The sequence below is a fragment of the Aricia agestis genome, chromosome 19 (genome assembly GCF_905147365.1).
Source record: "Aricia agestis chromosome 19, ilAriAges1.1, whole genome shotgun sequence".
Classification (NCBI taxonomy): domain Eukaryota; kingdom Metazoa; phylum Arthropoda; class Insecta; order Lepidoptera; family Lycaenidae; genus Aricia; species Aricia agestis.
Window position 1 is genome coordinate 4826165 of NC_056424.1, and position 56184 is coordinate 4882348.

General features: G+C 38.5%; 1 long non-coding RNA gene across 1 annotated transcript; it reads right to left on the minus strand.

Moving 5' to 3' along the window:
• Window positions 1-28227: 28227 nt before the first annotated feature.
• Window positions 28228-45968, minus strand: LOC121736409. Its single transcript, XR_006037012.1, has 3 exons — window positions 45957-45968; window positions 44833-44840; window positions 28228-28311 (listed from the first exon to the last, which is right to left on the minus strand). It is a non-coding gene; the product is annotated as an uncharacterized LOC121736409 (long non-coding RNA).
• Window positions 45969-56184: the final 10216 nt, after the last annotated feature.

The following is a 56184-nucleotide window of genomic DNA, read 5'->3' on the forward strand; positions in this document are numbered from 1 at the left end:
GCTGGTTTCCATAGAAAGGGCTGCCTACTGGCGTCACAAATCTAAATCTTGTACTACTATATTTACTTGATATGTGCTGCCACTAAAGGCGCATAGCACAAGCAATAGTATGGGGTGGGTTGCACCAGAGGCGTAGACCGTAGTTATAGTCAAGGTTAAGGTTATCGTGAAATATGGCGTCCATTATGGATTTTTACTAGGGATTTGAGAGTTCATTTGACATGTGGTCCACGCCATGGACACTTTTATATATATATATATATATATATATATATATATATATATATATATATATATATATATATATATATATATATATATATATATATATATATATATATATATATATATATATATATATATATATATATATATATATATATATATATATTTAATAGAATAGAGTATAACATGTTATACATATAATAAATTATAAATTGCAATTGTTATGCTTAAAGTTAAAATTATAGTTAAAGTAACTTGGTGCAACCCACCCTATGTAACGATTTATTTAAATATCGCCGTAGTCGCTCTGTAATCTACATATATACATATATACATACACCGTAAGATCATAACACGGTGTAGCCGCCAAAACGCGCGTTTGGGCGGACGCATATAAATCCAACCTAATAATTCCTACGCGTTTAACAGAAGCGAAGTCTTGCGCAAATGTCTGGGGATAAAGTTAAGTTGTTTTTCGCACAGACAGCATTTCTTTCCAAAATAAAAACTAAAGGATAGTTTTTATTTTGGAAAGAAATGTCTTATACTTACCATAATCCACAATAAATGCAGTAATTTTACCATATTATAACATAATTCAAAATATCAAATTACATCACAATCAATTTTGCAGTTTTCGTGTAAACAGTAACTGCAGTCAACAGACAGACAAATATATCTGCATTTATAATATTAGTACATGTATACATATTTTTTTTCTTTTTATACACATATTCTACACATATTATAATTTAGACATAAGTATTAAAAAATCCCGAATCTGATTGTCAATTAGTGGAACTAAAATTTTTGCCTCTCCGTGGCTACGGCCCTGAACAGTGATTACCCCGGCTAGCTACGCCTCTGAATAGTGGCCCCGCTTAGCTACGCCCCTGTGTGCGAGAAATGCACGGCGTGAAGTTGGGAAAGAACAAGCAAAAGGAGCAGGTGAGTGAAAGTTTCGTTGTTGCTTTGTATTGTTTTACCTCAGGTTTTTTTTGTTTTTTTTTTAGACCAGCGGTTCTCAAACTGCGGTGGCGAGACCCTTTTAAGAAGTTATATTTTAGGCGAACCCCAAAAAAATAATGTGTTGTTTTTGAATTATATATTGTTTGTTGACATTTCTAAAACAAAAATTATATCGCTCGCCGAGCTCCTGCAAGGAATTTTGGGAGTCCCAGGCATAGAGCAAAATAATACAGTTGGCCCCGGGTCTTCGCGGAGCACACTTTGAGAATGGCTGCCGTAAATCATTATAATATCTATAGAGCTACATCAGAGTAGACAGAATTATAGAGTATGCCGACTTAGAACTGATGTTGAAATTTTAAAATTTGATGTATTATGACGAAAATCGTCGCTAGGGTTGTTAACTTGTTACCTACGAATTTAAAAATATGACATACCCGATGGATGTGTTCCTCTTTGGTCGTATTGTTGTTTGTGTTTTGGCACATGCGATTAAAATTGTCAGAACCCAATTTTGAAATATTTATTCTAAATATTTAAAAATAAATTATACCAGCCAGCGCGAGGCACAATCCGTTCATAATCCTAGTGAAACCCGACCGACGAATTTGACAGATATTGAAACCTGTCCGTTTCTTTGCAGTCGAACTACTGGTAGTTATGTCTATTGTGGCTACATCAACATCCAACACGTAGAAGTCGTAGCACCCGTAGCTGTTCGTAGGCGCTTCGTAGGCGCTTCGTAGCAAACGTCTACGAGCCGCCTACGAAAAGAAAACTGTCTCGATTTTTTCTCGTTTTAAAAATTAGAATATAATATTATAACAATTAAACAGCCATTTATTGCCCGGAAGTGTTATTATTGCAATGTTTTCATGGTAAAGGCAGCACCAGCACAGACATTCATAAAGTTTTGCTCGACGTTTGACAACGTATCTGTTAATATTCTGAACGCCTCCATGGTCTATTGGTATAGAGCGCGGCTCTTGACTCGGAGGTCGTGGGTTCGATTCCCGCGTTGGAAACATGTTATTTCCAAGTTTGGTTAGGACAATGCAGGCTGATCACCTGATTGTCTGACAAGTAAGATGATCCATGCGTCGGATGGGCATGTAAAAAGTCGGTCCTGTGCCTGATCTCTCACCGGTCGTGTCGGTCGTCCGTCCTACTGGGTTATGAGAGTAAAGGAATAGAGAGTGCCCTTGTGTACTGCGCACACACTTGGGCACTATAAAATTACTTCTGCGTAACTGGCCTGGTTTCAGTGAAACCGGCCACCGTCACCGAAACCGGTGTGGGAGCTATTATTATTATTAATATTCTGATATGACCTAATTTATATTCTGTGCACACGGTATAATATGTAAGTGATATTCTTATGAACATACACAAAAGTAATACTTTCACCCTTACAGCCCTTAGGAATATACTTAAAAGACTTCATAACAACTCACATGCAACTTAAAATTACTCATACATACTCATAAATATTTTATATTGCGCGGTCGTGTCACGCTGCAGGGGAGTTTGACCCTTACCATTTAATGTTAGCTGCTATAATCGCTTGCACTCGACTATGGGCCTCCTGAGGATTGTCCAAGTGTCACGGAGTATAGAATAATTAATGACGGGGCCTGTCAATTTGTATGACAGCGCCATCTGTCGAACGCTGTTATTAATTCCGAGGCGGGGAAATTTAACGTCATATAGCCTACCAAGAAAGTGAAGAAATTAAAAAGTGGCAACATCGTAGTGTCCTTTTCAAATCAATCTAAGAAAAAAGGGATGACACTACTATGTTGCCACTTTTTAATTTCTTCACTTTCTTGACAGACTATACGTCATAGCAAAGGTAAATACTAACGAAAAGTGGTGGTAATATCTTAAAAAATAAGTCAATATAAAATGTTGTTTATTTTATTATTAATTTAGTTAAATAGGATCACGTGTACATTAGAATCTTTCTTGTTTTTTAAAAAACATCAGGAAACAAGACACCATTTTCAACTTTGTTCCAGAGAGTGCCAAACAAATAATATGTACATACAGACAACACAAAACAATGGTTACGTATCCGTTATGTAGCACTGTAAAGAAAGCAAGAAAAGACCAAAAAACGTAAGGGCAGAGTCAAACTCGTCTTTGTTTATTTTACCTTGAACTAGAGACGCAGTAGACATTCCAGGTTACAAAATGGCTATAAAAACGCTGTGTGCACGTTTTTTACATAGCCACTGGCTATGAAAGTAGTCATATAATGGTATATCCACAGACATAGATCAAGATAGATACCGCATGTGTATGTACTTCGCGTGCCATATCGCGCTGCCAGACGACGAGCAATGCTAGTCTTTCAAAAGTCTTTTCTTTAGTCTGCTATCGGAATCGGACGTCAATCGGAATTTTAAAAATGCCTAAATGCCTAAAAGTACCGTATCGAGCTGTAGAAATTCAAATAGAAACGTTGGCCTTGATAATGGACACGTTTCTTATCATCGGTACGTCACGTAGATAGTAAAAAAGTGGCACGCTCGTTTTCATACAAATGGAGCGACATGCGGTATCTATCTCGATCTATGTCTGTGGGTATATCGCATTCTTATCACGTTCCTATGGCTTTCGGCAATCAAGTCTTTCTACGTCGATGCAGAATGAAAGATTGCCACAAATCACAATTATTCACAAGCAAATTGTCAGAATTATAGTGCAAATTGTCACCATAAACGCAAACATACACACACACACACACACACACACACAAAATGACCTTTTTATCCTTAACTCTAGCCTATGTTTCACATTTAATATATATAATATCTAAAAGTCTTTGTTTACTAATCACAAAAACATGATAGATTATTATTATAATAACATGAACATTGTATTGTACTTTTCTTTTACAACCGCCTTAACTGTGGGAATCACTGACTCCGATATCACATTATAATAGTTTCGAAGTCAGAGATCAACAAACCTGTGCCATCCGAGTTTAAATCCTAATTTTTGTACAATATTCATTGCCTGTAAACAAGATGTAAGTTTTTGGGATATCAATAAACATATTATTATTATCTACTCAAACGATGGAACAAACATCCACACCAATATTATAAACGCGAAAGTGTGTTTGTCTACCTGTCCGTCTGTTACCTCTTCTGGCACAAACCACCCAACCGATCTTCCTGAAACTTGAGTCCCGGAAAAGGACAAAGGATACTTTATATCCCGAAAAATGTACGGTTCCCGCGTGATAAACGAATTTTGGCGCAACGGAGTTGCGGGCGTCATCTAGTACACACAAAAACATCATTATTACGCTTTTTTTCCTTGCCGTTGGGTAATAAAGTAGGAAAATATATGTAAGGGACCTTTTCTCAATATTTCATGTGCCAAAAGCACGAGGACTTATCCCGGGCCATTAGACCGGGAGTTGGGTTTTGCCGGGGACTTTGTAAGAAACGACGGAATAAGTTGACTGTAAACGGTCCACACGCAATGTTATGTTAAGCTCTAGTTAAGAGGATACACCAGGGGCTAGAAAAATTAATAAAAAGTACGTGTAATATCTATAGCTGTCTCCCTTACCTCAAGCCTATATCGCAGAACGCGATAGAGACAACTGCAGAAAATCCAGAAAATCAACGATTCGTTGTCCCCTGATTCCTTCTCCAAAACTTAACCTATTTAAGTACTTTTTTCACTAAAGATTAAAGAAAGGCTTGAGCTATGTTCCTATGTTTTGCTTTTTTTTGTATAATCTAGCCAAATCTGTTTTCTAGACGTTAGAACACAGCGGAAAATCTGGCCATTTTTTTGGGTTTTTGAACGTTCATATCTTATTTAATAATTAAATTATGAAAAAAAAAAGAAAACATAGGGACATTGTATTAGTGGCCGTAGATATTCAGGAAAAAAATTATAACTTTACTAGCATTATCCAGGGAGGAAACAGGGGACAACGTTTGTATGGAAAAAAGGGCGGTGTGGACTCCTCTTAAGCTCTATTTCTTTTATTTATTTACTATTTGGTTCGGGCTGTATAAGACCATTATACAAGAATGAAGATGTAACAAAAGTAAATGATAATACTTTAGGGTTTGTATGTGTCCCTTATATAGAGTTCAAGTGAAAGTAGCAGCACTGAAAGAGCATTTTTTTTGTGTATTATGAGCGCGAGCAAACGGGCGAGCGTCATGACTTTTCCCATACAAAAGTTTAAAAAAAAGTTAGTATTTTAGCACTGCTACTTTCAGGGCTTACTCGATATAGGGTACCCATACACACCCTAAAGTATTATCACTTACCGCCGTACTCAAAGACATTTAATTACGATTAACCTTTAATTTGATGAAGAGTTTGACAGATAATGTATGGGGCTCATGTCAAAATTATGAATTAATTACATTTATGTAATTAATTTTCCACTCTGAGTGTGGCAGTTACTTTTGTTACACTCTGTATATTATGTTATGTAGCTTTAAGACTAACATGGATAATGGATATATACGCCCACCACTAATAGAAACAGTTACCCAGTTAATACCCTAACGCTTCATTGACTTTATCAATCAAGCGATTTTTTACAACGTCCTAATAATAATAACTACTTTTATTACTTCTAATAATTTCGCCTGTTCTTGCATCCTGTATTAAATTTCTTAATACCATCTTTTGTATCGAATTCAGTCCAAAACAATTTTAATTGATTCTACCAAACTAATGTAAGCGTACAGTTTCAGATTTAAATAGAAAGCCACATACTCAGGTAACAGGTTCACAATACGCGTTGTTCAATATTTCACGACAATTCTTGAAAGAAGCTATGGTTAAAACAGCTTTTGTAAAGGAGGGTAAAGCACTCTCTATAATAAGAACTACGTTGGATACTCAGAATATATCCTTTGTAATATTTAAAAAAGGGAATGGTTTGTTAATTTATAGAATATACTAGCGACCCGCCCCGGCGTCGCACGGGTATAAAATATATAGCCACTGAAAAAAGTATTAAAATCGATAGCCAATGATCCTTCACGTGGTCTATTTCTTATCTGTGCCAAATAACATAAAAATCGCTCCAGTAGTTCGCGAGATAAGCCCTTTCAAATAATTTCCCCCGTTTTTTCCACATTTTCCTCTATTTCTTCGCTCCTTTTAGTCTTAGCGTGATAAAATATAGCCTATAGCCTTTCTCGATAAATGGGCTATCTAACACTGAAAGAATCATCAAAATCCGTTGCGTAGTTTTAAAGATTAAAGGGAACAAAGGGACATGAGGGAAAAAAAGCGACTTTGTTATATAATACTAGCTGTCCAGGCAAACGTTGTTTTGCCATATAATTTTTTTGTATGAAAAATAGATGTTGGCCGATTCTCAGACCTACTCAACATGCTCACAAAATTTCATGAGAATCGGTCAAGCCGTTTCGGAGGAGTATGGCAACGAAAACTGTGACACGAGAATTTTATATATTAGATGTATAGATAGAAGTACCGAAACTAAGCACATATTATATTTTCAATGGTGACTAATGTAGAGTGGGCCCGAACATAATATTATTATGCTTACGGTAGTTCATATACTGTACTCTAATCTCACGGGAAATATACGGTTCCGATGGGATTTAGTTTTTGAAAAGTCGAAGGAAATATTACTACCATTATAAATTTTATAGTAAAAATTTAATTTCCTTTGCAGAGTGTGGAGAAAGAAATGCATAAACGCGAGGAACCAAGAAAAAGTATAACTGAAACACTAATGCGATATTTCAAGAACCGCTTCAATCAACAACCTGGTGAGTGTTATTTTAATAAAGTTAAAAGTATATAATTAATACCAAAATGATAAAAACCTACGTTGGGTTGCACCAAAGTGGCAGAGGCGTGGTTAAAGTTAAAGTTATGGTTATAGTTAAGGCAAATTTAACTTTAACTTTGACAGGAGAAATTGACAGATGACAGGTGGTCCAACAAGGTTATAAATGAACGTGGGCAGGGGCGCTGCTGGTAAACGAGAACTGTCAAAAATGGCGTTTTTGTATGATGACAGCGTTAGTTCCTTTTTTCGCCACGTGCATTTAAAACCTTGTCGAGCTCTATGGTTATGGTTAAATGTGGCGTCTTGATGGCGTCCATTTTTAACTTTAACCAAAGATTTGACATTTTGCATTGTAGTTAAAGTTACAGTTATAGTTAGTTGGTGCAACCCAACCTTAGGCGGGCTTTGTATCTTAAAGTTTTTTTGGATAAATATTTATAATTATTATTATAACACACACATATTATAAGTCGTATTATTTTTTTGGTAGTTATTTACAAGTTATTTAATTATTATTATTACATACAACCTTATTAAATAAGGTTGTTTTTGTATATTAACGCCATCTTGTGGAAATTATAGGAACTGTTTTTAAACCTCGCTTGACTGTAGAGAAACTTTTGGTTCATGAACTACACTTCGTTGTATAATTTTGATATTTATTGTAAACTGTGTTGTGTAATTATCTTACGCCTTCTTATGTTATGACATGAACGACCTTATTGTTCTTATTACTTCTAAAAATCTTGCTGGCTGATTTTTAGCCTGGAAATGTGCAACGCCATCTGATGAAAACAACAAACATGTTTAACGTGGTTCAAACTGTTTTACACAGATGGCAATCTACTATATTTTCTGAAAAATATCGGGAGCAGTTTATTCGTAGGGAGCAGTATTTATTTTTCTCAAGCGATCCAAGAAACATGAAATTGACGATAGTAAAATTCTTTCAACTGGTATTACGGCTTACTCATGAGTGACATGACTCTCAAGTATGATTAGGGTTTTTAATAAAACATACGTCTACTACCACGTTTAAAAAGTTCAATTATTGTTAAATTAATATTCATGTTTCTGGTGTATATCTTACGCATTAGACCCACATGCGTGCGGGTAACACCTCCATTATAGCCCATAGATGTCTTCTCGACAAAAAAGAAATCATCCCTGCAGGGCTCCAGGGCCCCCGCTACTATACGTGCAATGTGTGCAATGCACACGGGCGCCATCCTGTAAGGGCGCCAATCTTTAGGGGCGCCAAAACCAAGGACCCAAAAAAATTGCCTAAAGGGGCGCCAAAATCTTTTTTTTTTGCACACAGGCGCCAGTAGCTCTTACGGGGGCCCTGCATCCCTGGTTGATGTGTAGGGGAGGTGCCTTAATTTTTTTAAAAGATATTGTACTCGTATACCATTTTGTCGGCATCATTAATATGTGCATAGGTCCTATAATAGTCTCTGAGCAAAACCGCGGACAGACAGACGGACGGACAGACCGAAACTATAAGGGTTCCTTGTTGACTACGGAAGTCTAAAAAGTAACTTCATGCTTGGCCACGCTCACGGGTGGAATATAAAATACAAACGAAGTGTCAGTAAATCAAATCGGCCCATTGGCCGGTGGAACCCCACGTCGCCGCCATGCCTCGTAATTCATAAATGGAACAAAGGTTTATTAACTGAATAATTTATATCGAAACTTTTTGGACGATTGCTAATGGCGATTGGCTTTTATAATGGGTTTAATTTTTAAATGACCTCTATTTTTGAAGTTAAGTTCTTTAGCAGCGGTGTGATTTTTTTTGGATGGGTAAAAAAGTAAAACTGGCATCAGGACATGTCACCTGATCGAAGATTCGTAAGACGGAAGGCAGTGTACCACCAGTGCGGCGTAGGAGAGGACGTAATATCTCTTTCAATCTCGCGGCGAAAATGTAGGACTATTGACTATAATGTTTCATTTTCCCTTCTGCCAGATTGCAGCACGTTATTTTAATAAATATACCGAATTTTACAGTATTTGTAAAGCTCATCGAATCGAGGAACTTTGTTCTTAAAAATGAGGTAGAGGAAAACTATCAACGTCCTCTGCCCCTACCATGCAGGTACTAATAAAAAAGTGTCGAGGTCAAATATCGTTCTGTCTAGCCTCCTTTACGCCGAACGCGCGATAAGGAACTTCGTTCTAACTATCTTTAAATTAAAATTTTATTAACTTGGGGAATTTTCGTCATTATTTTCTGTTAACATGGGCAACATGTCAGTTAATCGAATGCCACTGATACTTCCAAACAAATAACAAAAATGTACCCAATAGGTCATGCACGGTCCGCTGAGCTTCGACGAGGCCGGCGCAGCCATCCGGAACTAGAAATTAATAGCTACCGACAGGAACTGAGGAGGGCTAACCCTTATTAATAACTCTGTATTTAGTAATCCCTATTTCTTTTGATCATGGACTGGACCGACTTGGATGGATATATTGGCGTAGATACAGTAGACCACGAGGTTGTTTTTATTATGCTGCGCTTCATATATGTAAATACTTTATTTTCTGTAAATATTGTGGCAATACTGGCAAAAGTGGCGATGATTGTTAATTCCCGCATAGGCATAGGTCTGGGGTGGGGGGGACAGATTAAGAAAATCCTAAACTTCGAATTCGTGATTTTTAACCGATTCAATGCGGCACACGTTTTTGAAGACTTTCAGTCGTGGCGGCATATAATTTTCTCGTGACACGTGAGCCGTGTCATACGCCATAGAAGCAGATGACACGGCTACCGTGTCACCCGCCACGTTCAAAAAGGTTTATTGTTTTTCTTGGTTTTTACGTGTTTATTAACTTAATTTAGTTAATTGAACCCAAACCATTGATGTTAACGGAAGGATACGTTGTTTTGAGTTGATTTCGAGTAGTTTTACTAAGTTTTAATCTGACCATGTTCACAAAAGTGGTGGTCTGATGATGGGAACCATGAGGAAATAAAAAAAATATATGAACTAGCCAATTCCATACATAAGAACTAAGTTTTCTCGATATAATATTATATCGATTTTCGATAAATTTTATAAGCATGATAATTATTGGCTTTGAGTTATAAAGCTTATAGGTACAAGACCACTTTTAACCGCAGGGAAACGTTTTATTCCTATGGATAAGGAAGTTTGCGGAAACAGCTAGTTAGAAATATTTTCGAAAGCAACAACTTAGATTAAAACAAAAATCGTTAGTGGATTAGTAATACTTTGATGTCAACGCGAGAATTTTTCTACATTCTTGTTTAATAAAAATTGCGAGAACTTGAAAGTCTAAAATAATATAGAATAACCCCCCCCCCCCCCCCCTGGGACTAACGATTTGTGGATTTATAGCCCACACTGATCTATGTGTGTAGTCGAGCTAGCGGACGGCTACGCTCCACGTTGCACATGCAGCTAATATTGATTAGTATTAATTAATATTTTCGTGAATTTGCGCGGATGATTGCCGCTGCATGTCACCATGGCGCTCGTGGCGAATGAGTTGCTGAGAATCCGTCGTCATACCCATACCAATTGCCAATCCAAGCAATTTTTTTTTCAAAAAAAAAAAGACGCCATTTTTTCTGAGCTCCCAGCATTGTTCTCATAGAAAAAGTTGTTTATTTTGACGGGCTCATTTGATAGTTTTAAGGATAACGGCGTTCACCCTAACAACCTGTATAGTATATTTTTAGGCGACAGCTGAAGAATCTTCATGATGCTCGATGAATGATGACTCCATTTTCTTCTCAATATCCATATTTTGTAATAAAAGAACTCATCTCGGTGGAATTCGTCGTAATTATGAGTAATATTGGTGGGGGGATGATAAATTGTAAAACCTTCGTGACTGGTTATATTTCTGAGCAGACAGCTTCCAAGGTCTTAGGGATGAGACTTAGTCGATAAATTGTTGAAGTGAAATCAACTTTAGCGGCGTTGTGCACTTTTTTGGGTATTAAATGACACATGACCTGATCGAAAATTCGTAAAACGGAGGGAGAGTGGACCATTAGCTATGTCCACACTGTGCCTTTTTGTTCATCAAGAGCATGCGTTATAGCGCAGTCAATAGCGCACGTGAGGCATGCCAGCGACGCATGCGCTCTGACCGTATCTAAAACTTTCGCTTTGTCCTTTTTTTTTGGAATTTCTTATGACCAAATAAGCCGCACATATTCTACCCAGTAAAATGTTCTCGTCGCACATGTTACAATAATCTGACAGAACTGCAACTAAACAAAAATTTTACTGGGTGGAATATGTGCGGCTCATTTGGTCATAAGAAATTCCAAAAAAAAAGAACAAAGCGAAAGTTTTGGATACGATCAGAGCGCATGCGTCGCTGGCATGCCTCACGTGCGCTGTTGACTGCGCTATAACGCATGCCCTTGATGAACAAAAAAGGCACAGTGTGGACGTGTGAGAAGTATGTAATATAAATAGATAGATGTACGTCTATGTCAATATATCTATGTTACTTTCTGCGATCTCCTCTTCTCATCTGTGCCAAATGCCATTAAAATTGGTCCTAGTAATTAGAGTATATTTAAACAAAGCACTGCTCATAATAATATGTAAGTCTATATTTAAACTAAAAGACGTTAACTTTAATAAATTTGAAGTTTAGTGAAGTTGCATAAAGCCTTTTAAATGGGTTGAGCGTTTGCGTCTTAATTAAAATTTACAGCAGCTTGTTAAAAATTACATTTTATACTGAGTTTTAAAAGCTTTCTATAGTAAATATATAAGAAATAAATTATCACTATATTTTATTATTATGCATTAATAATATAAACCATGCGTATGAAATATGATATTGAACATAACTTATTACAATATGCAATATCTAATGTTACATTAATAATGTTTTTTTGTGAAGTAAAAACCCACCGATGACTGAAATTGATACAACAAAATATAAGCAAGAAATGGACATTATTATCGACAAATATACATTGACAATGTCCGCTCACTATTGTTGTATAATTAATATTATACAGTGAGCGGGCAAGTTTCCTCACTTTGTCTGCTAGTTAGTTAATTACTATAGAATTCCATTCCGAATACTATTTTCTTTTCAAACGTTTTCCTTATGGTGCTCCCACCGGAAGCATTCGCTCGTATTTTTTTTAATGATATTTCATTAAAAAAAAATAGGGGGCAAACGAGCAAACGGGTCACCTGATGGAAAGCAACTTCCGTCGCCCATGGACACTCGCAGCATCAGAAGAGCTGCAGATGCGTTGCCGGCCTTTTAAGAGGGAATAGGGTAATAGGGGAGGGTAGGGGTGGGAAGGGAATTGGGGAGGGTAGGGAAGGGAATAGGGTAGGGGATTGGGCCTCCGGTAAACTCACTCACTCGGCGAAACACAGCGCTAGTGCTGTTTCACGCCGGTTTTCTGTGAGAACGTGGTATTTCTCCGGTTGAGCCGGCCCATTCGTGCCGAAGCATGGCTCTCCCACGTATAAAATTATATTTGTATTTTTATTATGCAATGTTACAGAGTCCAGCGTTACTTCAGTGAAGGAGGAGAGCCGAGCATTGCAATGCGCACCTTGTAATGATACAATAATTGAATGCGTCAAGGAACGCACCGCCAATATTGTCATTTTTGAAGTTTTTGAATTTGGACACGGTCAGAGGGCATGCGTCGCGGGCATGCCTCACGTTCGTTGTTGACTGCGCTATAACGCATGCCTTTGACGAACAGAAAAAGGCACAGTGTGGACAAAGCTATTGTGTAATATTAAATATCTTGCAATGTTACGTGACAGTGATATCATCTTGCTATGTAATGCTCAAAGTCGAATGTTACATTACACGCGAATGCTCGATGAGGGAGCACCATTAAAAATAGCGATGTAAACAGTAAGTATCGATTAATAAATTACAAATATTTTATCGTCTCTCCTCTGAAACGGACTGATTTTATACTTACTCAATGTTTTGACCTCGTCGTACCTTAGAAGAGTAGCTTGTCCATTCTATCGTCAGCAAAAATTCTATTTATTCATACAAAGTACCGTCAAAACAAACGGACATAAAAATAAAATTGTTTTCTTTAGTTCTCTGATTTTTTGGTAATTCTCAATTTCTCAATTTGTGTTGTCTCCCACTTTGCTTGGGGAGGGAACTGGACTATTTTCAAAGGCAAGACCGCACTAGAGCGCCACGAAACGCACGCTTGACTTCCATAGAACCAACGTTGGTAAATCGTCAGATTCACGTTTGTAAAGCCTTTACTAGGGGTAAATTCTCTTCTTCTGTTTAATTGCTTTGTCCTTCAGGCTACCTGAAAATGTTTTTGTAGCTGCCAATTAGTGTGGCTTACTAAGAGCCTGTTTCACCACTTCCTGATAAGGCTATCCACCAATTAACTTGACAGATTAAGTATGGAGAATCTGTCAAAAAAGTTGTGAATAGCCTATTAGGCACTTTATCAGAAAATGGTGAAACAGGCTCTAAGTGTCAATTATATCATACAATAGTTGCAGTGATGGTAATTACCGGTGGGACAATGCCCGACAAAAAAATATAAATCAAATTAAAACTTCTATTTCTTAAGACTATATTTAAAATTTCAATCTATCGCTTAGTTAAATAACTTCAGCCCAGGGGAAATAAGTTATATAAAGTCGTTTCTTGAACAAACCTCTCTTTATAAGTTTTAAATGTAACCTTAAAAGGTTAAGGCCCAGTTCCGCCATTGTGTTAATCGTCTATCAAAATATTAATACATACACATACCAAAAGAAAAGTAAGAAGGATATAAAGAAAAGAGACGTTAGAAAATTGCAGAATCGAATTTAATGAAAGGTGTTAGAAACATTAATTTCCAGAAAAGTATAAAGAATCGTTCTCTGTCCTTTTGTAGGGTTAAATAAGCGGTTTCGTTTATTTTGTTGTGTATTTAGTTATAATTTATCGCAGCTGGAATTGACATGACCTGACAAAATCTCTACTTAATACCATAAACGTGTCTGTTTGTTACCTCTTCACGCCGAAACCGCTAAACCGTTTTTTTTTTAATTTAGTATGAAGATACTTTCAGTCTTGGTAAAGTGTCCTTTACCAAGACTCAAAGTATCTTCATACTATTATGATATTTTTTATCCTCGAAAAATGCAGGGTTCACGCGGGATAAACTAATCTTGTTACAACGGAGTCTTGAGCGTCATATAGATAAAACATAAGTCCACCGTCTTCCTATAAATCTCTGATCGTATGCCGTATACATGCTATATCTCTTTTTAACGATCAGCTTTAACCAACGTCTGTGAAACCAGCTCTTTGATTGCATTGAATTAGCCTAAATGGGGCTTTATACAATCTTTTAAATAATGATCCAGACTTGGTTCTGAGAACAATTTATTCCTAAGGATTTGGACAAGACGCGTAGATGAATTTTATTTAGAAATTAACTGTATTCTGTGTATTCTGTTTTGTGTCACTTTAATATTATCTAACGGACAGAACTACGTTTTGTATAAAACAGCTGACATGTATCCACTTCATACGTTGAAACTGAAAAAAAATGTTGTGCTATGAAAATATTTAGCTCCAACGCGACGTAGTGCTTGCTACAAATATACGGAGCACCAACGTAGTGCTACGAATATACGTAGCACCAACGTAGTGCTACAAATATACGGAGCACCAACGTAGTGCTACGAATATACGTAGCACCAACGTAGTGCTACAAATATACGGAGCACCAACGTAGTGCTACGAATATACGTAGCACCAACATAGTGCTACGAAAATACGTAGCACCAACATAGTGCTACGAAAATACGTAGCACCAACATAGTGCTACGAAAATACGTAGCACCAACATAGTGCTACGAAAATACGTAGCACCAACATAGTGCTACGAAAATACGTAGCACCAACATAGTGCTACGAAAATACGTAGCACCAACATAGTGCTACGAAAATACGTAGCACCAACATAGTGCTACGAAAATACGTAGCACCAACATAGTGCTACGAAAATACGTAGCACCAACATAGTGCTACGAAAATACGTAGCACCAACATAGTGCTACGAAAATACGTAGCACCAACGTAGTGCTACGAAAATACGTAGTACCAATATAGTGCTACGATTATTACAAAGTTATTCAGAATTTAACAAATTCTTGAAATAAAACAAATTACTATCAAACATACTAAGAAATCTAGCCAGGTATAACTAAAAAATAAAAAATAAATTAAAACAAAAATTTTTTTGAAATAAAGCTTTTATTTAAATAGTCTAAAAATAAGAAAATAAATTTCTCCTTAAAAATTTAACTATTAAGTTTTAATCCTCAATATTTTATACAATTTGCATGATAAGAAAAGCTTGTCGCGACTCGCGAGACTTAACAATCTATCAGTACTTGATAAATTTATTATATAAATATATTACTCAGTTAAATTGGTACTAGTTTATTTACAAATCGCGCGACAAGCTTTTCTTATCATGCAAATTGTATAAAATATTGAGGATTAAAACTTAATAGTTAAATTTTTAAGGAGAAATTTATTTTCTTATTTTTAGACTATTTAAATAAAAGCTTTTTTTCAAAAAAATTTTTGTTTTAATTTATTTTTTATTTTTTAGTTATCCCTGGCTAGATTTCTTAGTATGTTTGATAGTAATTTGTTTCATTTTAAGAATTTGTTAAATTCTGAATAACTTAAGTCCTTAAGAAAAATCTGGATTTAGCGAGTTGTTATCCGTTTATTTCTGCATGACTAAAAAGTTAAATTTCATTTAACAAAAGTGACCGGATTCAACCGGCTGAAACCCGGCTGGATTTGACTTGAAGTCACGTCACGTCTATTCACGTCACGTCACGTCTATTCACGTCACGTCACGTGACGTCACGTAAAGTCACGACACGACACGACACGAACCGACATGACACGACACGACACGACAAGACACGACACGACTTGATTTTTATTTGACTTTGAAAATGAGCCCTTTTATTTGATACCCATATTACAGAAGTGCTTTATTAAAATAACTGTTCCCCTATCTTGGCTAAGCTGCCATAATTATTGGATATAGAATGACATTACATTCATTTCCGAGTTACTCTCAATAAGCCCTTTCATTTGGTACCCATATTGCAGAAGTGCATCAAAAATAACTATTCCCTTATCTTGGATGAGCCCACATATTGGATGCAGAATGACATTATGACATTCGTTTTCGAGTTACTTTTAATAAGCCCTTTCATTTAATATCCATATTGCAGAAGTGCATAAAAAATAACTATTCCCCTATCTTGGATGAGCCGCCATGTTGGATGTAGAATGAAATTACATTCGTTTTCGAGTTACTATCATAAAACCCTTTCATTTAATATCCATATTGTAGGACTGCATTGAAAATAATTATTTCGCCATCTTGGATGGTTGGCCATATTGGATTTAGAGTGATGTCACATACTATATCGTGCATGGTCATCCAAACTAAACGAGTATGCAAAATTTTAGCTCAATCGGTTAACTATATCTACTTCAAAATTGAGTCCCAAAATTCCACCGTAACATACATACTTACATACATACAGAGCAAGTTAAATAAAAGCTTTTAAAAATTTAAGTTTGAGTGTGTTTGTATCTGTGTGTACTTTGAATATAATGTATTAACATCCTTTATATCTTTTCGTAGTTACTGTTATAAAGACGAATGTATGTGAGTATATTTATAACTTCTTCACGCAAAAAATACTAAACTTGTAACTACTTTTCAATCTGGAAAACTGCAGTTGCCGTGGTTTACTTTACGTGTGCGATACTAAAAGCTATTACAATACAATTGCAGAGTAGACAGAATGATAGAGTATACCGACTTAGAACTGATGTTGAATTTTTTAAATTTGACGTATTATGACGAAAATCGTCGCTAGGGTTGTTAACTTGTTACCTTTTTTTTTTTTACATGGGGAAATTCTTTACGCATCCCCGGCAATTGGGGATATCGCGGCCGGGGTATCGGGGTATGTGGGACTCCTGCTACCCACTAAAACCCCATGGTGCTCCACTCATCGCTTAAGGCAGAGTTGCGGGTACGATAGAACCTACCGCAAGTTAATTTAAAAATATGACATATTCGATGGACGTGTTTCTCTGTGTTTGTATTGTTGTTTGTGTTTTGGCACATGCGATTAAAATTGTCAGAATCCAATTTTGAAATCTTTATTTTAAATATTTAAAAATAAATTATATCAGCCAGCGCGAGGCACATTCCGTTCATAATCCTAGTGAAACCCGACGAATTTGACAGATATTGAAACCTGTCCGTTTCTTTGCAGTCGAACTACTGGTAGTTATGTCTATTGTGACAATTGTCCATGCAAATACCAAGTTTTCTTCACAATCGCTTGTTTACTTGTCAGTACTGTAGGTGCCCGCATCGCGCTCTTTGTTTGTCACTTGTTTTATACATCACAGCCTTACTATCTTTCGCTCAAAGAAAAATACACCTTAACGCATTCGAATATGGTTGAAATTTAGAGACTCCAGGATAATCCAGGAAACCAGTTAGGGACAGTCAAAGAAAATGATATCATATAGCTTTGTAATAAAGTTGAAATTCGATGTATCGTGTACCGGGACGAGGAAATATATGGGAGATGAAAATTGTTTTTGATGTTATATTTTATGCGAATGTCTATAAAAATAAAGAATAATTTCAGTATCGATAAAATTTTGTTATTTCACATTAAATATTATGGAAATTTAGAAAAGTCTGTATTCTTTAATAAATAATCAATAAATCGTTTGACAAAAACTATTGAATTTATTGTAATACAGATAATATAATGTAGTAGGTTGTGACTTGTGACAATATGCCTGCACAGATTAAAATTTAGGAACACACATATTTTTTTCTTGTTTGAAAATTTTCATATCTATAAAATCTACAATATATATCTATAAAATACACACTACATTTCACGTGAAAAGTATTATGAAACTATTAATTTTAATTATTATTATTATTATCACAACACCACAACTAAAGGATGACTACTTTACACTATTGGCTGCAAATAAAATTAAAAAAGGAAATTTAAAATTGGAGCCTGTTCCATATTTAAATGTATACAGGAGGGAAGTGGTTGAATGTTTCCCGACAGTTAGCGAGCGACCTGCAGCACAATCACCCATTACTCTTGTTTGCATTGCGTAGTGTTGTGCGGGTTTGATATTAAAATATCGATAGATGGTTTATCGATAAATGTGTATGGGAGATTTTTTTAATAAATTGCCTACTGCTAAGAAAAGACATCTCCTAAGGAGATGCGTTACCGTAGTCAATCTGGATTGTATGGTCAACAAAAAGTTTGTTGAATTGAAATAACTATTGTTCTAATTTATTTTTTAATTTACAGGAAATCTTAATTTGTGGACTAGTTTCAATGTCCTTTAAGTATAAATACAGACAAATACTCAAATAGGAAAATTTTTGCACTAAATATAATTTAAATATAAAAAATACAATATTCGACTGCATCTTTGTGTAATTTTTAAATTTTAAAATCAGTTACTTTTTATACCATTGGGTGTCTTTCACAGCAAACACGAATCTATAAATCTGCAAACACTAATCACTATACTTCCCAAGTTAAAATCGTTTTAGTGGTATATTCTACGGAGTGTGGCCAAAAATTATTATTAAAGAAACATAGATACGCCCGTACGCTCTTATATACGTTATAATTTATACATAAATCAGTTATTAAGCTATTGCATAGCTTCTATCGCGTATTTTGAGTAACACCTAACATTCGTCTAACGTCGTTTAAGTTCGGCAGACTTCGGCTCGGAGTGGTTCGGGGTGTGGCGCTCGTTGTTGTCGGCGCGACGTTGCCAGCTACTTCGGTACGGTGTTTTTTTTTTTTTTTGTTTAGACGGCCCCTCACTTGGGACCTCTTGTTCCCTCTTCCATAAGAAGGGACAATTATTTGCCTGATTTAGATTATTACAATTTCGAAATTTTTTATGAATTTTTTACTTATAATTTTTCTGTACATTTGTATCCTTATATCTGTTTACATTAACTTGTATCTTTATTATATATATATTTTTTTAATGAAATAAGGGGGCAAACGAGCAAACGGGTCACCTGATGGAAAGCAATTTCCGTCGCCCATGGACACTCGCAGCATCAGAAGAGCTGCATGTGCGTTGCCGGCCTTTTAAGAGGGAATAGGGTAATAGGGGAGGGTAGGGAAGGGAGGGGAATAGGGGAGGGTAGGAAAGGGAATAGGGTAGGGGATTGGGCCTCCGGTAAACTCACTCACTCGGCGAAACACAGCGCAAGCGCTGTTTCACGCCGGTTTTCTATTTCACTTACAGTTTGCGTATTACATTAAGTTTGTTACATTCTATACTTTTACATTTCTTACCTTCATATTATTATATTTATTACTTTTATAATTACATTCATTATTTTTATACTATTAAATTTCTTCTTTGTATTTATATTGCTGACATTTATTACCTTTATTCTACTGCATTTCCTATTTTATACAATTACATTCATTATTTTTATACTATCACATTTCTTTCTTTTTTATATTTATATCGTTATTACATTCATATTATTACATTTATTACTTGTGTACTTGTGTTGAATTACATTTATTATCTTTACTATTACATTTACTTGTTATATTTTTCTTAAATTTTTCGAGAGTATATAATTATAATTTCTTAACATTTTTAATATGATAACAGTGTCTTATGTGTTACATTAAAATACATTTTAAACGTTATTATATACCAAAAGATGGCCCTTATTTTCTCTTAATATTTCAGTATGGGTGTTGCAAAATCTCTAATACAGTATGTGCATCCAGCCCGGAACTCCCGGCGCGAGTGGTTGCTTACATGATTATTACAATAATAATGTAATCGCAATATTTTATGAGACTCTATAGCGCGTGCAATCGACGGTACAGATGTTTCATATGTTGAGGTAGGAGGTGGTAACTTTGTATGTGTTGTGCATTATCAAGCTTATGCCTTACATGCTTTCTTATTTTACAATAATATCATGTAAGTGCAGTCGTGTGGGTTTTTTTTTTACTGTACGGTACGGTTGCGGTACGGTGTCTGTATGCGTGCGACTAGATGTATGCAAATATAATTGCATAAGTTGATAAAAATGCTATGCAATAGCTTTACCGCGGCAGTCCCCGAGTGCCACACGTATTTTTTGTTCCTTAGCACCAGTTCTATTCTTTTTTTGCTTGAAATTTAATCACGAAAACGGATTATAGTGTCTTGAGCTTTTGCACGCGGTTTCGCTCGCGTTAAGAAGTATTATTATATACAAACTTTCATCCCCTATTTGAACCCCTTGGGGTTGGAATTTATCAAAATCCTTTCTTAGCGGATGCCTACGTCATAACATCTACCTGCATGCCAAATTTCAGCCCGATCCGTCCAGTGGTTTAGGCTGCGCGTTGATAGATCAATATGTCAATCAGTCAGTCAGCCACCTTTGAGTTTTACATAATATATAGATATTTTCGCGCACATCCCTAGCGCGGGTCAAGTGGCGCGCCGGTGTTAAGTTTAATTTTTAAGCGTCCCGTCAAAGGCCCGGCCACTCGCTCACTCGTTAGTACCAACTTACCGACTTCCATAATTACTGCCTTAAGAAATCTCTGATGTTACTATTTACTGGGTCTTAATTAAAGAAAATATTCAAGTTTTTTGGGTTTATTTTGTAGATCAGAGTTTTTCAACCTTTTTATGATTGCGGGGGCAAGGGGGGAGACTAAACAATATTTAGCGACAGCTCTCCCCTTACCTGATATGTGATTACAAAACACTCAGAACAGGAAAATACAAAACACAATGAATAACTTTGTATTTTTGAACTCGTAGTGCCACACTCAGAGACGAATATTAATTACTAAACTGTAATTAAATGAAGATTTTGACAGAATCCCCATACATTATCTGTGAAACTCTTCATTAGATTAAGTTTAATCATCATTAAATGTGTGCGGTCGTTAATCATATGTTTCCTGATATAATTATAATATAATAGCTGTCCCGGCAAACGTTGCTTTGCCATAATATAAATCAAGTATTTTACCCATATTATTTTATTGAAGTGACTAAATAAGTATGTTACCATCGCTATCCCGTCCCACAAACAATGGTCGCCGGCCGTCACTCTCGAGTTGTACCTAATAATTTACTATTATTTATTCAACAAAATATGCACTTATCAATATAATAAGTACCCAGTAGCCGATTCTCAGACCCACTGAATATTATGCATATTATAAAATTTGGTCAGTAAAGCCGTTTCGGAGGAGTACGCGGCCTAACATTGTGACACGAGAATTTTATATAAGTATAAGATTACTTATGCTCCCATTTATTTATAAATGCCAGTCTTAACTAAACTAATTTATAAAAATGTGATATATACACGCGCTGACTGCGGTAAATACGTACATAGAGTCCTACATTTCTTTTTGAAATTAGAAAGAAAACGTAAAAATAAATATATTTAAGTCAACTCTTGAAACTTTACTTACGGACGCCATCTTGTTAAAATTAATTGAAGGTCTCTCATTCCATCTCCAAGTTTCGAACGGTGGACTTATCGTCATCACTCGAATGTCACTTCGAGCGCAGGCTGTCTCGCTCGCACGCACTTAATATGCTGTTTTTGCGACTGTGACAGCCTGCAATCGAGGTTTGAAGTATAAGAATAGGGTCCCAGTTCAAGAGGAGTGCTTCGCGTCGTTTTTATCTCTGTTTTGAGATGGTTTTAAGCACAATTTTGATATATGATTAAAAATGTTAAGTGTATCAATGTGCACTCAAAGAATCTTTTGATACGCAGAATACATTACGTTTTGAGACTGAGGAATTAACTCAACCATAAATAATTTAATAAGCGACATATGTTTTGGTGGCGCAATATAGCTATTGGCGCCATTGAATCAAAATTGTGAAATTTTTTACGTGCTTTGAAATTCCATAAATTATAGTCTGTCAAGAAAGTGAAGAAATTAAAAAGTGGCAACATCGTAGTGTCATCCCTTTTTTCTTAGATTGATTTGAAAGGGGTGACACTACGATGTTGCCACTTTTTAATTTCTTCGCTTTTTTGACAGACAATAGCATTTTGTTTTCAACAAATAATTAAAAAAAACATCTGTCACATCAAAAATACTTGACCTAAAAATAAAACGCATTACGCAAGTGACATTTCTCAAAAAGAACAAACATTTTAGCAAAACGAAACAAAAAGGAACAAAATATTTTAATTTCTTTTTAAAACATTTTCTTCGTGAAAAATAAATATTCAAATCCGGTTTGAAAAGGAATTAATTTATTGGGTCAATTGCTAACAAAAGGTTGCAAGTGAAAAGGGAAAAAAAGAGAAATCTTTTGATATTTTTACCGAGTTCTCGACTTGTACGCGTTACTAACGCTCTGCACACAAAATCAAAAGACTTTGAAATGCACTTGCTATACTCCTGTTAAATTCATAGTACCGACAAGGTTATTGTTGGATTTTGGCGTTTATTCCGAGTTAACTTTGAAATCTTTATTTATTTATTAGAAACTTAATGATTAAACCAAAGTAAGCAAATCTTTCAAAGGTCAATGTATACGGCTATACAATAAAATCCCAGACGACGTCCAAAATCTTTCAATTAATAAATTTAAAAAAGTTGTTAAAGATCGTTTGTGTGGTTGGGCTTATTATAAGGTAACTGATTTTCTCAATGATAATTGATAGCACACCTTGGAAAAAATAGGCTGACTGACCATAGGTCGCTTCTATATGAATGTACCATATTTTTACTTACTTTACTTACATTCCTAGCGTAAATTAGTTTAAATTATCATTGTTATTTTCCACTTTTTTGATAAAAGGTAGCCCCGTGCGAGTTTCTTACGCCGATTCTTCTCGGCGGGGTAGTTCCCGAACCGGTGGTAGGCCTCATGTAGACACGAGGTTCTAAAAGTGTTAACTTTGTTAACCTATTTGGAAATAAATATTTTTGATTTTGATTACTTACCTCAATTTAATGAAGATTTTTAAATAAACTCCATATATTTTGTTTGTTATTAAAATCCCCTGAGAGAGTCGCGTGATGACGTCCGCATCTCAGTTGCGCCAAAATTCCTTTATCATGCTGGAACCGTACATTTCTCCGAGATAAAAAGTATCATAATAATATGTCCTTTTCCGGGACTCAAAGTATCCCCATACCAAATTTCAGCAAAATCGGCTCAGCGGATTGGGCGGTAACAGACTGACGGACAGACACACTTTCGTATTTATAATATTACTAGCGACCCGTCCCGGTTTCGCATCGGGTATAAAATATATAGCCACTGAAAAAATGATTAAAATCGATTCAGCAGTTTTGACTTGAATACAAGTCAATACAAGTCAAAAATGAATACATTATTACTACCCGTGGCACGCATTGGTCGGTACCGCCGCAAAAGCTACTTCCCGCAATTATTAACTCTGTAATATCTTCGAAAATATTCATTTAAATCATATTATGCTGAAAAGAGCCATAAAGATCTACATTAAATCAACAATGTATTTAAGTTATTTAATTGGATAAGGATTAATGTTTTTGGAAAATTTATTAAAATTGCTTCGAAAATTAGCCATTATTTGTCGTAAAAAGAAAATGACAAAAAATGTTATTGTGGTATATCTGTCGAGGCCGACTGGTTTAAATAGCCGTTCAATCAAACAGCTAGCCCTTTGACTCAATAACGCCATTCAGTCACACGTCTAGCTTTTATATTGAATATTTTAGTCGCTCAAAACGTTCTACACTACAGCTGATTCAAAAGCCGCCGTCTAATTGAAGTAGTTCAGCGCGCACCGCTGCGGCGCTAGGTGCGTTTTATTTACAATATGGCGTCAACTAGCAGGTGTTTGTTAGTGTTTGTGGTTGTTTTTCGGAAAGAAAGTAGTTAATAAAAGTTACAAGTGTTATTAAAGAGACAAAAATTGTGGAGTACGAGTACATATACGAGTGAATTAAAATTTCAACAAATATTCGAGGAGAAATTACGGGATTATGAAATGTGGTCTAAGTTGGTTAGGTTAGGTTAGAACTTAGACCACAACGCAGAGGGAGCCGCGCGAGCGCAGCGAGCGTGCTGCGGCAGCAGCCGGCGACGGCCGTCAAATAAAAGGGGGGCTCGGGGGGCGCAGCCCCCCGCCAAAACAAAAACAAACCAGTTGGCTAAGCGTCGTCTAGCTGTAGTGTTGAACGTTGTAGTCAACAAGTCGGCTAAACGACGTATAGCCGTGTGATTGAATGGCGTTGTTCAGTCAAAGGGCTAGCTGTTTGATTGAACGGCTATTTAGACCAGTCGGCTGCGACATATCCATAAGAGATAAACATATACCATCGCGGAGTTTTCTGTAGACTTCTTCAATGTGTACAATACTTGGTACATTGTTTTGATAAATCTCGTTGAACCCTATTTAGCCTGCGTTTGCAATGTAAGCGGAAAAAAATGTAATTATTTACGACATCACATTAGAAACCCCAACAATAACAGTATTTCTCCACTATTTAATGAATGTAATAAACCTTGTTCTTGAATCACTCTATGTATTAAAGAAAACCGCATCAAAATCCGTTGCGTAGTTTTGAAGATTAAAGGGAACAAAGGGACATGAGGGAAAAAAGCGACTTTGTTTTATAATGATATGTATAGATATAGACTATGGACAATCTTCGCATTAACAAAAATCTTTATTTATGAAAAGGTTGTCAGGAGACCGCTTATTTGTAAGGTCCTCTGTAGTCCTGTAAACTTGTACAACTCGCAAGTAAATAATGTTCAATTCTATTGTAAACTAGATATTCGCACTTCCCACCTAATTTCCCTGGACTTCCACGAATATTTCAAGACTTAAATTAGCCAAATTGGTTCAGCCGTTCTTGAGTTTTAGCGAGAATAACGAACACCCACTTAACCGCTGAACATTAAAATTCAGACTTATAATATATTTATTATATGTATAACATATTATACTCTATTCTATTAAATATATATATATATATATATATATATATATATATATATATATATATATATATATATATATATTAAACAAAAAAAAAAGTGTCCATGGCGTGATGGACCACAATTAATTAAAATTCATAATATTATTTCAAATATCCTTGGTGCGAAAAATCTAAATAATAAAATAACAAAAAAAGGATATGGACGAACAGTCCATAGACGGCCCCAATTTTATAATAAAAAAAATGTAAAAATATTAGACTGGTACGAAGATATTTTGACCTCTTGGAAGGAAAGAAGTATTATTCCTATGCAAAAATGTACCATCGAGGAAATTAATTCCAGTTGAGGGACCTACGTCATTTGGTCGTCTTAAAATATGTCAATTCAATGTTAGCTGCGATCGGTCGGATGGGTTTGCCTTAACGCGACCGAATTACTTAGGTCTGCCATCTGCCTAGGAGTCAACTTCCCTAATAGTACGTTAGCGCGCGACAATCAAAGTTCTACTCGAACTAAGTCATCTAGTTCTTCCTAAAATTTTCGGCACGAATGGGCCGGCTCGACCGGATAAATACCACGTTCTCACAGAAAACCGGCGTGAAACAGCGCTTGCGCTGTGTTTCGCCGAGTGAGTTTACCGGAGGCCCAATCCCCTAACCCCTACCCTATTCCCTTCCCTACCCTCATCTATTCCCTTCCCTTCCCTACCCTCCCCTATTATCCTATTCCCTCTTAAAAGGTCGGCAACGAACTTGCAGCTCTTCTGATGCTGCGAGTGTCCATGGGCGATGGAAGTTGCTTTCCATCAGGTGACCCGTTTGCTCGTTTGCCCCCTTATTTCATAAAAAAAAATCTTTTATAAACAGTGAACCCGCAATGTGCAGTTTGTTACAGAGTATCGTCCATTATCTGCTCGTTAGAGTCTCTGAAACAATTGTATCGAATGTGTCGGTTATTTTACTGCTCGAGAAACATATAAATTGAAGCTGCCCAGTGCCCACTGCTAAATTGATCGTGAAATGAAAACGTTTGGAGCGGAAAATATTTTTCGGATATAGATACAGGTTTTCCGTTTCGTTTCTGCTATGATCAAAATAACGAGGTACAGAATTTCATACGAATTTGGACATTTCATATGAATTTTTGTCACGATTCAAAAAGGATATAATAATACCGCAATATTTTCACGTAAAATGGCAGCACCAGCTTATACAGCAAACAAAAAGTTTTGTTCGACGTTTGACAACTGTCATGCAACACCTGCTAGTGGCGCCCTCTTTACCATTGGGTAATATTCCCTAATTATAGGCGGGCATTCGCTGCTCGAAGCAGCTCGTTTTGGTGACCCGCCTATTAATACCCCCCCCACACCGGTTTCGGTGACGGTGGCCGGTTTCATTGTAACCAGGCCAGGTACGCAGGAGTAATTTTATAGTGCCCAAGTGTGTGCGCAGTACACAAGAGCACTCTCTATTCCTTTACTCTCATAACCCAGTGGGACGGCAGACCGACACGACTGGCGAGAGATAAAGCGCAGGACCGACTTTTTACATGCCCATCCGACGCATGGATCATCTTACTTGTCAGACAATCAGGTGATCAGCCTGCATTGTCCTAACCAAACTTGGAAATAACATGTTTCCAACGCGAGAATCGAACCCACGACCTCCGAGTCAAGAGCCACGCCCTTAACCACTGGACCACGGAGGCGTTACCCCCGCCTATAGACAAACTTGCCGCTCGCAGTCTTGGGTTGCCTATTATATCAAGGGCTTAATTATCTAGGAATAATTAAAACTAAGGAAACGTAGTTCCCATACTTCTACCGTTTTGAATTTGGTTCCTTTTCACACACTAAAATATAACAATAGCTTCGAAACACTAACACTCTACGAAATAAAGGCGTTGACAATAATTGTCACTCCTATATATACACAAAATTGTGTACCGAATACAATATGCATACAATATGCATGTATTCGGGTCTCATTTTCTAGACTTGCGGACCAAATTTTTGACACAGTTACCTACTCTTCCTTAGTTTTTATTATTCGTAGGTGCTCATTAAAAAATGCAACACAAGGCCTCGTCACAGTGCAGTGTGACCCTAACTTCTAAAGTTTTTGTTTATAGTCACTATTAATCACTACTTATGTCGACTAGTAGAAGATTCCTCGTACCCGACCTTACAATGACTGGCACTTTACTGTATTGATGATGATGACTACGCAGGTCGTTTGTATGGCGTGGGTTTGTTAATACAGCTTTTAACAAAACCGATGAGTTCAAGTTTATTCGAAATGTGTTTTTCATTTATAGTGTCGATTTCTTAAAGGGTTGTCGAACCTATCTAATATATTATGCGTCCGCTCGAACGCGTGGTTTGGCGGTTATACCGCGAGATTACAAACAATTATTGAATGTAAATAGCGGCGTAAACGCTTTAATATAAATACAAGGACTTGGAGGTTTGGCCGCTACACCACGAGATCTAGCAATTCCATTCTACATGATCAAAAGAATGTAAATAGCGGAGCGGTCGCGCAAATAAATCATTACATACAATTGCTTCTAATCTCACAGTGTAGCGTCTAAGCCGCTCGTTCGCGCGGACGCATACAAATCGAGCCTAACCTGTTGTTTTTTTGTTAAGGCAACCACTACGGACGTTAGCGGGCTCTACAACTAGGTAACACGTCTCGTTGGGACCCTTAACGACTTTTATGGCTGTTAAGCTTCAATGTATGTGAACACAGCATCTTACTGTTCTTAACACGTTCTTAATATATTACTATAATTCTTAAACTTTGTAAGCTAAAGTTTGTAAGAATATGATAAATTTATTTTGGCTAAAACTACGATGATTCGATAGGCCTATATATGTAGCTTGGTTAAGTGAACGTTTTATGTAGGTTATAGCTTGTTTCATCATAGAAGTAGATACGCGTCCTACAAATTTTGTGTGTGACCGAGTTATATAAATATATATGTCACAATGTACTCTCATATAAAACTTTGTAATTGTTATTTTTGTCTTATATGAATAAAACATATGTTATTAATAACCAACCGTAACCGTAAGAGACTTAAATTTTAAACTTATCTAACCGTGAGAGAGAGAAAAGAAAAGTGCCATTTCATCGATAAAAATGCCATGTATATTTCATAACATTAAAGGATCGGAGACTGGTGTTGGGACACATTGTGTAAACTATCTTAGACTCTGAGTTATACGCCCCTATGACAAGTATTTAACTCTTTAACTCAGAGCGATGAATCTCAATTCCCTATGTAAGCCGCCAGTACATGGAAATTCACTGGATCGAGATATTGTTTCGTCAAATTGAGAACCAGCGAATGTAACATTTAACCCGCCAGCACCTGCGCCACTAAAATTACACGAGCACTCGCGCGTAGAGCATTTTGCTCACGTTTATAAATGTCATTAAATTCAGGGTTTACAAAGTAATATTTTAACTTTTTTCATTCTATTTAATAAAGTACACTTTAAATTTAGTTTTTTATTATTTTTAGCAATATTCCGCGAAAACAACTTCCACCTTTAAGTAAATGAGTGAGTGTACGCATAGGCATGCGTACAGCACCTCCCTCCTCCCACACTGCCTATGCGTACACTCGCATGCAAGAACTTGCAAACACCACCACCACACAAGCAATAATGTTGGCAAATCCGTGCAAGGCCCCTCACCACCATGCAGGTTGAAAACCTCGACGCGCGTTTCGCCCGAACACTGGAGCATCCTCAGGATGTAGACTCTACGAACAACGTCCGATAAGTGCCGCCACCGGCCAAAACACCGCCTTTTATACACTATCGAGCCCCGCTACTATCCCCACTACCCCCACTACTCTCACTAGTACCCCCGAACATATTAATAAGCGGTGACGTAGTCAAGCAAGTTTGGTCATTCAACAATGCAAATCTGTTATTTTTCTTTTCTTTTATGATCTCTAATTGTTCCAACACGCTCAGCCGAAAGCCTTTATCGCATTTATGTAAAACTTTATAGGAATGGCCATCGGGCACAGTATGATTACTATCTAAAAGATGTTTAGCAAAATGTGACTTATCAGGATGACCATTTCTATAAGCCGCGATATGTTCCTTATACCGAGTCTCGAAGCTGCGTCCAAGTTGACCCACGTATACACTATCGCATTCAGGACAATCGATCTTATAGACACCGGATTGATATTTTTATCAATCCGGTCTTTATTATGACACAAATGATGTTTTAAAGTATTATTTGTCCTGAATGCAACATGCATATCGTTGCTTTTCATTATTTTGGATAAGCGTGCAGATACCTCTCTCAGGTCAAACTGGACTTATATCTAACTATCTCTTTATCAATAGGACTTGCGTACCAAAACTTAACCAGTTCTTTCTTGTTTTTATATTTCAAAATATTATTAATGATTTTTGGACTATATCCGTTGGATATCGCAATTTGGAAAATAATTATACGTGGGAGAGCCATGCTTCGGCACGAATGGGCCGGCTCAACCGGGGAAATACCACGTCCTCACAGAAAACCAGCGTGAAACAGCGCTAGCGTTGTGTTTCGCCGAGTGAGTGAGTTTACCGGAGGCCCAATCCCCTACCCTATTCTTTTCCCTACCCTCCCAAATTCCCTTCCCCTCCCTACCCTCCCCTATTACCCTATTCCCTCTTAAAAGGTCGGCAACGCACTTGCAGCTCTTCTGATGCTGCGAGTGTCCATGGGCGACGGAAGTTGCTTTCCATCAGGTGACCCGTCTGCTCGTTTGCCCCCTTATTTCATTAAAAAAAAAAATATTAAGCTCATTTTGATAATTATCTTTACTAAGAGGGATTGATAATAATCTATGAACGTAAGTATGAAAGAAAAGTACACTTTATTTAATATAAAAAGTATATAGTTATTCAGGTTTTACAAAGTAATATTTTAACTTTTTCATTCTAATAAAGTACACTTTATTTAATATAAAAAGTGTATACTTTAGACTTTATCAACATTAATCTTTTAAATTTTCATTAACATTCATAACAAGACATTTTTCAGTCTCCTAAGGCGGTATGAAGGAAAAAAATCACAAATAAAAATGTTTTCAAAAAGAAAACTTAGATATGTGGGAAGTATTAATCTTCATTTTATTTCCGAGCTTTACACATATCACAAGATTTATGACTTTGCTCGGTACATAAAAATTTTTGCCAGTAAATGCAGGCCTTTTTTGGTCTTCCGGTTTTTGCGTCTTGGGAAAACCACTCAGATTATATTTTGTTTTTCTTGTCCTGGTAATTCAGATTCTAATAATAAACATTTTATCACGTCAAAATACGATGTTTCTTTAGAGGATATACAAGGTTTGCAAGGTGCTCTACGTTGGATATGACCACACCAAAATGCATTCATCTTTTCGATCCCGATCCATCTATAAATAAAAATACAGAACAGTTTTCCGTCACAGTAATTTAAAACCATTATATTACATAAAAGTAACAGTAAAACTGTCGATATCATGAAAAATAATTTATACATAAGGAAAAAAAGTACTTACGCCAATACCCGCGCGATGAACAAAATGCCGCATGATGGTATACGGCGCAACAAACCCTGGCGAGAAGTTATCTGTATCGAAAGAAAAAGTGGGTGGGGGACGAAACAAAACTCAGCTACTGAAGAAACGATGGCCATAAATATAATTTTGACAAAATGACGCGCGTTTTAAATTTACTGTGTAAGTGACGATTAATAGAAAGCTAATTTCTGAGGTAGATCCATACTAATAATATAAATACGAAAGTGTATCTGTCTGTTTGTCTGTGACCTCTTCCCGCTCAAACCGCTGAGGTACTACTGCAGCTGCAGCTATGTTCGAAAAAGGGTTAAAATATATTTGAAGACTTTCTTTCTTAACATAATAAATTATGTCATAATGACTATCCTTGTTTATCAAAGTAACGACCGTACTCAGAGACATTTAATTTAATGATTATTATTAAACTTCAATTCACTTAGGCCGTTTGCGCCAAAATAGCCCGGGGCTTACTAACTCAGTGTTAACGTTTTTAATTTTTAACTCATACTACATATCGCACCAGAAGAATTTATCCCAGAGTCAACTGACCCAGGCTTATGTCATGTTCATTCATTCTTTTTACATCCAGCCAAATATGATAGAGCGAATGCTGAATAATTTAAGTGTACTGCTCTCTCTCGCTCCACAGTACTTTAAATAAGGCTATCTCCTTATGTCAGATTTGAAATGACACGTGGTTCTATGTCGCATTGTGCGTGCGTGTTGTGATATTTTCTGCAAATAAATTAAGCGGAAAATGATAAAAATTGGGAAGAAACACTTGTGTTTATCTAGTCTACCTATTTATGAAGGAGTTCACTAAAGACGCACTAATCCATTATTTATTATTATTAAACTTTGGTAGGGACTTACTTTTTATGCTCATTTGTATAAGTATTGCAATTATTTTCAATTTTATTTAATAAAAAGAGAACAGTTTCTTTTTGTAGGCGAAATCTTCGATGGAAATCTTTGTCTCTTTGTGAGTAAATACGGGACCCTAAATCCGGTCCGTTCTACAATCCTTCTGTAATACGAGTCCGAACTAATGTATTCGATAATTTCTTCATCATCATCAGATAACAACCTCTGATCATTTATCATGGTTAAACACAAAATAAAACCGGTACCTATTACTGAACACAACAAACTACATAAGTCATAACCGAAAAATCTCAGTTTCGATATTACTAGCCCAGAGTTAGTTGATTTAACCCTCCGACATCGGTGGGTTAAAAATTTTAAAAATTAACTCGAGGTTAACTCCTAACTCTTGGTGGTGCAAGATATGAAGTCAATTTAAATTCGAAGTATAATTTAACTCAGAGTTAAGCGTGTTAACCCAGTCTGGCGCAAGTGGGCCTTAATAACATAACGTCAAAAAATACAGAAAACAGGTATCACAAAAAAAAAACACAAATTATTCTAGAATTATTTCATTTTCATACAGCAAAAAAAATACAACGCCAAACATTTCATGAACCTCAACGTAATTATGTCTGGCGTTTAAATTTTTGCCTCCATTTTATTTGCGGTGAACGCTGAACGCTGAGTAAGCGCTTAGTGATTTTTAGAGCAAGTCAGGTGGAAGGTAACGGGTTTCCGCGAGGCCGCACACGTCTATTCATCAATGTTTAAACGGGAGTAATTATTCGCAAAAAAGGGTGTTTTGGAGTTACAAAGTAAAAAAAAGGTCTATTTACTTATTTTTTTATTCTTATTCGTATGATTTTGAAAACGGCTTCACATAATATTATCAGATATTATGCTACGGACTAGCTACGGATTAAATTGTGTAGAGATGACATTTAAAAAAAAAGATATAACTATATTTTTATTTACTTGTTTTCTTCGTACTATCAAAATTCCAGCAAAGCATGCTCTTACAAATTAAAAAGTACGTGTTATAAAGTTCTTATTATAGTAAGTAAGTTGTAAACGAAGTACGAGGGCCTTTTTTAGCATCTTTTACTGTAAGATTGCCACCTCGTTTTTCAAAATTTTATATACATAGTCCACCATCATTTACCCGGTTTTTAACTCAAGGTAAGATAGATAAAGATAAAACTAGCAATAATAGGAGGCTTATACGGCGAGCATTCTAAAACCGGATCCGCCTGAAATATAAAAGGCTTTTGGAAATATTACAGTCGAATATTCTAGCACAATATATAACTTGGAAACTAAAAATATAATTTCAAAATGGCCGTCTGCATCTGCCGTACTCTGCTCCAACTTTTATTCGGTTAAATATTTGGATTTTAGGCTTACAATTTTGTACGGCCTGGCGTAAATTGAATTTATTATACAGTTGCTCTAGCTACTGTTTAATAAATTCAATTTAGATATTAATATCTAGCAAGGATTTTTTCTCCTAAGCTTTTATAAAAGCAGATACTGATTGCTATCTATCGTTTCGATCTATCACAAAAGAAAAATATATATACCGGTTGTACGAGTATATATAAATGTTGGTGTAAATACCGATACCCTTGAAACCATCAAATGAGCCCGTCAAAATGAACAACTTTTTCTATAAGAACAATGCTGGGAACTCAAAAAAATCCATCTTTATACCCATACAAATTGCCGACCCGGGCATCCGTATGCTTTTTTTTTGAGTTCCCAGCATTGTTCTCATAGAAAAAGTTGTTCATTTTGACGGGCTCATTTGATGGTTTCAAGGGGTGTTTACACTAACAACAACTGTATATATTGGTTGGTGATGAGTGATGACCTGAGGTGATGACTGATGAGGTTTCTTATAATTGCATTCAAAGAATCCAGTATATTCATAACTCTACTAATAGAGAACATGAAAATAAACAAAAATTTATTTAAAATTTTGTTAGAATCAGTAAAACTCGAGAACGGCTGAACCGATTCGGCTAATTTTGGTCTTGGAATATTCGTCGAAGTCCAGGGAAGGTTTATATTAGGAGAAAAGTGATAGGAATATCACCTGTAGGCCTAGATAAGCGGCAAGCAATTATCGTAAACGCCAACGCCACAAAATGTATGGGATTTGACATTAGTATTCGCTAGGGAAGCGATGACTTATGTCAAATAGCATACATTTTGTTAGCGTTTACGATAATCGCTTGCCACTTGTCTACTAGGGCTGGTCATCTAGTTACTATTAAAAAGATACAGGTCTTTCCATTTGAAAATAATGTTTAGCTTTATACTTCGCACCGAACTTAACTAGTAAATTCGTACGTAAATTTGTAAATCGTTTCCCAGAGTCTAATCCCAACCCAACGTATCAACTGGAAAGGAAATTATTAGTTTGCTATAGACGATAAAAATAATACCCAATAGCCAGAAAGTTATTTTTGTAGTGATTAAACTACGAATAATAAATAGTGAATACTATAGAAAAGCAATTGACTAAAAGAAATAGTTTCATGAAATGAAAACCTAGCGGCCGCACTCATAGACATTTAATGATGATTAAACTTAAATTTAATGAAGAGTTTGACAGATAATGTATGAGGCTTATGTCAAAATCTTCATTTAATTGCAGATAACAGTACTGTAACTAACACTCGTCTCTGAGTGCGGTAGTAGGTGTAACTTTCGTTCTTTCAGCTGGTTGTCAAACTCGGATCCGACATATCGTTGGAAAAACATAGCTATACTCGTACTCGGCGAAACATGGCGGTAGCGGTCATTGACTTTTTTAGTCTAGTTGCTAAATGAAAAATGCTCGCACTGTATTTAGAATACTTAAGAACAAAATTGACCTCTTATAAAGATACAGATTATTACAGATTCATCGGAAACCTCTTGGTAACTCTTAGGGCGGATTCGACCTAACTGGAGTAAAATTTTACTCGCGGATAAGTATTAGGTACTTAATCACTTTTATACGTGGGAGAGCCATGCTTCAGCAAGAATGGGCTGGCTCGGCCGGAGAAATACCACGTTCTCACAGAAAACCGGCGTGAAACAGCGCTTACGCTGTGTTTCGCCGAGTGAGTGAGTTTACCGGAGGCCCAATCCCCTACCCTATTCCCTTCCCTACCCTCCCCTATTCCCTTCCCATTCCAACCCTACCCTCCCCTATTACCCTATTCCCTCTTAAAAGGCCGGCAATGCACCTACAGCTCTTCTGATGCTGCGAGTGTCCATGGGCGACGGAAGTTGCTTTCCATCAGGTGACCCGTTTGCTCGTTTGCCCCCTTATTTCATAAAATAGTTATATAGAGAATAGTTGCACAACTTGATGTCAACTGTCACGGTCAATGTCTTTTTTTTCTAGCCTATGCTGTCCCACTGCTGGGCAAAGGCCTCCCGCAAGGTCTTCCAATGTGCTCGCTCTTATGCCACTGCTGGCCAGCCTGGCTGGTATGCTTCCAGCTCATCGCGCCATCTTTACTAGGCCTGCCACGGCGGCGGCGTTCATCTTCCGGTACCAACTCTGCTGAGATCTTTGCCCAGCGGTCGGGATGCATGCACAATGTCATTGTGAACTATAATTGACATTTTATTTCATACTCTTCGAGTGACTTGGTAAAACGCAAACGAAAATATCCTAGAGTAAATTGAAGGAGTAAAATTATTCTCATGATAGTTACACTCGTGCAACTTCAAGTCTGGTCGAATCGGGCCTTAGAATGATAATCTCCAACTTTTCTTTTTACGAGTTCCAAGTGATATGCTTCATATTCAGTTCACATCAAGTATGCAAAATACGATATCGCCCTTAGACTATGGACATTTGACACTTCATTGTCAATCGCGGTTTATATAGAAAATGACAAGTGTTTTGACAGGGAGTCAATGACCGCTACTGTCTCAATTCCCCGAGTACACTCTTAGAGTGGGTTGCACCAACTTACTTTAACTATAACAAAATATCAAATGAACAGTCAAATGTCTAGTAAAAGTCAATAATAAACATCATATTTGACGATAACTTTAACCATAACTATAACAACGCCGCTGGTGCAACCCACCCTTAGTTTTTATGACAGTACTTAACTGAAGACATATTAAAAGCAGTCAAATAAAGCAGAGTAGGTATATTTCGAGGGCTACAGAAGATAAAAATCGTACTCAAAATAGCCCAATTTATTTTTGTGGTATTTAACCGAAATAATATAAATATGGTAATATTACAACAGTATGTTGCCGCTGCACGCGCCATCACCAGCCATTTATTAAACTATTCACATATGAAATTGTTCACCGCAAAATTGCACCGAATTACACGCTTTTTATTACGGTCAAATGAAATCAGACATTATATTATAATGATTTAATTTATTGCTGATTAAATTTATCAAAAGTTGTGCAAAATTCGTTAATCGTGCTAGAACCGTACATTTTTTCGGGATGAAAAGTATCCTATATCCTTTCCCGGGATTCAAAGTATCTCCATACCTCAGCAAAATCGGTTCAGCGGTTTGGGCGTGAAGAGGTTTAACAGACAAACTGACAGATATACTTTTTAAAATATTACTTAGTGCAGATATCGTACAACCAAGGTTGAGCCACACTTTTTTCTGGTTTCACCGAGTTGTATAAAAAACTCTACATCGAAAACTACAATTAATAAAGTCCGATTCCAATTTACTTCCGAGGTTAAACTTTGCGAATCATTCTCATTTCTATTTGCATTTCTTGAGAGGTTTCACGACTTTAATTTTACTACTTTAGAGCAGCCAGTCTTTACGCTTTTACATCTGGGAGATATGTTGGAGAGACATTTTAGTATTTCTTTGTAAAGTGAAGAAGATAATAATAGAAGGCACGAGTGGGAGAAGGGTGTTGGTCACTCGTATCCGATTTTTCAGTCTCTATCTACAGTGCATTCTGCTTTCACACTCAATATATTAGGTAAAAAAAACTTGAGAGGTGTCAAGGGACACCCGAATGGAACGAAGTTATTTCTTATGTTCAAAAAACCTGTATATGTATACACTCAAAAAATAAATAAAAAAGTCATTTATTGACGACCAGGAATACTAACAATGCGTCGCTGTTTATTTAAAAAAAATCCATCTAGTTAACGCACAGGAATACTATCAACGCCCTCTGCCCCTACCATGCAGGTACTAATAAAAAAGTGTCGAAGTCAAATATAAATTAGATCTCCACAAAAACACATATATTCAAATGCAAAAATCTATCATCATAGATACATGCTCATTAGTCCGCCGTTTTCTAAACCCATCTTCATCTTTCCCTATGAACGAATCGTAACACATCTTTCACATGTATCAGGATACTTGGCTTATGCCCGTACCTGAGTCATTTTCCCGGCAAACAGCCGAGACTACTGTCTCTTTTACATAATAATAATAATAATAAGCCCGCGGGGCAGCTTGTGGCGAGCTGTTGGGGAGTAGCGACCCCACGAACCCGAGTGCTCCCAGGGAAGCCCCTGTTCTCCATCTCCGGCTTGCCTTCACCGGCCGGCCGAAGTGAACACTGACGGAGAATCAAGCCCTACCTCTGCCTTGCCTTAACCGGCCGGTCAGAGTGGAGTCGCAAGAGCTTCGGCTCGGAGGAAGGATGTGAAGCGTAAGTGGCGAGTGGGCGACGTGATGGGACCCTCTGAGGGTGCAAATGATCGGCGTTTAAAGTCCAGCGACACCTCTCCTGCCTCAAGCCGCTCTGTCAATATTGCCGCCTCGGTGCACCGTGCGTGCGACCATTTTGAGGGGCCCATTCAAAGAGTTGGCAAATCACCGTCTGCCAACTTTATGATACATGTTTCCACGTTGTATTGGCAGACGCCATAGTCCTTACATAGTTCCAGTTACTCAGTCCACTAGCACCTCACCCCATAGCCCGGTATCATTTCTAATATCCATTCCCTGCAATAGTCCTACACTGGCCGCTGGCTCTCCTTGGTTGTACTCCCATAGTGCGGACAGGGAGAGTCGCCGGCCAGTGTCACATAACATTTAGATTAAAACTGTGTAACGGGCCTCTACGTGTTGGCTTCGGCCCCACGCATGCCTTCCAAAGGTCCGGGATTTAATTGCCCGTGAGCAAGGAATACCTTACACAAACATAATAATAATAATAAGGTTCTTGGCGAAAATTCTTGTTTTGTAAGTAACACTTATGAAACTTTCTTGACATTTTTTTTTTTATGAAATAAGGGGGCAAACGAGCAAACGGGTCACCTGATGGAAAGCAACTTCCGTCGCCCATGGACACTCGCAGCATCAGAAGAGCTGCAGATGCGTTGCCGGCCTTTTAAGAGGGAATAGGTTAATAGGTAAGGGAAGGGTAGGGATGGGAAGGGAAGGGAATAGGGGAGGGTAGGGAAGGGAATAGGGTAGGGGATTGGGCCTCCGTTAAACTCACTCACTCGGCGAAACACAGCGCAAGCGCTGTTTCACGCCGGTTTTCTGTGAGGACGTGGTATTTCTTCAGTCGAGCCGGCCCATTCGTGCCGAAGCATGGCTCTCCCACGTCAAGCAAGTCTTTCAGATTTTATATGAAATCTTGTCTGTATCATCTGTATTTTAACTGATATACACTAACTCATAATATAAGACTATTTAAATATATTACATTATATACGCTGCATAGTTATAATATATTGTAGAATATATTAGCGACCATTTTAGTCCCGAGATACTGTAGCGCGTTGAGCGGCTACTGCATATTATGCCAAACCACGAAATTCTTGAGATACCAGAATTCATTAATTTTGATGCTTGTTTATAAAGTTTTAACTGTTACGACCGACAAATTTTGTTTAGCTTTTAGAATGTTTTATTTAATACTATTAACAACTTCATTGCGCCAAAATTCGCACGGCAACCGTTATTTTTTTTCTGAAAAAAAAAAACTATATGGTCCTTTCCTGGAATTGCAAGTATCTCCCTACCATCATCAAAATCAGTTCAGCGGTTTGGGCGTGAATATGTAACAGACAAACAGACAGACACACTTTCGCATTTATAATATTATTATTTATTAGTATGGATTTACAACTATTTTATTCCTTTTAATAAAAACATCAGTTTTTTTTAATGAAATAAGGGGGCAAACGAGCAAACGGGTCACCTGATGGAAAGCAACTTCCGTCGCCCATGGACACTCGCAGCATCAGAAGAGCTGCAAGTGCGTTGCCGGCCTTTTAAGAGGGAATAGGGTAATAGGGGAGGGCAGGAATGGGAAGGGAATAGGGGAGGGTAGGGAAGGGAATAGGGTAGGGGATTGGGCCTCCGGTAATCTCACTCACTCGGCGAAACACAGCGCAAGCGCTGTTTCACGCCGGTTTTCTGTGAGAACGTGGTATTTCTCCGGTCGAGCCGGCCCATCCGTGCCGAAGCATGGCTCTCCCACGTGTGTGTCTCCCAGTTCTAAAATTCAAATTAAATTCGCTAGTTTCCACTCGTTCCGCTCGGCTGGCCTCAACTGAGTACAGTCCCCAATGCACGCAGGCCGTTTCCCGCTCTGCTGGCCCCAGTCGAGGACAGTCCCCTGTGCTAACGTGTAGTCCGGAAGTCCCCAGTGCGTCGGAGATACATTCCAGTTACAGTATTAGATTGTCACTATTGTAGTATAATAGTAGTAGTAAAGCGAAATTGTTAGTTACCCGAATTTACGCTTATTGTAGTAAAGGTGCTCCCTCACCGTGAGCATTGACTTGTAATCTAACATTATATAATCGACTTTGAGCATTACAATTTACATTAGAATACAATCTCCCCGACTGACGAGCATTCGCGTGTAATGTAACATTCGACTGAGCATTCCATAGGTAGTTGATGTTACAAGTTGTATCAAGATATTACACACTGTATGATGTACTATCAGAGAAGTTGATTCTTAGTACCTACGTAATTTGGTCGCGTTACGTCAAACCCAGCCGACAGATAACAGTTAACATTGAATTGACATGATCCGACCAAATGACGTTGGTCTGTCATCTGCCTAGGAATCAATTTCCTCGATGGTACATCTTGTAATGATACAAAATCGAGCATTACAAGGTGCGCATTGTAATGCTCGACTCCGTAACGTTACATTACAAGCGAATGCTCCCGGTGAGGGAGCACCTTAGTAACATGATATTATTAGTTACTCGAATTAGAGTTTTGTTTCTTTTATTGAAAAAGTGTACATAATGGCCGCACTTGGAAGCATTTAAATATTATTTAACTTTAATTTAATGAAAACTTTTATTGAAAATGTACGGAGATAGTATAAAAATCATCTTTAAGTTAAAGTAAATATCTTACTTAATCAATAAATATCTTACTCTGAGTGCGGCCCTTATATTATTATAATGAATTTTCTTAAAGAATTTCAATGAAAATACCTAAATGTTTACTACTCTACATAATAATTGTTACAATTTGTTGTATATCTACAAACGAATATTATATACAACATGGAGTTTGAACTTTGAGTCCAGGGAAAGGAACCATTCTTTTGTTCATTCTTTGAGGATACTTTTTAAATGTCAAAATGTATGTTTTTTCTGCGATAAACTTAATAGTTTAGTATAAGGTAGAGATTTCTGAGAAACTTAGTAACAATGAACATTTAGTTTGTTAAGTCTACAAACAATACACAACCAAGTTCAAAATGTTTAAGCCCGAGGCGCTTTGTATATGAATAAATGTTGATACAAATCCGTTAAATATTAAACGGGAGTTAGTATAAGGCTGGCCATAGACGGACCGCATCTTGCAGTCCGACACCGACTGCAAATTTATTTATTTCGAAACCGATCGTGTAATTTGTTAAAATTTATAATTATTTCTGAATATAGTGGAAAAAGTGCAGGAAAAATAGTGTTTTATTAGTATTCAACATGAATTTCCACCAAGAACCAACAGTACAATCAATTACATAGATTATCGTAAACGCCAACAAAATGTATGCGATTTGACATAAGTCATCGCTTCGCTATCGAATACTAATGTCAGTAATTTTTAGAATTCGGTTAAAAATTCCAACGCGACCGTTCTAGAGCAGTCGCTCCCTAGACTAGGCGACTGCAACTTGCGGTCCGTCTATGGCCGGGACTTTGATCCGGTCAAGCTACATTATGTATTCGTGAGCGGTTACAATAATAGTTAGAATCAATAGCTACGAGGTCTCCCTCTAGGGGCGGTTCGTTCAATGGCCGAAGATAAGTTGTAGATAGCGATTTTTTGCGTTTTAATTATTTTTTATTTTATTTATTTCTTCACAAAGGCTCTTGCCTTTGTGAAGAAATAAATAAAAGACATTACAAAAAAAAAAACTCGGTGTCACAAAAACCTGAAGGGTTTGTCAGTACACCGGTGCTTCCATCTTCAAATGCTCACTATTACAATTTACAGCTATTTAAAAAACTTATTAAACTATATCAGTTCGTACAATTACTAATTATTTTTAATACAAAAAACGTTACGCACAATTATAGATAATTCAATCATTATTCAATTATTCATTCATACACAATAATATGAAACCATTAGTACTGCCACAGTATTACAAATTACAATATTACATAGGGTAAATAATAGATATTGTAATACTGTGGTATTGCCAGTAGGCGGGCATCGGATGGTCGAGCGACTCACCCGCGCACGGCTAGCGCGCTGCGCGTGCGCCGCTCTGCCATTTAGAGAAAACACAACCCGTTTGGTACTGCACCGCACGAGTACAGCCACAGGGGTATTTGGATAGATTTTATTTTTATGATGACTTTTGATTTTTTTTAAGCATCTAGTTTAAATTTTGTTTAATAGATCGAGATAATATGCTTTTAGTTTACTTTTAATATTTTTATTATTAATGTTTTGTTTTAGATCTAGAGGCAATGTGTTTAGTAGTGTAGGTATTAAATATTCGATGCGTTGTTTTCCGTATAGGTTGTTAAAGTTAGGGACAATGCATTTTGCATTATTCATACTACGTGTTGTGATATGGTGTGTTTTATGTATTTGAATATTCAGATTAAAAAAGTTTTCTTTTATTATTGAAAATTTAAACATATCCTGTATGAGTAAAATTTTACAAAAAGAAAATACTTTATGGTAATTATTATTGAGGTCATATTTTATTTTATCTGGTATTTCTTAGTTGAAGTTGATATATTAAATTGAGGTGTGTTTTGCACGTTCTACCGTAGCTGCTCAAGCCGTACGAAATAATGGATTCCACGAGAGTTGTGTAAAGTAGAAGAAGTGTTTGATATGGGTATTTAATCAATGTAAATTTAGCTAACAACGCACGCAATTAAAAAGAAAGTTGTTTAAATTTAATAATCTTATAGAGTATTATAGGATTTTATATCACCCATACTTTATTGATATTAAAAATCCGAAATTGTATCTGTTTCATGCCTGTCTGTCTTTTCTTTTTTTTTTATGAAAGAAGGGGGCAAACGAGCAAACGGGTCACCTGATGGAAAGCAACTTCCGTCGCCCATGGACACTCGCAGCATCAGAAGAGCTGCAAGTGCGTTGCCGGCCTTTTAATAGGGAATAGGGTAATAGGGGAGGGTAGGGAAGGGAATAGGGTAGGGGTTAGGGGATTGGGCCTCCGGTAAACTCACTCACTCGGCGAAACACAGCGCAAGCGCTGTTTCACGCCGGTTTTCTGTGAGAACGTGGTATTTATCCGGTCGAGCCGGCCCATTCGTGCCGAAGCATGGCTCTCCCACGTAGATACCTGTCTGTTACCTCTCCAGGCCCAAACCACTGAACAGATTTCGCTGTTTAGTATGGATATACTTCGAGTCCCGGGTTAGGACAAATTATACTTTTTATTTTACTTACTTTTTATTTACTCGGAAAAATGTATGGTTGCCACACGAGACACTAATTTTCACGCAACGGAGTTGCGGGCATCGTCTAGTATCTTATAAGTATAACATAACAACGAATCGCTAAATGTATGTGTAAGCACGTGGTAAGCACTTATCTCGAGAACGGCTGAATTCTGAAATGATTTCGCCAATTCTTTATTTTTCAGATTCAGAGAAAAATTAAGATCATTTTACTGTGGTGTGCTTACGTCATGAACCTGAAGGTGAAGCCTATTAACAGCACTTAGGTCAGATAAAAGCAACCTTAGCAAGCGATTAATTAAGCGCTATGCTAAAATTAATGATCGCTTAATGTTTTGCTTCATTTATTTCCCAAAAATTTGTTGATACAGACCACTGTATATGCTACCTACATGGTACAGTCGAATTCAAACCTTATGTCAATAGAATAGGGTGTAGAATGTGCTGTCAGCGGCCTGTCACGCTCCTCGATCAATCATTGTGGGAGCACATTTTCTTTGTTTTCGCCGGATTGCTCAGAGCTATATGTAGGTAGAAAGATACCTAATTCCTCTGATAGATATAGTAAACCTCTGCCAAGTACACAAAATATAAGATAAATAACTAATTCACTTATTTGGTTCGGTTTATGGGAAGAAAATACACTTAAACAGTGTGCAAAAAATTACTTAGAATTTGATTAGAAGTCCAGAATTTTTCGATATTCAATTTTTAAGGAGGTAACGTAGGAGGTCAAAAGCCAGCCAGTAAGTCGCTAAATAAAGCATGTAGGCTTTATCCAGCGACATCGCTAACAGTAGAAATACTAATGGCACAGCAAGTCCCAAGACAAAGTATGTCCCTCGGGCTCCCTCAGATCATATCAAAGGGTTTCCGTGATTGGATACCGCTGCCGATCCTGGTGACACAGGAGATACAGCGGTGGGCATGTTGAGGTGTTGAGGGACCAAAGCCCGTTTAAGAAAAATAATATGTACCTAACATGTACCATGTATACCACAGAATACACATAGTACGTACGTTTTAACGTGGGAGAGTCATGCTTCGGCACGAATGGACCGGCTCGACCGGATAAATACCACGGGCTCACAGAAAACCGGCGTGAAACAGCGCTTGCGCTGTGTTTCGCCGAGTGAGTGAGTTTACTGGAGGCCCAATCCCCTACCCTTTTCCTTTCCCTACCCACTCCTATTTCTTTCCCTACCCTCCCCTATTCCTTTCCCTAACCTCTCCTATTACCCTATTCCCTCTTAAAAGGCTGGTAACACACCTGCAGCTCTTCTGATGCTGCGAGTGTCCATGGGCGACGGAAGTTGATTTCTATCAGGTGACCCGTTTGCTCGTTTGCCCCCTCATTTCATAAAAAAAAAATAGTACGTAAATCGTAATATTAGCTACTAGCTAGCGAACGTTCTTCTGATTAATTTCGTTGCGGGTCCCAAGACAGATTTAGCTTGTCCCTCGGGCACCCCTGAGATCATATCAAAGGGTTTCGTGGTTGATTACCGCTGTTGATCCTGGCGACACAGGAGTTGCACTGGTGGGAATGTGTGGTGGGTCATTTGCCCGTTTTAAGAAAATAGCTAGCGAACGCCCGCAACTCTGCTAATAAACTAATTAGTTTATCACTCGGGCATCGTTCATTTATCCGCCATAACTATCCAATATCAGTAACTATTTAGTTATCCTTTAACTCCTAAAGTATCTCTATAACAAATTTCATGAAAATCGGCTCAGCCGTTTAAACGTGAAGAGGTGACAGACATTTTTGTATTTATAATGCCGCGGCTGCACATGCGTCTATCGTACAAAGCTTTGTGCTATGAGACGATACCATTGGACGATACACGCAGATCGTCCATTAGCTTTGTCCACACTGTGCCTTTTTCTGTTCGTCAAGGGCATGCATTATAGCGCAGTCAACAGCGAACGTGAGGCATGCCCGCGACGCATGCCCTCTAACCGTATCCAAAACTTCAACAATGACAATATTGGCGTTGCGTTCCTTGACGCATTCAATTATTGAATGCGTCAATATGAAAGTTGATGACGAAAATTGAAGATGAAAGTGCACAGTGTGGACATAGCTATTAGATTTCGTTTTGGCGCATTCAATAATAGAATGCGTCATTGAACGCAACGCCAACTGTCATTTTTAATAACAAAGCGAAAGTTTTGGATACGGTCAGAGGGCATGCGTCGCGGGCATGCCTCACGTTCGCTGTTGACTGCGCTATAACGCATGCTCTTGACGAACAGAAAAAGGTCCGCATCCGGACCGCCGACCCATGGTGTGCGAACCAAGCGTTTTCGAAGATGAACTTCGTTGAAATAAATTTCGGTCTTGACTTACTGATGATCAGGATGATCAGGATTCAATAGCTTGCACCAATTTCACTCCAAATATCAGAAAGATAAAAATTAGCTACAAAAATTGAAACTTTTCTCATCATTAAATAAATAAATAGTAATAAAATTGTTTTATTTCTGAATAAATTTGAATCAAATATTTTCAGAACGTTGAACTACATGTTGCCTACCACCGGTTCGGGAACTAACCCGGCGAGAAGAACATTGATATAATTGTAAATGATGATGAAAAGAAAAACCTTTGCAATTTCCGTAATGTGCAGACCGTTTCTTGAAATGGACCCCGAGCGAAACTAATTGGTGACCCCTGGTATAGTTTTAAGCACGAAGCACTACGCAGGTGCGGCCCGGGCATAATACTAGTCAAGATTGATTCTTGCGGCGTTCAGTCAGCGTAATTTACGTTTTCCAAGACTAATGTCGGTCCCGGGGGCTCTTACCTAATTCCCGGACTCTAAGAATTAATGATTCTTTTCACTTCCCTTCCCTTACCTTTTCAGCATTCATATCAAAACATTGTATCGTTGTATAGCCTTTGAGCAGACGACGAGCGAATATCAACCTTGTGTGGTAGAGAATAGAGACTGCAATGTGACCTAATATTTGGCTGGCCAGAATTTAAAAGCGCACATATTTTGTTGAATGTCTTACTATTTGTTACGGAGTTACTCGTTATTTATAATGGGAGGTTTCCATTCTACATAGAGCATTGTGATGCTCTCTATATCCATTACTATATATTATGTAAAGTCACTGTATCCGTCATTGGAACTTTATTATATTTTTCTGCATATTTACCATCAGAGATAGTTTGAAGATATCGGACATCCTATTTGTACATGAAATAATTGATTGTATTGTCGGACGTCGGTTGTTGGTGGAAATTCGTGTTGAATTCTATAGTTGGGGAGGGGAAGAGGGGATTTGGGGAGTAGCTCGAGCGTGTCAGATTAAGCTTGCATAGGCTTCCGACATGTGTCTAGTTATCATGGTATAGAAATCAGATTTCTCACGTGGTGAGTAAAATTTTTTTTTTAATATTGAAATGTCGTCGGATCAGTCAGATTAAGATGTTTAGTATACCCCAAAGAAGCTTCCATATAAAGCACTGACGATTCAAAGGTTAGGTAAGCCTGTACGGACATTTTAAAATATAAAAAATAAAGCTTCATATTTTCTTAGCTAAGCTTCGTAGATATTTTATTTTACTCTGAACTAAATGATTTAGTCCTTGTTGTCTAAAATATATTTATAATTTACCTAAATAAGCAATTTTCTGAATATATTTTCTTTTTCAAAACTTTAAAATGGCTGCAGTTTCAGAACCCACCCCTAAAATAAAAAAAACGCTCTTATTATTTTTTTATCAGCTTTACCTTATGTACAAATTCTACTAGGTCTCCATGACGCTCGAGTGACTACAAAAATAGGACCCTCCCCTCCTCTACTACTAATAAAACACAATTTTTCGTGCACTTTTTCCACTAATAATATATTGAGAAATTATTATAAATTATTTTTAACGAAATACATGACCGGTTTCCAAATAATTCATTATCAGGTGTACTAAGTATACCTGTTGATGAATTATTTCGAACATAAGAATTTCTACTAAGTCATAATATAATTTGAGTATAATATTAATAATTAATATTGTTTCTCAACAAAGGCGACATAACAATTACTTATAAAAACTCATAAAATCACTCAAACTCGAGTTCAGTCGAAAATTTAAAAACCTAGTGGTAAGGGCCGCATCACAGAAACGAAGAACACAAAGAGATTGGGGCAGTCATCACGAAAAGTTCACTTGATGGAGCGTTCTACATTTGTGCCCAAATATACGCGACTGTGCCTTGATGAACGAACCTACTTTTAAACTACATAATTGCTATAAGGCCTTAAACCCGCCTTTGTACCTTTAATTCGTTTATCGCACGGGAACCGTACAATTTTCCGGAAAATAGTATCCTATCCTTTCACGAGTCTTAAACTTCAATGTATCTCCGTACCGCATAGGTACCCAGCAAAATCGGTTCAGCGGTTTGGGCGTGAAGATATAACAGACATACAGACACACTTTCGCATTTAAAATGTTAGTATGGATGCGAAAGTACGTCTGTATATTACTGTTACGGTACATGGTATACGGACACGTGGTGCGCAAGTACATACTCGAACCTTCTAAAAAGGTCCAATGTTTGTTTACGTGCTTACCCTTTATTTGTTAGCGTATTTGAATTTAGACCTTATGACTGAGTCCATAAGGTCTAAATTAAATTCAACTTACTACACTTATCGCAAGGACGGCAGTTTTATTGTGGTACATTCCCGAGCTTCCTAGAAATTTCCCACGGTTGTTTACTTGTTTACGTGAATCGGGAAATTTCTGGAATTCGTCTCGCCATATAAAAAGAGCCGCAGGCAGGTCCGGCAAGTCAGTTCAATCAGAGCAATCTTCAAGGCGACATCAAGTGATCAATAGTGAGTGAACCAGTGAAACCTGCGACTTGGCTACGACCTAGGACAGTGATAGTGCTTAGTGATTGGACCTAGTGATTAGTGTTTGGACTTAGTGCTAAGTGTTGTGACCTAGTGTTTAGTGCAGTGTTAATAAAGTCTTCAAGAGAGTCACCAAGTCTTTCTCTCCAAATCTTCGAACCCTAGCACGTAACAACTGGTGTCAGAAGTGCGATTTGGAGATGCCATTGACTCCGAGAGAGGACTTCAAGGGGAGTGTCAGGACAAGGGCGCAGCGAGCTGCTGCCATTGACTCCGAGAGAGGAGTTGCGGAGGCCACACCCACTGGGGACCAAGCTCCGCCCACTGAGGGACAGGCCCCACCTACTGGCCCCGCCCACATGGCTCCGCCCACTGGCCACGCCCACCAGGCTCCGCCCACCTTGGCTGAAGCCACGCCCCCTGGCCCCGCCCACCGGGACACGCCCACTGGCCACGCTCCTCAGGCTCCGCCCACTTTGTGTGAAGCCACGCCCACTGGCTCCGCCCACCGGGACACGCCTACTGGCCACGCACCTCAGGCTCCGCCCACTTTGGGCGTGGCCCCGCCTACTGGCCCCGCCCACCAGGGCACGCCCATTCAGGCCACGCCCACTCAGGCCACGCCCACTCAAGCCCTACCTACTGGCTCCAGCCACCATGCGTCGCCTGTAGCTTCTACAGCCCCTCAAATGGCTCTTCATTTAGAAAGTTTAATTGAATTAATGGAGCTGCAAAGAGCTGAAATGAAGGCAATGATGGAGGCCCAAGACCGCAAGCTCGGCGCTTTACAAGATTCTCAAAGAGCTGAAATTCACGCTTTGCAAGAGTCACAAGACCGCAAGCTCGGCGCTTTGCAAGAGTCACAAGAGCAACAAAAGGACCTCCAAGAGAAAGCGCTTTTAGCTATAAAGGATGTCAGTGACACGGTGACTAAGCTTCGTAAAGATGTCGACGTAATCGACGAACGAGTTACCGGGTTAGGGGTTGATGTGGAAAATGTGAAAACTGGCCTCACTGAACTACAAAAAAAAGTAGTGCGCCTGGAAACCACAGGAGTCGCGACGTGTAATGGAACTTCCGGAGTGGCACACGGGCCACGAGTAAAAGTACCGCCATACGACGGCACTACTTCTTGGAACGCTTACCGTCAGCAATTCCAGACTGTTGCTTCTGCCAACGGATGGTCTGACGAACAATGCCTGACCGCTCTCACTGTCGCACTCAGAGGGCAAGCCTTGTCGGTCCTGGAAGCACATACAGGAAATGGGTTCAAAGACCTGATGGAGGCCCTTGAATCCAGATACGGGGAGCGACACCTGGAGCACGTGTTTCGTGCCCAACTGCGTGACAGAGTCCAACGCTCAGGAGAAGGATTACAACAATGGGCGTTGGAAATTGAAAAACTCGTCAAGAAGGCACACCCAGGAGCTGACGCCAAGATGGTCGACTCCAATATTGTGCAAGCATTTGTCGACGGAATCAGGGATCTGGAGGTCAGAGCTGCAGTGAGGCTTCGTCACCACACCTCGCTTAAGGAAGCATTGGCGCATGCTTTGGAAGTCGAGGCTGTTCGCCGTGACATACGACAGACCCATAAGATCCACGAGGTCTCTGAGGAAGTCAAGGAGGTCAAGGCTCCCACGAAGAAAAGTTTTGGAGCCATGTGCTACAAGTGCGGCGAGAGGGGCCATCTCCAGCTCAACTGCCCGCAGAAGGAGACCCAGATGGCAAGAATGAAAAGGCTCGAGGAACAAATGGAGGAGCTGAAGAAGCAAGCAAGGGCTTCGTCCCCTGCCCGGGAGCAGGGAAACGAATAAAAGCCAGGACTAAGGGGCGAGTGCTGGCTGACACGGAGGAAGCCCCAATAACGGTTGTCTCCCAAGCAAGCAGCGGGAATAGTCTGGTGATTCAGGGGACTATTAACGGGACGGATTGCAAAATGACTCTAGACACAGGAGCCTCTAGAACAATAGTGAACCCAAATTTGATAAAAGCCGCAAGGAGGCACAAGAGGAGAATTAACTGTCGGCTTCTTACCGCCTCCGGTCAGCCAATACCCGTCCTGGGAGAAATGTCAGTTACGATGAATGTGGGGGAGTTCTCATACCCTCATGACGTTATTGTGGCTGAGATTATGGATGATTGCATCTTGGGTTTGGATTTCATGAAGAAGCACAACTGCAGAATTAATGTCGCCGACGGAGTATTCAAGTGTGGCGAAGAAGAAATTTTCATCCTTGGAGGCGCCTGCGGGAAAGTTGAATGTGTAAAGAAAGTCATAATACCTGGACGTGCGGAAGCTCGGGTGCTGGTGAAACTACCGCCAGCTGGAAAGAAGAAGTCAAACAGATGCGTGTTAATCGAAGACACACCTACCAAGACATCAGCGCAAAAATTGATGACGGCAAGAACCCTTGTTAGTGGAAGCAGTAACGCTGTGGTCAGAGTTTTGAATCTTGGTGATCGCGAGATCTGCTTGAACAAAGGTGACGTCATTGGAAAGTGCGAGGAAGTTGTCTGGATGAGAAAGTGTAATTCGATCACAGGCTCAGACGCAGCAAAAACCAGCAACTATGGAATAGTGACTGAGCTACTCGATGACTGCAAGAGTAATCTGACTTATTCGCAGAGCATGAAAGCTAAGAAGTTTTTACAACGCCACGCGAATATCTTCTCCAGTCAGGAAGGCGACCTTGGAAGAACGTCGATGGTTCAGCACAGGATAGATACCGGAAGCGAGAACCCAATTCGTCAACGAGCAAGACGGATACCCATTGCAAAGGAAAAAGAAGTTGAAGGCCTTTTGGAGGACATGAGAAGGAATAAGATAATTGAACCGTCTGCAAGTCCGTGGTGCTCACCGGTTGTATTAGTGAAGAAGAAAGATGGCAGCACAAGATTTTGTGTGGACTACAGACGTCTCAATGATGTCACTAAGAAGGACAGCTATCCATTACCTCGAATCGACGACACTCTGGATACCTTGAGTGGCATGAAATGGTTCTCGACCCTGGACCTGAAATCTGGATACTGGCAGGTGGAAATTCATCCAAAAGACAAGGAGAAGACAGCGTTCTCCACCGGTAAAGGTCTATGGCAGTTTAACGTCATGCCCTTTGGATTGTGCAACGCACCTGCCACATTTGAGCGACTCATGGAGTGTGTACTGGCAGGCTTAGTTGGAGAGGCTTGCTTAGTCTACCTGGATGACGTCATCATTGTTGGCCGCGACTTCGAGGACCATTTGCGAAACTTAGAACGAGTTTTCGCCAAAATAGAGGGGGCCAAGTTAAAGTTGAATCCGAAAAAGTGTCGTTTATTCAGGAGTAAGGTGAACTATCTCGGCCATGTTATCTCCAGTGATGGAATTCAGACGGACCCGGAGAAACTAGAAGCAGTCCAAAATTGGCCAACCCCTAAGAACAAAACCGAAGTGCGGGCATTTCTTGGCCTATGCTCCTACTACAGGCGTTTTGTTAAGGGATTCTCAGAGATAGCCAAGCCATTACATCGGCTGACAGAAGATAAACGACAGTTTATTTGGGACGAGACTTCCGAAGATTCTTTTCAGAAACTAAAGAAACATCTGTGTGAAACACCAATCCTGGGGTATCCACAACCTGAAGGTCAGTTTATAGTCGACACGGACGCAAGCAACACGGCCATTGGAGGGGTGTTATCTCAAAAACAGGGTGAAAGAGAAGTTGTAATTGCATATTTCAGCAAATCTTTATCTAAGCCAGAGAGAAACTACTGTGTGACAAGAAGAGAACTCTTGGCTGTCGTAAAGACGCTACAACATTTCAGCAAGTATCTCATCGGCAGACACTTTTTACTGCGAACTGATCACGCAGCCTTGAAGTGGCTACTACAATTCAAGAACCCAGAAGGCCAAGTAGCTCGATGGATCGAACAACTCCAGGAGTATGACTTCAAGACGGAACACCGTAGCGGAAAGGCACATGGGAATGCCGACGCACTTTCGCGAAGGCCGTGTTCGGAAGACTGCAAACATTGTGTTAAGCAGGAATCTAATGAAGTAACATTAAAGTTAACGAAAACAAGTCCTTTGGGTCCATGGGAGAATGATGGTATGAGAGAGGCTCAAGAAAGAGATGACGACCTTCGACACATCATCACATGGAAGAAACGGGATGACGTAAAGCCAATCTGGAGTGAGGTTGCACCCACTGGCGCTGTCACTAAGGCGTACTGGGCGCAATGGGACAGTCTGATTCTTCAAAACGGAATACTTTACCGGAAATGGGAGAAGACCAACTGCAGAGAGTTCCATCTTCAGATAGTTGTCCCAAGAACGAGAGTACCGGATGTTCTCCGTGAAATGCATGATGGCGTATCAGGAGGTCATCTAGGAGTAAAGAGGACGTTAACGAAAGTGCGAGAACGATTCTACTGGTTGCATTGTCGAGACGATGTACAGGATTGGTGCCGCAAATGCACTACTTGCGCTGCAGTGAAGGGACCACAGAAAAGGAGCCGTGGGAGCCTGCGCTTGTATAACGTTGGCGCACCGTGGGAACGAATCGCAGTTGACGTAGCTGGGCCATTTCCTGTAACGGAATCAGGAAACAAGTATTTTATGGTTGTCATGGATTACTTCACCAAATGGCCCGAAGTGTTCTCCATACCAAACCAGGAAGCTACAACAGTTGCTTCTAAGCTAGTCGAAGAAGTAATATCTCGCTTTGGTGTGCCTCTAGAAATCCATTCTGATCAGGGCAGGAATTTCGAATCGCAGGTCTTCCAGGAAGTGTGCAGAATTTTGGGAATGCATAAAACGAGGACCACCGCGTACCATCCACAGTCTGATGGAATGGTTGAGAGATTTAACCAGACCCTTGAGAGGCATTTGGCGAAATTGGTAGATGACAAACAAAAGGACTGGGACAAGTATATACCACTCTTCCTTCTGTCGTACCGTACCGCCGAGCATGAGAGCATAAAAGCTACCCCGGCGTATGTCAATTACGGTAGAGAACTACGAGTACCAGTAGACCTTTTGACAGGAGGATCACCGGGAGAACCAAAGACCGTACCAGATTATGTCTGCGATTTAAGGGAAAAGATGCGCTATATACACGCCATGGTTCGGGAAAATGGGTTACAGTCAAGTGAGAACATGAAGACCAGATACGACCGGAAATCGAATACAAGCGGTTTCGAAGAAGGGTCACTGGTGTGGCTGCATAACCCAACTCGCCGAAAAGGCAAATCTCCAAAGTTGCAGACCAAGTGGGACGGCCCATACAAAGTGGTTACCCGATTGAATGACGTGACTTACAGGATTCAAAAGCAACCAAGAGGGACATTCAAAGTGGTACACATAGACCGTCTGGCGCGTTACCATGGCAGTAACAATGATGCTCGGGACGAGCATCTCTAAGAGGGGAGTAGTGTTACGGTACATGGTATACGGACACGTGGTGCGCAAGTACATACTCGAACCTTCTAAAAAGGTCCAATGTTTGTTTACGTGCTTACCCTTTATTTGTTAGCGTATTTGAATTTAGACCTTATGACTGAGTCCATAAGGTCTAAATTAAATTCAACTTACTACACTTATCGCAAGGACGGCAGTTTTATTGTGGTACATTCCCGAGCTTCCTAGAAATTTCCCACGGTTGTTTACTTGTTTACGTGAATCGGGAAATTTCTGGAATTCGTCTCGCCATATAAAAAGAGCCGCAGGCAGGTCCGGCAAGTCAGTTCAATCAGAGCAATCTTCAAGGCGACATCAAGTGATCAATAGTGAGTGAACCAGTGAAACCTGCGACTTGGCTACGACCTAGGACAGTGATAGTGCTTAGTGATTGGACCTAGTGATTAGTGTTTGGACTTAGTGCTAAGTGTTGTGACCTAGTGTTTAGTGCAGTGTTAATAAAGTCTTCAAGAGAGTCACCAAGTCTTTCTCTCCAAATCTTCGAACCCTAGCACGTAACATTACCTTCACGCTTAAACCGCTGAACCGATCTGATAAAAAGTGGACGGGCAAAAATGTAATCTATGGGAAGTGTAGTGTCTGGGCAACGGAACTATAGGCATCAACTAGTTTATCATAATCATACAAAAATATGTAAATAACAGTTACTCTATATATTTATAAATATCTAAATATGAATAAGAAATAGGTCTACAAAGACGTCTTTGGAACACTGAGCTTAAGCTTCACTAAACCGATATCAGATTATGCAAATTGGCTTAAATGGAATCCTCAACCACCTAAATATTTATCTTACTTAATATTTTGATGGGGGTATATTGTAATTAATATTTTGGCACCTCTAATTTTTTGGTAAATATTTATGTCTACGAACTGTCACCAGCAGTATTTCCGGACCTATACGACCTGCAAACCTTCAAGAAGGGAGACTGCCTGCAGCTCTTCTGATGTTGCGAGTGTCTATGGGCGACGGTAGTTGCTTACCATCAGGTGACCCGTTTGCTCGTTTGCCCTCTTATTTAATAAAAAAAATGTTAATGTTTATCGCTTTTTTCGATTTTAAATATTAAATTATTATCCATACTTAAGGGTGTCTGGAATTCTGACGTAGTTACCCTAAGGGCGTTTGCCCACGAGCCACGACACGACACGATTTAAGAACTACAAGACACGGCATACAGGCTGTGGTTGGGCGATTGCCTACGAGTGACGATTTCAGCGGCGATACCGCAGTCGCTTGGACTGGCCGCATGTACACACGTTTTCCGTATTCGGAAATCCGAATGCATGGAATCATTAGAAAATATATTAACGCATTCGCTTTCTTCCGAACGGAACGAATTCCGCACGTACATTTCAAGCGCAACGCGTGCGCTCGCGCATAAAAAAAGCGTACAAACGTACGCGCAAACGCGCTTGTCCCGTAAAACAATTTTTCCCGTGAAAAAATTTCGAATACGGAAAACATGTTCTGAAATCGAATACGAAAAAAGTGTGTATGCTAGCTAAACGCCCGTTGCTTACCAGTCGCAAGATATGTTTGCTACGTTTACCTTGTCGGCAAAGTACCATCGAAGAAATTGATTCATAGGCAGTTGACGGACCTACGTCATTTGGTTGGTTTATGTCAATTCAATATTAGTCGCGATCTGTCGAGCTGAGTTGGACTCATAAAGTTAATATACCTAGCGGAATAGAGCAACAATCTCCAGCTGTCAAACGAAACCGAAATTGGTTTTCATCTGTGTGAGTACATAAGCATGATTGAACATGAATGAGGGATTTTCCTATATTTTTAATTTGATTGTCAAACAGTTTCCATTTTAGTAACTAGATGGCGTATGGGTAGACAACTATCGGTAATACCAGGGAATACCATCAATAATTGCTACAAAACTGGGCAAAAGAATGTAAAACTTGATACATTTCAACTTGAAAAAGACGGAATAATATTCCAATGAATAGGATAATAAAGTTATTATAACGATGTTTTAGCTAAAATTCACGGAAGAAATAGCCCTATTTACCGATATTCACACCAAATGTCACAGGAATTATACTTTTTGGTTTGGACAACATCTTACCTGAACTTGTGCAAGACAACGGATATTTAATGGCTAATATTTTACCAATAATGAATATAAAATACCCAAAAACCACAATTTGGGAAAAAATAATAAAAACCACACCAACAATAAAAAGTAGAAGAAGTTTGAAAGTGACATGCCCGCCATTCGCCAAAACTCTTTCAGTTGTCAAGTTTCAGTTTGACAAGTTTTTATTATGTCAGCGTGTTCCTAAACTATTACCAGTGTACTGGCCTAATCGCTTAGGCCAATGATCGCTTAGGTTTAAGATATTTTGATTTATGTCACACTTGACAGTACACTGATATTTTTTGGAAACACAACCCATATGTAGTCAGTTAAGCCAACCTGCAGATAATTTCAGATCGGTGAGGAACCAATAGAAAATTTAGAAGTGTCTATCCTTACGCCATCTAGTTAAGATTGTTAAAATTAAAATTAAAAAATATAAATGAAAATTCCTCATTCTATGAGATTAAATTGTGAACGTGCGGCACGTGCTGACTGGACACAAAAAAAAGAGTGCTGCTGTCATGTATCACACGTCTCTTTTTACCACGCAGTGTTACTGATAGTGACATCTCTCTTGCTCAGGCCTTTGTTTCTCTATTCCGCTAGGTATATTAACTTTATGGTTGGACTGTGGACATAACGCGCCCAAATTACGCAGGTCGGCAATCTGCCTATGAATCAACTTCCCTGATAGTACATTCAGGAATGCTCAATCCTTCCTCTATAATATGTATGTGACAAGTCCTCAAGTGCAGCGACGCAAACAAGTATATGGGTGAGTGGTCAAAGCTGTATAGGATCCGTATGGGTCTTGCTTTACATCTTGCCATCTTGTTGCCTATTATACCAAAGGCTACGAAAGGTTAATAATATACTAGACGACGCCTGCAACTCCGATGCGTCAATATTCGTCTATCTCGTGGGAGCTAGTACCTCCATACTAAATTGCAGCAGAATCGGTTCAGCGGTTTGGGCATGATGTGGTAACAGACAGACACACTATCGCATTTATAATATTAGTATAGACTAGATGACGCCCGCAAATCCGCAATCAAAATTAGTTCATAGTGCGGGAACCGATATCTATTCCCGTGACTCAAAGTATATCTGTCGCAGTCATCTGGTTATTCTGCGATTCGATTAAATGACTAGCGCATTTATTGAATGACAGCATTCAATCGAATGACTAAACGACAACTCGTCAAGACGTTGACTGTGGCGTTTAAGAGGATACAACAGGGGCTAGAGAAATGAAAAAAAAGTACGTGTAATATCTATAGCTGTCTCCCTTACCTCAAGCCTATACCGC